The sequence below is a fragment of the Musca autumnalis genome, unplaced genomic scaffold (genome assembly GCF_047663935.1).
Source record: "Musca autumnalis isolate F117 unplaced genomic scaffold, ASM4766393v1 scaffold_4, whole genome shotgun sequence".
Classification (NCBI taxonomy): Eukaryota; Metazoa; Arthropoda; class Insecta; order Diptera; family Muscidae; genus Musca; species Musca autumnalis.
In genome coordinates, this window is record NW_027411977.1 from 12,051,275 (window position 1) to 12,123,363 (window position 72,089).

Consider the following 72,089-nt stretch of genomic DNA (forward strand, 5'->3'; position numbering starts at 1 on the left):
CGACTGCACGAATTAATGGCCATAATAATTATACCCTACACCACAATGTGGAAAGGGTATTATAAGTTTGTTTTGGTAAAAATTCATGTAACACCGCGAAATATTCGTCGGAGACCCCCAATGTGGTATACCAATCTTCATATCTCGACGAGATAAAACGTCCGTCCGTGTGTCCGTCTGTCCATTATAAATTGTAATCAAACTCCAGACCGCAATTATGGACCGATCGTCACGAAATTTGGTATGGAGGTCGGTTTCACATCAGAATAGATCGTTATTTTAATTGGTGATGATCGTGAAATATTTAGCGGGTGAAATGGACCAAAAACATAATTTTTATCCGATTTTGTAGATGCTCTGTAGGTCGCAATAATAGTCAGATCGCCTCGAAATTTTAAGTAAGGTAAGATTATATGACGAAGAAGTAGCTTGCAATTGGAGATGGCGATCAGATAATATTTAGAGGGTTAAATGGACCAAAACTTTTGTGTGAAAAATTTTAGTATACAGCTTAAATCTTTATTCTTGGAAGAGACATTCCGGGCAAGTAAGCTATACTTGGAAGAGGAACGCTTGACCTTTCTATTGATGTCAATTGTGTTGGTGTACATGATAAGATAACAGAGTTACAGCCTAATATACCCTGTTATTTGTTTGTAGAGTAATGATAAACACACTAGAGGTCGCAATTATAGCCCAATAATCACGAAATGTTGCACGAGGTTGGGAGTTATGTAGAGGAAGATGCCTATAATTTTGGATGATGATCTTATATTATTTAGCGGGTGAAATGGACCATTACTGTTGTATGAAAAATACAAAAAAAATATTTTTGGTTTATATTTTATTTCCTGGAGGGCATATACCGGCAAAGTATACTACATATGAAAATAGAACTACTGATCTTCCCCGTGATGAAAATTGCAATAAAGCGAAACAATTATTTTGTTAGAAATGTTGATATGTGGAAAACTAATTCCCAAGGGTAAAGGTGTAGGGTATTGCATGGTCGGCCCCGTCCGACTATAGCCTTGGCTTACTTGTTTTGTTTAAAATAATGAACTTTATTCTTGTTCGTTTTTTTTAAGGTATTTTCTTCATATGTATCTTTTTTAATGTATGTATATCTAAAGAGAATAAACTGATCTTTAAGAATGATAATAAATTGTTTTTGTAGTCATTATAATTTCGAAGATGTGCATATTTTAATATCACATTGTTGAAAATGCTCTGTGTACGAACTTAACGCTCTTTTACTTGTTAAAATGTATCTGGAGTAAACATTATTTCAGTCATTACCACGTTAATTAATTCTTGTTAACAGTAAGAAATCGAGGTAAACGTCGAAAAGTCATCACTTTATTATATAATCGCCTGATTTTTTTAACTGTTATCATTTTACCTTTATTATTTCCACTTATATATACCTAATATGTATGTATTAGGGAGACCAAGAAAAGAAAGGACATTTTCCCTACGAAATTTTATGGGGATCGGTTAACGTTAACCCGTGAAAACTGAGATATCTTTCTTAGATAGTAATTTGTATGGATCGCATTTATGGACCAATCGATGAAAATATTTTACCATTACCAGTTCACTGTTGCGGCTGAAAAACGAATCCCACAAAAATTGCATCATGGATTATACTCGCCACATATTTTAGAAATATGTACTTCAATAAATTTGCTTTGCTATTTACAATTAGCAACAACAATCTTACCATAATGGTAACATATAACTATTCCGCTATTGTCTACCACATTGTTGACAATTCCTTTTAGTTGTATTTTTGTGCTGGTATTGTTAGGATTTTTCACAACTATGTAAGTCGTAATACTCATATGTATGTCGACAGGAAGAGTGCATTGTTTATAAATTGCCATGAGGTGTATGTTGTGTGTTTGTCAGGCGTACGTAAACTGACATTTGAAAATATATATGTATTTCTGTTTTTAACACACGACACTTTACGACAGTCATAAAAGCATTTCCATTGGAATGTTTATCAATTGCCAAGGAAATGTTGCAGGTATTCTTTGCATGTCAGTTTTTTAAATAACGACATTAATAGCAATTCCGACAATTGAAGTTGTTTCACATCTTTAACTGGGAATGCAATCTCAGACCGAAAGTCATATGAATATATTGACGTGTTCTCTGACGGAAACTTATACAGTTTCAAATGTATTATACATTTGGCTTTGATTTTTTATGTATTGTTGTTGCATTCGCTTAGGATGATAGCTGTAAAATATACAGCATAATTTCCTTTATCAAATCATTTGGATGCACGTAACATAAATGACATTGTCTTAAAAGTTTATTCCTTATATAAGTAACCATATTAATTTCACTTCAAAATTATTTCTTATATTTTTCTTGTTTTAAAAAAAACCAGTCTCCTTAAAACAAAATGCTATTTTCATAGTTAAGCAGAGGATACAAGTACAAATGGAATATAATCTTCTCATCATTAGCAATAGCAGATGTTCTACAGTTCTTTATTTCCCATTGTAATCAACTATAATTCCTTTATTAAGGGACATTTGCAAACAGATGCATCCTTCTAAACATTGTCTTGTGAATTGTGCTGCACTTTTACATTTCTATTTCAAACTATGAAATGAAAATAAATTTATCAAAGAATATAAAACTGTTTAGGGCAGAGAATAATGCTAAACATTTGTAACATTATACAATAGTATTTTTAAAGAACGGAATAAGAAAATAAAATTGAACTACATAATTTAACATTTACAATTTTGCAAGAATGCGTCTTCAATTCGTGGAGTATTATGTGTATGTATATTGTGACAGCCGATTCCTTTAATCGGGAGCGAACCTTTTCTGGAACAAACCAGTGAACCGATTGATGATTTGTTTCATCGAATCAAAAATCGATTCGTGTAAGTAGATCTAGTGGCAGCCATGTGGCCTCATACATATCCACAACATTTGGCGGAGACGAGTTTCGTTCACAACGATACCTCATTCTAAATCACAGACAATTTAGACCGAAAATGTGTGTCTACAATTTATAGTGGAACAGTTTTTTGACCACTTCGAAATGTCAAATTGTATCTTATGCACTTCCAAATAACCGAAATCGGCCATTACCGTTATGTGGGAGCTATTCCAATACATGGACCCATGTTCACAATTTTTGGTAGATTTAGTAATATACGAGAAAATATGATCAAACAAGCCGTTATTATCAAATTTCGGGAGTTACGTTTGTTCGATATTCGTATTGAAAATTTTTTAAATGATACCTAAGTTTTTTCATAATATTACATAAAAAATCTAAAGAGACCATATTTATAAACATAGGTATAATATTTTGGATGTTATAGCCAAACTATGCTTATACTTGTGAAAAAAATATTTTTATACCCTCCACCATATTATATATATATTCTTGATCAGGGTAAAATTCTATGTCGATCTAACTGCTTCCGTATGTCCGTCCGTCTGTTGAAATCAAGATACAACTCGCAAATTTAAAGATAGAGCTTTGTAATTTGGTATAGAAGTTTCTGTTACCCCTAGGATATTTGGTATTGCAAATGGGCTACATCGGTCCACGTTTTCATATAGCCCCCATAGAACGGTACCTCCCGATTTTCGGGATTTTGAAGGTTTTAGCTTAATTATCACAACGAAATGGCTGAAATTTGGTACTTAGTCTTTGTTAGGGGTAGAAAACTCTGCCCCCCCCCCAGAAATTTTTCGGTATAGGTCCACGTCTTAATATAGCCCCCATAGAACGGTACCTCCCAATTTTCGGTATTTTGAAGGTCATGGCCACAATAATCCACCAAAATGACTGAAATTTGGTATTAAGTCTTCGTTAGGGGTATACAACTTTCCTCCAGAAATTTTTCGGTACAGGTCCCCATATTAATATAGTCCCATAGAACGGTACGTCCCGATTTTCGGTATTTTGAAGGTTATGGCCACAATAATCCATCGAATTGTAGGTATAGGTCCACGCCTTCATATTGCTCCCATAGAAGTGCACCTCCCGTTTTTCCGTATTTTGAAGGTTGTGGGCATAATAATCCATTGAATTGTGGGTATAGGTCCACGCCTTCATATTGCTCCCATGAAAGTGTACCTAGCGATTTTCGGTATTTTAAAGGTTGTGGCCACAATAATCAATCGAAATGACTGAAACTTGGTATGTAGTGGTGTTGGTGGTATAAAACTTTCCCTCCGAAATTTGTCCGTACAGGTCCACGTATTCATATAGCGCCCATAGAACGGTACCTCCCGAATTTCGGTATTTTTAAAGTTAGCCACATTGTTTTACCGAAATTGCTGGAATTTGTTATTTAGTCTTCTTCATAAACGAAAGGAAACTAATTGTTTAGTGTTACTTCAATACAATCCGTGGTGGAGGGTATAACAAGTTCCGCCGGGCCGAACATAACGTCGTTCTTACTTGTTCATAAAATCACATAAAAATCTAAAGAAACCAAAAATTATAAGTTTGGATGCTATAGCCAAACTAAGCTCATATTTGTGAAACAAAATATAATTTTTGGTTAGTAAAATTAGTTTTCAGATGCAGTATAGAGTTGAAAATATTGGAAAAAAACGTGATAAAATGCGCAATATATTCAAAAATAACACTGTACAACACGTAAAATAATTACAAGATAATTCGGTCAGATTTTGAAAGAGGACCGAAAAAAAGAAGACACGTGTATCGGCGTTTTGAAAGTTTACGTCGGGAAATAACTTAACAGATTCCTTGGAATCCTTGCATTTTAGGTATAAAGTGTCTTTGGCAATATTACTGACAACAATGCGGGGTATTTTTTGTTTTGTTTTTTTTTTTTTTTTTTTTTTTGAGAAAAATTAGCCCTCATTTGATTCATTAAAAGGGGATTTTTGGTCTCTTTTTTCAAACACGTTTAAAAACTCCTTTAAAGTGTGATCGTATCAGATCAAAATATTCTACAAAATTATTGATCATAAAATTTTACTATAAATATAACTACACCACAACTCTAAATCGTACCTTAACGCCAGGAATCTGCCAAAAGTAAAATCACGTTTTAGGGTTAATGTTGTACTTTATTTGAGTTTATTAAGTTTTGTGCCACAAATTTTCATTATAGATAGAAGACGTCAAAGACAAAAATATTCTCCATCAAATTTCAATATAGGTCGCCGAATAAATGAAATATGTATTTACAATATATATCATGAATATATATACATCAAATTTGTCAACAAAACGCCCAAATATGTTTTTAAATGGTTTTATTTAGCTCACCCCGTTTGTTTTATTATTATTTATTATTTATTCTTGGGTCAAATTTAGTAATTCAAATTTCACCCTCTTCCTGTCAACCGATTAATCTGAAATTTTGTATACACTTTGGATTTTGGTGACAATACAATTATATTTATTCATTATCATTATAAATTCAAGATGGCGGCCGCTACAAAATGGCGGATAACGTAGGTTTTATCAATCCCATCAATATGGGTATCAAATGAAAGGGCTCAACAAGCAGAATACAATATACTATAACAAATTGAAATCCAAGATGGCGGCCGCTACAAAATGGCGGTAACGTAGGTTTTATCAATCCCATCAATATGGGTATCAAATGAAAGTGCTCAGCAAGCAGAATACAATATACTATAAAAAATTTAAATCCAAGATGGCGGCCGCTACAAAATGGCGGATAACGTAGGTTTTATCAATCCCATCAATATGGGTATCAAATGAAAGGGCACAACAAGCAGAATACAATATACTATAACAAATTGAAATCCAAGATGGCGGCCGCTACAAAATGGCGGATAACGTAGGTTTTATCAATCCCATCAATATGGGTATCAAATGAAAGGGTTCAACAAGCAGAATACAATATACTATAAAAAATTGAAATCCAAGATGGCGGATAACGTAGGTTTTATCAATCCCATCAATATGGGTCTCAAATGAAAGGGCTCAACAAGCACAATGCAATATACTATAAAAAATTTAAATCCAAGATGACGGCCGCTACAAAATGGCGGATAACGTAGGTTTTATCAATCCCATCAATATGGGTATCAAATGAAAGGGCTCAACAAGCAGAATACAATATACTATAAAAAATTGAAATCCAAGATAGCGCCCGCTACAAAATGGCGGATAACGTAGGTTTTATCAATCCCCTCAAAATGGGTATCAAATGAAAGGTCTCAACAAGTAGAATACAATTTACTATGCAAAATTGAAATCTAAGATGGCCGCCGCTACCAAATGGCTGATAACAATTTTGTATCAATCCCACCAATATGGGTATCAAATAAAAGGGCTTGACAAGAAGAATACAGTGCACTATACAGTACATATTATACACCCGAAAGCCATACAGTTTCCAGCTAAGTACAATTACGGGACGGCTGAAAGAAGAATGTTGCCTTTAATACTATCATGGGCTTCTACTATACATAAAATGCAGGGCAGCGCTGTGGATCACGCAGTCGTATACTTAGGTGCGAAACTGTTTGAAGAAGGTCAAGCCTACGTGGCTCTTAGTAGAGTAAGATCTTTGCAGGGACTACGTATAGAGGAGCTGGACTGCAATAAACTAACGGGCAAGAAACCTTGCAATAATGAAGCACTAAACGAATTAAACAGAATGCGAAATAAAAACTAAAAACTAGAAAATAAAAATAGGTAAAAAAAACTTTTTTAAGTTAAACGGTTTTATGTTAAACATACATTGCAATGTTTAAGATAAATGTACTAAAAACCAAAAAATAATAAAATAGATACAGTCGTGGGAATTATAAACATATGCATAGACTAGACTAAAATAAAACCGTGGGGCACGTCAATTGTCTACAAATTATCGACTTAATGTACGATAGAAGAATCGTTTAATTCGTCGTTAGGCAGTTGGCCCCCAGACGGTGAGGAAATTACTTACTATTTCTTGCTCATGGAAATTCCAATAGTTATACACTCCATGTAAATAAAAGAGATGTTTCAACTAGTTTATCGTTGGACATTCACATTGCTGCCTGGCGAGGAAGCGTTTCACTGCTCGTAGTTTGTCTTTAATCGACAAAGTACTACTCGCTCACCACTATGAAACCCTAAAACTCGCTTATAATCGAGCTTGCTAGCTTGTTTCCACATTCTAGCCCTACTTATCACACGTCCATCGTTGTCGGTTGAACAACTGCCTAATTATAGTGTAACATTACAAAACAAACATTTTAATCAACGATTGTAGACAATTGACGTGCCCCACGGTTTTATTTTAGTCTAGTCTATGCATATGTTTATAATTCCCACGACTGTATCTATTTTATTATTTTTTGGTTTTTAGTACATTTATCTTAAACATTGCAATGTATGTTTAACATAAAACCGTTTAACTTAAAAAGTTTTTTACCTATTTTTATTTGAATAAATTTGTTTTGTTCTTTTTTCCAGTTGATGCATGAAAGTAACACGAAATTTAGTTTTAAAGGTGTTAAAAGAAGAAATATTATACACAAAATTTCACTGTAAGTCCCAGAAAAAAACTAGATATCTAAGTAAAATACTTTGTTAAGAAAATAACGTTACAAAATTAGATATTATAGGTAGAAATTATTTGTTAAACTTTTAGACTCTAAATTTATTCCACACTGAGTCAAAATCTCCTAAAATACTTCACTTTTTGGGGATTGTGTCAAAGAAGAAATGTTCCAAATCAAATTTCATTATGAGTCCCTCTTTTATTAGGCGCGACGAATATGATATTTAGAAAAATGTTCGCACAAAATTTCGGCATATGGTTGCAGATTAATGTGAAGCTGTGCAGACTGCATTCACGATATACATATCAAATAACTCAGAATCGCGAGTACTATAATCCTACAAGTGATTTATTGAAAACCCTGTTTGTGGAACGCGACAAAAAATATAAAAAAAACACTTAAATCTGACTTCAAAATGTCAGCATCATTTAATGGTAGCCGCAGATCAAATTTTGAAAAGTTATTTATTAATAAGATGACCTTTATTTAGTTTGCTTCCACTTTTACTTTGACGCGAAAATCGTGAAAATTGAGGTTTATCACAAATCGAGTGAAAAGAAGAAAAGACACGTTGGCTGCAACCACTTTTTTAACATAAATATAGCCACTGTTTTCACGTAAATTATCTGTAAAGGCCAATATTTTTGCAATTACAATTCGCAACTTATCGAAGGGTAAACCTGGGCTTCGGCTATATTAAATTTTCAAAAACATTGCCCATATATGTTGGTAATATCAGCAATTTGGGATTGTTAGTTGGTTTTTTGACAGATAAAAAGGTTAGTCGTTTTTTGGTCTGTTCTTCGATTTTTATTTGACTGAATTTAAAATACCGTGTTTTTATGAGACCTCGTATATACTTTGTAGTGTCGCAAATGATTATTGCAATACGCTATAAACGGAAAACAACACTTAAAATACCCTTCAAACTATTGTGGAAGGTATAAAAAGTGAGAGAATACTGATCAGAAGATTTTCTTTCATATATTCTGTTGATGTTGGCTACCAATGATTTTACATCTTCAAATGATGATATGAAATTATTAAACTTTACTTACCTTTTCCTTACATGTATGTACATAGATGTTAGTATCGGCACGAAGAGTTAATACGTCCATAAACAATTATTGTTTTTTTTTTGCACTATTCCAACTAACTTTTTTGCATGGTAAGAGAAAAATAACCAAACAAACAAGAACAATTATGATCAAACATACATAAATATATAATTAGCAAAATTTTATGTATGCACAAAGTTTGTGAAGGCGTTTAATGCCATCACCATTGGCATGTCTAACATATTTCCATTAGTAGCACTAACAACATATTTAAACGATGGCAGTAACCAATGGGTTTGTAAGAGAGTGTGTCTATTTGCTTGTCCATACATTATGATTGCTTTCATGGCAATAAGCCAAATTATATTTAAAATCTTTACCAAAGAGATAGCTGTGGGCATTTATTTAAGCACATTAAATAACTATGAAATTAAAACTTTGTGCACACATACACCCAACTATTTTTGCCACCGTTACTGCACAGAAATGGCTTTTGGAAAGTAAAATGCATCACACATATACAAAAGTACGTGTGTATAAATTAATTTTTTCAGACTGACTGGTGTTATTATACCCTACAGCACAATGTGGAAAGGGTATTTCAAGTATTTAAGAGTATTTTAAGTTTCATGTAACACCGCGAAATATTCGCCGTAGAGCCCACATGTGGTATACCAATATTTATAACTCGAAGAGATAAACGATTTTGAGAAGTGTGTCCGTCCGTCCATTAAAAATTATAATCATACTCTTTGCAACTATCGTCACGAAATTTTGTATGGAGGTCGGGTTCCCACCACAAAAGAAACGATTAATTTCTGGTGGTGATCGTGAAATATTTAGAGGTTGAAATGGACCAAAAATAAACTTTTAACCGATTTTGTAGCGGCTCTGTAGGTCGCAATGATCGACACGAAATTTTAAGTAAGTTTTGGATTTACAACAAAAAAGCTGGCAATTTAGCATGATGATCAGATAATGTTTAGCGGCTGAAATGGATCAAAACTCTTGTGTAAAAATTGGTAAAATATTTCAACTATTTCATTATTGCTGGAAGATATTTTCCACCCCCGTAAGTTATATTTAGAAGAGTAGCACTTGATCCTTCCATTAATGCCATTTTGAAACCTATGTACTCTTGATCTCTAATTTGCATTATATGAATAATAAAGACGTTCGCACGTGAATCAAAATCTCGACCAATTTACAACCGATTTGTTACGCCTTTGTCTTAAAAGGTTTATATTTCTCCAAGGAAGGATCTGACATATTTTATTTTTTAAGTGTCGCGAAAAATCCGAGATTATTTGCAAACATATATTTAGGGTGGGTGACGTAGGGAATGGAAGATACCAAGCAACTGTCCTGACCGGCTTTAACATGGCAAAGCCCAGGATTTATCTTGGTCCCTCTTTCATCTCAAGTGGACACTGACCTCCCCGTGGTGTCACCTGGGGAACTGCCTTTAACATCCGTTAAAGAAAGTGAGCTAACATGTGCCGCGCGTTCACCCATAAGAACGTTAAAAACTTGGGTTTGGGCGTCGGGTTAGTAACCCTCCCCTAGAAAAAACAGCCTACTATGATAAAACGAAAGAAAAGAAAAACAAACCCCTCTAAAGTTGACGAACCCCGCAAACGTTTAAAGGACCATGATCTGCGAATCTGCACTTGGAATGTTCGCACTCTTTATAGAGAAGGTGCAGTCTTCGCATTGGCAGACGTACTTGAAAAGTACAAGGCCGATATTACTGCCATACAGGAAATACGATGGATTAGGAAAGGCGTCACAACAACACCTAAAGGTGACGCACTATATTATAGCTGCCATGACGTAAAGCATGAGTTTGGTTGCGGATTCGTAGTTAGTCGGAGACTAAAACATCTGTTATCCAGCTTCACCCCAGTGAATGAAAGACTTGCTGCAATTCGAATAAAAGCTAAATTCTTCAACATCAGCTTTATTTGCGCTCAAGCTCCCACTGAAGAAAAGGACGAACAGACCAAAGATATATTTTACGAGCGCTTAGAAGAAACATATGACCGTTGCCCTGCCCATGACATTAAAATCATTCTAGGCGATTTTAATGCCAAAATTGGAAAGGAGAATATCTTTGGCCCAACAGTCGGGAAATTCAGTCTCCACAGTGAAACATCTGACAATGGTATGAGGCTGATAGACTTTGCAGCTGCAAAAAACATGGTAGTTAGCAGTACCAGATTTAATCATCTCGATATTCATAAGGTCACCTGGCTGTCCCCAGATCAAAGAACAAGTAATCAAATTGATCATGTTGTGATAGATGGAAGACATTCATCCAGCGTGTTGGATGTACGATCGTTCCGAGGCGCAAACATTGATTCGGACCACTATCTTGTTGCAGCAAAGGTACGTACCCGTCTAAACGTTGCAAATAAAGCACGAACAGACACAACGCGGAAGTTGGACATCGATAGGCTGCAAACACAACAGATAGCCACAGCATATTCCACTCAACTAGCCCAATTGCTTAACGCGAGCACTCCTTGTCCCGATAACATAACAACACAATGGCAAAATATTGCCCACTCCATGCAAACAGCCGCAAAATCCATACTTGGTTTCCAGAGACCTCCACAAAGGAATTCATGGTATGACCAGGAGTGTCGTGCTGCTACCGAAGTTAAAAATGCGGCATACAGAGCTACTTTACAATCAGTAGCAACGCGTAGCGCACGAGAGAGATATCGGGAGAAAAGGAGAGAAGAGAAACGTCTTTTCCGCAAGAAAAAGCGGGAGTGTGAAAAAATCGAGATGTACAGGAGCCAGAATGAAGTCCGAAAATTCTACCAAAGAGTGAAACATCAAACAGATGGCTTTGGAACTGCCACATAATCCTGTAGAGACCACCAAGGTAATCTGGTAACTGATACAGATAATGTGCTAAGGATATGGAGAGAGCATTTTTCCAAACTGTTGGTATTCAATGGTAGCGAAGTCGACGAAGATACCACAGATCCAATCCCAGAAGATGGTATTGAATGTTGCCACCCGGCCAAGATGAGGTAATGGCAGCAATAAACCGGCTGAAGAATAATAAGGCAGCAGGAGCTGATGGCCTACCAGCCGAGCTGTTTAAAACCGGAGGCGACACGCTGATAAGGTGTATGCACCAGCTAGTTAGCTCCATCTGGCAGGAAGAACGCGTACCCGACGATTGGAACCTGAGCATCCTATGTCCCGTCCACAAGAAAGGAGATAAGACTGTATGCTCCAACTATAGGGGCATAAGTCTTCTCCCAATTGCCTATAAGATAGTGTCAAGGATATTGTGCGAACGACTAAAGCCAATGGTCAACGAAATAATTGGACCATACTAATGTGGCTTTAGACCTGGCAAGTCCACCTTTGACCAGATATTTACCCTGCGGCAAATCCTAGAGAAGACACAAGAGATGCAGATCGAAACATCTCACCTTTTTGTTGATTATAAAGCAGCATTCGACAGTCCCCTCCGATCAAAGGTATTCCATGCAATGTCTGAATTTGGTATCCCCGCAAAGCTCATCCGGCTTTGTAAGATGACTTTAACTGATACTAGGACCTCAGTTAAAATTGGAAACATCCTCTCCGAAGAATTTTGTACCAAAAGAGGTTTCAGACAAGGAGACAGCCTTTCGTGTGACCTATTCAACATTTTGCTGGAAAAGGTAATACGAGATGCAAATGTCAAAAGAAATGGCACAATTTACACCAATAGCTACATGTTACTTGCTTATGGTGATGACATATACATCATGGGACGATCAGTAAAGGAAGTAACTGATACCTTGATGAAGGTCGAAGCAGAATATGCGAAAGTGGGTCTGGCGGTAAACGGCGAAAAGACCAAATTGATGGTGTCGACGCGCAAAGCGTCCATAGAGCTCGGACCAACTGTGAAAGTTGGTACCTATAATTTTGAGGTAGTTAAAGACTTCGTCTACCTCGGCACTGCCATAAACACAACAAACAACATCAGTTGTGAAATAAGAAGAAGAATTGTATTGGCCAACAGATGCTACTATGGATTAAGTAAGCAATTTAAAAACAAAGCCACATCTCGTCAAACAAAAATAACACTATACAAAACGCTGATACTACCCGTGCTAATGTATGGCTCCGAAGCATGGGTACTTGCGCAAGCAGATAAGGCAGTGCTTGGTGTGTTTGAGAGGAAAATTCTTCGAAAGATCTACGGGCCGATTTGCGTTGACGGTGAATATCGATGTCGTATGAACCACGAGCTATATAAGCTATACAAAGACATGCATATAGTTAAACGTATCGAGATGCAACGATTGCGTTGGCTAGGCCATATCATGAGAATGAGCGATGATGAACCCGCTAAAAAGGCGTATGAATACATGCCACATGGCGGTGCACGCAGAATCGGCAGGCCTAAGCTTCGATGGAGCACACAAGTGGATGAAGAAATGGAAAGGCGCGGTATTCCAAAAAGTCAAGCGAAAAACAGAGAGGAATGGAGATCTTTTCTTAGTTCGGTCTATGGAACAAATGTTCTGTAATGGGCCAACTAAGTAAGTAAGTAAGTTCTATCAATATTTGAATATTCTTAAAACATTTACGAGAAAAAATATTTAAAATAAATTAAAAAGATCCAAATTGTCAACGATTATTAGTGGTTTCGAGTGATGCAATTATTTTTGGTTAATTATCAGGGAAAGTAAATACATTCCGGTGTTAATTTTGTAACCGTAAACAATGACAAAAATGCCTTTTATGTGGTTGTGTTATATATTCTATCATATTCCAGTACCGCGAGTCAGAATATATAACAACAATGTAGATGATCAAGAATACCTACAGCGCAGTATTAAATTTGCCATGTTTCGTGCTTCAAAACATGGATCGTTACTACTTTTTCTGCAAGAAATGTTAGGAAGACCAAATATCAACATTTTTTGACGCTGAACTTCAAAAATAAACGTGTCGTTCTGTGAACAACAATTTCAGCAAGAAAAGTTTGTACCTCGACCGAAGACCAAGATCAAAATTGCATACGTTTTTATTGTACAACGTGCCTAAAACCAACAAAATATCGAAAATATGAATGCATTGTTTTCGGGCACTATGGACCTATACCGACAATTTTCTACATCATAGTGGTATTCATCTAATTTCTGAACCTTCAAAACACCGAAAATATGCAATTGTTCTATGGAGTCTATTTTAAAACATGGACCGATAAAATCCATCTTCAATAACAAAAGTACAAAAGTACTTCTTCTTCTTTATCTGACCAGCCGTATTCGGATGTTCCCCATTAAATAATTACAATGTAGTGTTACTATAATTAACTTAACTGTTTGTTAAAACTTTTACCCAATCAAATTACATTTCTATTCAATTATCGAAAGGCATTGCTTTCTGGCGGCTTCCAACCGTGAGCTACAGTAACTTATGACACATCCGTATCATTATTGGAGTAAACATTTGCAATGCAAGTGTTTGACGTGTCACAACAGGTAATTTAAGGTGTCACAACAGGTTGATATATGCACTTGAAAAAATTTACTTAATCTAAGAGATATTCCTAATTTAATTCTCTTCTTTAAAGGGGAGAATAGGCTCAGGTAGGCTCGATTTGTTGTGTAAGAGTATATGAAATTTGTAAATGTCGCACACATAGACGTCCTTATGTTTGGAAAGGATTTAGGAGGAGTGTTATTTCCTAAAACATACAAAAATACCATAGCATACGCTCTATACACGCACTGAATGGGTAGAGAACGCCTTAATATCTCCTATATTTATGCATTAAAATATTTTAAAGAATAAAGTCAATATAATTATAGCATTCTTTTATATTTTTTCTTAGCCGGGGTAGCGAAGCGCACCGCAATCGTATAAAAAATTCCGTGAAAATCGTGTCCAGAGGAAGTGGTGCATGGTATCACATGGTTGGCCCCGTCCTTGTTATGTTCAGTAAATGCTATAAACTGAGATACTTCAATGTTGAATTTGTTTATTTTAAAAGTGAAGGTGCTATGTTGATGTAATACCGTTTACATAAACCTTACAATACCCATTCCACATTATGGTGTAGGGTATAGTCATTAACCCAAAGAGTGACACATTTCAAAAAAAAAAAAAAACGCTTCAAGAAAAACGCGTTTTAAGTTGGCGATAGAAATTTGACTTCCCAACTTAAAACGATTATTACACAAAAAATGAAATAACTACTTGGACTATATATTGTAAACACGGATTTGTTTGCAATGGAAAAATTAGAAATGCGTGCTGTCATTAAATATTTACATAAAAAAGTTTATCGGGACAAGAAATTCATAATGATATGGTGAATGTGTTGGTGAAAGTGCTCCTTCATATGCAACAGTAAAAAATTGGGTTGCTGAATTTAAACGTGGTCGTACAAGCATTGAAGATGAACCACGTAGTGGACGTCCAAAAACAGCAACAACAACAGACATTGTAGCCAAAGTGCATGTAATTGTTCCACAAACATCCCAGATGGGACAAGGGAGACTTCTCTCATATCAATGAGTGCACGCCGATTCATATTGGCTCAATGATATGGGACCTACTTTTTATTGCCGAGTCCGAACGGCGTGTCTTACGACACCACTTGTAGAGAAGTTTTTCATGGCCTAAATACTCAGGAAATGTCGCTAGCATTACTGAGGGGGAATTTTGCTACCGTTGAAAATTTGATGTTGCTTGGCCTGGGATTCGAACCGCAGACCTTCTGAGTGCAAGGCGGACGTGCTAACCATTGCACCACGGTGGCCAAAGTGCATGATATGGTATTAAATGATCGACGAATAAAAGTGCGTGAAATTGCTAATATCATGGGCATCTCAAATGATCGAGTCCATTTAATATTGCATGAAGAACTACAGATGAAAAAGCTTTCTGCAAGATGGGTGCCTCATTTGTTAACAGTCGATCAAAAACGCATAAGAATGAAATAAAATGGATTTTAAGCGTCGTTTCATAACTGTTGATGAGACATGGATCGACCACTATACTCCAGAGACAAAAGAACAATCCAAACAATGGACTGAAGCTGGAGGAAGTGCCCCAAAGAAGGCAAAAACAATTCAATCGGCTGGTAAGGTTATGGCAACGGTTTTTTGGGACTTCAAAGGTATTTTATTGATTGACTATCTGCATAATGGTAAAACAATAAATTCAGAGTACTATTGCAACCTTTTGGATCAATTAAATGTACAAATTCGAGAAAAACGTCCTGGCTTACAACACAAAAAAATAATTTTTCATCAAGACAACGCACCAGCACACAAGAGTGTTTTAACAGTGGCTAAAATCAACGAATTAAAGTACGAGTTGCTTGACCACCTACCTTATTCTCCTGATTTAGCTCTCAGTGACTTTTACTTGTTCCCAAATCTAAAAAAAATCCTTGCTGGCAAGCGTTTTACCTCAAATGAAGATGCAATTACAGTTGTAAACCACTATTTTGAAGACTTTGAGGAAAACTATTTTAATCAACGGATAGAATTGCTAGAAAAGCGTTGGACTAAGTGTATTGAAGTTTCAGGAGATTATATTGAAAAATAAAAATATTTTTGAAAAACTAACTATTCTCTTTCATTGATAGGCTAAGAAATTTCCGAACCGCCCTCGTATATACAGTCTGTCGCAAAAAATATAACTATAGTGCTTACAACGGACCTTGAGGTTCTCCTACTATTTATTTTTGGTGGGATTATGAAAAGGGACATAGTTTGTTAGAAAATTAACTGAAAAGGAAAGTCCTTATGTGTAAGGATTAACGATTATCACGTGTTTGGGTTTCCTTCAAGAATTTCCCGTTTCTTCAAACAGGACAAGTCGAATCTCGATCAAGATCACCCCATATTGAAACTCTAGAGCTTTTCTGGGCATTTCATAGCTTTAAAATTCATAAACAGGACATAACACCCGGAATTTTGACGCTACAGTTGTTGTATTTGTAGATGAAAAATTTTTGTGGATTTTACGATCCAGTGTACGTTGGACTTGTCACTATAAGTACTATAACTGCCATTAAAACCAATTAATATCCTCTTGATAATCTTAAATACAGATTTAGTTTTATTTTGTTCAAAAATATCAAGAATTTTTTACACAGTTCCACTAGGATCCTCCGTTGCAGGGACGTACGCAGGATTTCATTTCGGGGGGGGGGGGGGGGGGGGGGGTGTTTCACAACTTGACCAAAAATCATGAAAATTAAAAATGTTATGTAAAGCTATTACGTTACGTAAAGCTATTTTAAAGGGTTTTTTGATGATTTTATGCACGAGGGGCACTAAAAACCTTCTGGTCTAGGCAACACGCAGTGTCGCCAAACGTCATTTGACATTTTTTTGGAAAGTTTGTCAGTGTTTAGCCTAAGCAAACTCAGGACAGTTTGACATACGACCATGTGTTGTGTTGTTGTGGCTATTAGCATAAGTTTTAAAAATATCGTCACTAATATGGATTCTGGAAATCCGTTTGGTGAAAGAACTTCCATGCAAAACGTGCGAATATGTCGAATAGATACATATCGTCACCATAAATGCCCGAAGACGTAACCGACATGAAAATCGAAATTTGTTTTTTGACGTAATCTGATACATAAAGCTAAAATACATGCTCTGGCAAAATTTCAAGCTTCTACGTTCAAAAACAACGATCCTATTCAAGAAATGGAATTTCGGAAAATGGGATAATATTGCAGATTTTGTTTTTAATGGAGGATCTCAAAACTAAGCACTTCAGCGGTTTTGGTTTCACTACTTATTCCCCTTCGTATATGATCGATAATAGTCCATATACTCGCCTTCATAACATTAATATTCCATAAAATAGTTTTTAATTTTATAATGTTTTTTGCTTCTCCTGTAAAATTATGGTTTTGTGGGTTACGTCTTCGGGCATTTATGGTGACGATATATACTGTGTTTGGAGGATATAACCAGTTTGACCCGAACATAACGCCGTTTCTTCTTTAAAGGGCATATATTACACACTAATTTCCGTGCCATTAAAAAAGTTTTGTATTATTGTAAGAAAATAATATTCGTTACTTGCAAAAAAAAAACACCAAAGCTTTACTATTTTACCAGAAGTGATAGAGTCAATGAAAGCCAACTAAGCTATATCCTGAAAAAAATAGGTTGAGTCGAAAAACTCCGTCTGATACATCAATGGTTTCCAATGACCAATCACTTCTGTCGGCACAGCGGAGGCAAAGTTATGAAAATTCATAATTTTTGATTTCTGGAAAACAAGAAAAAGTAGCAGTCGGGTTTGCCTACATATATAGGCATATAGAATACGGACTACATAGCCAATTTTTGTTCTGTAAATTGTAAAGCCAGGATGTTTCCGAATTTTGTCTCCATTTTTGGACGTATACATTTTCCGACATTACTTCGAAATATTTTGGGTGTACAACTAACTTCTCGATTATTGGCGTTACCCAGCAAAATTTATTTGAAGTTGTTCTATGTGAAGTAAAGATTGAATAGCTTTTTTAGAAGCAATCTACGCAGAGTCATGAAAAATGCATTCCGTTCTTCACATTTTGACAATGTCCGATTTGAATCCATTTCATAAAATTTTTACATTTTAGCAATGCTTAGATTTAGATATAATAACTTTTTGCAAAAAAAAATTCTCAAGAACACAAGAATCAATTTATTTCATGGTATTTTAATTATTCAGCAAAATGATTGTATCCAAAGACATAATCATAGGTGCAAGAAATATCAGACTGTATATTTGTTTGTAGCCTAAATTAGTTAAATCATGAGTGCAAGTAACTATGTCTTTTTAAGTGAAAGAAGTCATGATTATTACAAGGGCATGGTGCAGCTAGGATGCAATCAATTTTAGATGTTTATCACCTATTTTGCATGACTTTTATTTGCACTCAGTCGCTTTTTAAAATGATTTATTTGAGATATTCCATTGTTTTATATTCATTATATTTCAATTTCATTAAGACTATCGAACTATTATCAAACAACTGTTTTTCAAACAAAAATGTTCTACAAAAACATGAGTTTGTTAGTAATTTGAACGAAATTAGAGAAAGAGGCCATAAATATTAATTAGAAGTTACCACAACACTTTTAAATACTCTTTTCCAAATGGCCCTGAGGTCTCAAATCAATGAAAAATCCGCGCTTAATAGATTTTAACTTCTCCTATATCCTCAAAATACATGCTTGCGAATCAATTTTTAAATTAATCGAAAAATCAATACAAAATACATTCCATGAAATGTATATTTACCCACTACAAAGAACTAATGCAAAATGTGTGCTTAAGAAGCAAATTAGACAGTATCCTCACTGCACCATGCCCCTGTAAAAATCAAGACTTCTTTCACGTAAAAAGATGTAGTCCGAAATCACTTGCACTCATGATTCAACTACTTCTTTGGCTACAAACATTTTGCTGGGTATGATCAAAAATGTGACTTCGATGAAAGCGCAAAAGTTTGTACTTTTGTACAGACGATACATGAAAGGATAGACTGATATAGTCCATTTTGGAAGTGGAGCTAATTTTGGAAGTCAAACTAGTTGGTCGGCGTAAGATTTAGAGCTTTTGGACCAATCCAAACCAATCCACAAGGGGCCCGGGCCCCTTGTGCCCCCCCCTGCGTACGTAGCTGCTCCGTTGTATACTAACTTTTGCGATATACATTTTGGCCTATTTTGGATTCGATCCGTACATTTGCTAATGTATAAAAATATTGCGCTAATGTATACAAATATCCCTAATGCATTTGGTTTTAACGGTGTATACAAACTTTTGCGACAGACTGTACATATTAGGTAAAGTTTGAATGAATAAAGAGAAGTTTTCCATAGCTGAAATTCTTATAAAATTTTTCTACTGAAAAATGCGATGTTGTCTTACCTAGTGAACTGCACATAAACCTCTTATTTGTTTTTCTTTTTTAAGTGTATCATAAAATATTACTTAAACACACCCTGCGAACTTTCTTTGCTTGTTTAACATATTTGCATAAACGTTGCAATAAAATAACAAATTGATAGGTTAGGTTAGGGTTAGGTTGATAAGAGGGGTGATACTAGATCACCACATGCCCATGTGGACATACACTTAAGCCATAAGTAGGCCTGTTGTGCGCTCTAATTTTGGGTTATGGAAGGATTATCCTTTTTTTTTGACTTAGTCTAGGATCTCTGTCCTATTTACATAGTCTCTGATCTTTTTGAACTCGATTGTCCTAATTTGGTCGAGTCCTGGTATAATGTCATTCCCTAGTAACTGGGTTCTCAGATTTGTGAAGGCTTGACAATGGCAGAGGTAATGTTCCAACGTTTCGTCGTCCTCTCCGCATGCTCTGCATTCACTGTTTTCTGCACAACCTATTTTGTGCAGGTGCGCTTTTAGACCTAGGTGACCTGTAAGGATTCCTGTCAGTCTACTAATATCTTTTTTACTTAGTAAAAGTAATTCTTTTGTTTTGTCCTCGTCTGGGTTTCCCCATAGGATTTTTGTGTTTTTTCCCTTCTCTCCACTACTCCAGAGGGATACATGTGCATTTTTTGCCCATGTCTTTAGTTCTAGTCGCGTAGCTTTAAACGGCTTAGCGTTTTCTAGACTTACCGTTGGTTGCTCCTTGGCTTGTTTTGCCAAGGAGTTTGCTATTTCATTACCCCTAATCCCGGTATGCCCTGGTACCCATATAATGTTTACCTTACCGTGTTGGGAGTAATTATTTATAGATTTAATACATTCCAAGACAGTTCTAGATTTCACTGTCTTGGTTGATATAGCTCTAATGGCTGCTTTGCTATCCGTAAGGATATTTACAGTGGTAGGCCTTGTGTGTGTATCAAACCAAAGCAGACACTCTGTTATCGCCCGGAGTTCCGCCTGCAGGATCGTGTTATGATCCGGCAGACGGAGGGAGATTTCCGTTTCCGGTTCCATTATATAAAGACCCAGTCCGGTTCTCCCCCCTAGCACAGCCCCATCCGTAAACCCACAGCTTCCAGCGGGAATCTGTGCTAGAGCTCCCTCGATCCACATGTCTCTGTCAGGTATTGACACTTCACACAAGGCTACTTCACTAGTTTCAGGTATACGGTCCGATACTATCTGATTTATAGATTCACCCGTTGTGACCTTTAATATGTTTTGGTGGTATGTTTGGTGGCTCTTTTCGATCCACTCGCTCATCGACTTTAGCCTTACAGCTGCGATGGCTGCCTCATACCTTACCTGAATCTCTATTGGGTGTACAAACAAAATTGTTTCTAGAGCCCTAGTCGGTGTGGTCCTCATTGCTCCGCTAATGCTTAGGCAGCATGTTCTTTGGACCTTTTGCAATATTTCCACATTGCATTTTTTGTCCATGGCTGTCCACCATACCACAGACGCGTAGGTTAGAATTGGTCTAATTACGCTTCTGTATAGCCAGTGTATCATCCTAGGATTGAACCCCCATTTTGAGCCTATCGCCCTTCTGCAGCTGGACCAACATATTTGGGCCTTGTTGGCCCTTTCTTGTATATGGTCTTTCCATTTAAGTTTCCTATCCAGAATTACTCCTAGATATTTAACTGTACAAGAGATATTTATTGTCTTATCTAGAAAAACTGGTTCCTCGTAGTGCCCCATTTTCGTTTTCCTAGTGAATAGACATAATTCTGTTTTTTCTGGGTTGACGTTCAGACCTCTCGGCCTGGCCCAGTTAAAAGCAATTTTTAGAGCCGTTTCTGCTCTACGACAGAGTTGATTCGGATTCTTTCCCCTCAGAAGTATTATAACGTCGTCTGCGTAGCAGACTGGGTCAAATCCTTCTTCGGTTAGGGTCCTCAAGAGACTGTTTATGGTGGTAACCCACAACAGAGGTGAAAGTATCCCTCCCTGTGGCGTTCCTTGTCCAACTTTGTCTCTTATTTTCACGTCGTATAGCCCGCAGCTTATCCATCTATTCCTTAGCATGTGGTTTATCCAGTTCCTTAAGGCCCTGTCTACCTGAAACTCGTCTAAGGAGTGGATAAGTGTCTCGGTGCTTACGTTATTGAAAGCGCCTTCGATGTCGATGCATACAGCAAGTGTGTACATTTTCATTTCGAAGGTTCTTTCTATGTGGTGTACTACCTCATGCAATGCGGTTTCCACTGATCTGCCTTTAACGTATGCATGTTGTTTGAATTTAAGCATATCGTTGGGGATCTTACTCTTTATCATGGTGTCGACTGTCCGTTCCATTGTTTTGAGTAAGAATGAAGTTAAACTTATCGGTCGATAAGATTTTGGTGTTGCATAACTTGCCTTGCCAGGTTTGGGTATAAAGACTACCCTTGCCTCCTGCCAGGCTATAGGAGTGTATGCAAGTTTTAAGCATGCATTGAAGATCCCGACCAGTTTGGACGCAATAAAGTCCACTTCCCTCTGTAATAAAGCCGGGAAGATCTGGTCTGGTCCAGCTGCTTTATATGGTGAAAAGCTTAAAATGGCTTGTTGGACCATTAAGCTGTCGATCTTTGGTGCTTCTTCCGATGAGTTAATACATTCCGTCGATGCCTCAGTGTTAACCATGGTATTCTGCGGGAAGTGCGTTTTCATCAGAAGGCCTAGAGTTTCTTCTGTTGTTTCAATCCTTTTTCCATTTCCATCGACCAATTGCTCGGTCTGTGTATGGGTTTTAGATAGAAACTTTTTAATCTTTGAAACGTCATTTACACTATCCACCTGTTCGCAGAAAAGCTTCCAGGAGTTTCGTTTGGCGTTTCTTGTTATTTTGTTGTATTCCTTTAATTTTGCCTGATAGTTGTCCCAGAATACAGCTGCTTTTTTACGTTTGGCCCTATTATAAAGTCTGCGGACCTCCTTGCCTTTATTTCGAATTTCCCCTGTAATCCAGGGTTTTTCGTAGGCGGATTTCCTCTCTCGAAGGGGACAACTTTCCTCGAAAGACTTTACTAGTGCCTCAGTTAACTTTAGGACATCTCTCTCTATGTCCTCCTTACTTAGGCATTCCTCATCTGGTTGCCCAAGTCTTTCTTTTACTCGTTTTCCGAACTTTGTCCAATTTGTTTTGGATTTGTTTCGGAAGGTTATCGGGTTAGGCGATGGCCTAGCTATTTTAAATCTAATATACTTATGGTCTGAGAAGGAGTGTTCCTCCAGGACCCTCCACTCGTGTACCTCGTTTATTAAATTTTCTGAACATATCGTTATATCTAGTACTTCCTCCCTAATTCTATTAACAAAGGTTGGCGTATTCCCGGTGTTAAGTGTAATTAGGTCGTTAGTATTTAAGTAATCTATAAGGGCTTGTCCCCTTTTGTTAATGTTAGTACTACCCCACGAGATGTGGTGAGAGTTAGCATCGCTACCTACTAGTACTTCGTTACCTGTTTGCTTTATCCTTCTCACCAGTTGCTGCAATTCCGACGAAGGTGGTAATGTCGGGGAGTCGAACGGCAGGTATAATGATGCTAGGTATATGTTACCATTCCCCTGCTTCAATACTGTAACGTCCGACGATGACAACTCTGGAGAAAAAAGAAAGCATAAGTTTTTGTGGCATATAATGCAGGTCCTCGGTCGGGATCCCGTATTTGCGTAAAAAAGTTGATAATTTATATGGTTAAGTCCAGAAACCTTGTTTTTTATGGTCCAAGGTTCTTGGATTAAACCAATATGTATATTACCTTTAGTTATTTTGTCCATCAGGGCTAGTGTTGCCGTTTCGCTCCGATGGAGGTTGATCTGGATGACCTCAAATTGATAACAATTTATATCAATTCGTTAAGAATAAAATTCAAAGAAAAACAATTGACTGAAAAAAATCCAAAAACAACTTTGACGTCCAACTTAACATCGAACTACAAGTCATAGATAAATGGCAAGAAAATAGATTTGTATACATTTTCTTCTGACCAAAAAGTCCAGAAATAAATGTTAAAGATAACACACAAACGAGCACAAAGCGTTCCCATTTGAACATTAAAACTTTCTGTTTAACTCCCAACTTTCCCTGCTAATAGAACAGGCACATGCTATGGAATAAGAAACTTTTCATTGCTTTTCTTCAAGGCTAATAATCTGGTATCTATAGATAGGATAAAGTGGCAAAGAAAAAGATCAAAATGCAATTTGCTTAATGTAAAAATAAAAATGTCTTTTTTGTGGAAGTTTTAAATTCTTTAAAAACAAAATGTGAAATTTCTATTTATTGTTTGTTTTATTAGGACGAAGGTAATTTTTTATGAAAGTTTTCAATTAATTGAATTAATCGAGCTAACAAGACCTGTAGAGCGATTCTCTAACTCATTTTTTGAGTTACCGACAATTGTCGGTAAAATTAAAAGGCTTATAATTTCGGTAATTACCGATGTTTTTCGGTAAGTTAGCGACCAATAAAAAGTAGTCGGAAAGTTCTACCGATAGCAACAGTGTTGTCAACTTTTATTTGAACTTTTCATTCATAATTTTGCGTTTTAATGTTACCGATTTTTGTCGGTAACTCGAAAAATGAGTTACAGAATTCCACTACTGTAGTGCGATATTTTTTGAGTTACCGACAAAAATCGGTAAAATTAAAACGCAAAATTATGAATGAAAAGTTCAAATAAAAGTTGACATCACTGTTGCTATCGGTAGAACTTTACGGCTACTTTCTGTTGGTCGTTAACTTACCGAGTAATATCGTTAATTACCGAAATTATAAGCATTTTAATTTTACCGACATTTGTCGGTAACTCAAAAAATGAGTTAGAGAATCGCACTACTGAGGAGTTTTATATTGAAAAAGTGAATTCTAGCGAAGCCCCAACCCCAACACCCAACTAATATGCTACGATAGTTTCGCTGGTGGTTTAATTCTCATCAGGAATATGGGATGTGAATGGCTAGAAGACAAAGGCTGAGTTTAATAACTTCATGAATTGCAATGCCTTCTATTTCGGAAGTTTGATATGATAGATTGGCAGTGGCTTAGAAAGCCATGACCTCGACAACATTGTCGGTTTGTTTGTAGAAATTCACATCCGATATGACTGATGAACTGAATTAAACCACCAGCGAAACAATTATAGCATATTGGTTGGGAGTGTGGGACTTCTCTAGAATTCACTTTTTCAATACAAAACTCCTTAGGTCATGTTAGCTCGATTAATTCAACAAGTAAAAAAGTGTCAGTCGGCTTTGCCGACAGATATATACCCTCAGCCAAAGTGAAGCGAAACTTTTACCTCCGGACAGATCGAATGTATTTCAGGTCTCTTCAGAATTTGGCCCTTTTTGGACATTTGAACTTGCCGACAATAATGTGGAATAGGAAGTAACTGCGCTAAGATACAAATGTTGAACTTTTGTAGGGCAGGTACTCTTAGGGAGGACCTATATTGGCCAGAAGTTTAACTAAATTTTGATAAAATATTAGGAGATCCAAAGTGATATATTTTAAATATTGGGGAGAAGTACCGAAAGTTGTGGACCGGTATTGCCCATGTGACTAAGTTTGGATATAATATGACGAACGGTTGAACAGTTCAAGAGTTATTGTGTTCTTCGACCGCCACATATGGTGACATAGGGGTTTTTTACACCTTTCGGGCTGTTTTCGCAAGAAATATGGACTTACCCCTGAAAAAACTTTTACCGTCGTAATGGTGGTAGCGTATGCAAATAGCTTCAACAAAACTCCAAGTGATTCGATAGCAGGTCTTAAAGTGAACTTATCCGAAATTTTGTGTGAGAGGTACCAGAAGGAGTAGACAAATTTAGTCCATATTCGAACCTGATCTATATCTGGTAGATATATTATGATGTGCAAAGTATGGATTACATCGGTCACTCCCTTCAAGAGTTATTGTGCGTAAAATTTTTCCGAACATTTCTGAAGTTCTGTGGGGGAGGTACCTGAAGGAGTGGACCGATTTAGCCCATCTTCGAATTTAAACTATGTTTTGGTAAAATATTACGAAGGCCAAATTTTGGACCGAATCGAAAGATCCGTTCGAGAGTTATATTGCGCTCCTACCACTACACAAGGTGTCATAGGGGCTTTTTGCAACTTTCCGGCCATTTTCTTGGGAAGTATGGACTTGCCCCTGATTAAACTTGTACCTTCGTATAGGGAACAGTGAATACAAGATGTTGCAACAAAAACCAAGGCGATTCGAGAGCAGGTCCTAAACTGAACTTTTCCGAAATTTTGTGTGGGAGGTACTCGAAAGAGTTTACCGATTGAGTCCATATTGGAACCTCATTTAAAACTGGTAGAAATTTCATAATGTGCAAAGGATGGACCAAATCGGTTGCTCCCTTCAAGAGTTATCGTACGCACAAATTTTCCGAACATTTTCGAACTTTTGTGGGGGAGGTACCGGAAGGAGTGGACCGATATAATCCATCTTTGAACTTGAACTAAGTTTGGACAAAATATTACGAAATCCAAATTTTGGACCGAATCGGCAGATCCGTTCGAAAGTTATCTTGCGCTCCAACCACTACACACGGGTTTTTTGTAACTTTCAGGCTATTTTCTCGGGAAGTATGGACTTGCCCCTAATGAGGCTTACAGCGTCGTATAGAGGACAGCGAATACAGCTTGCGTAAACAAAAATCAAAGCGATTCGAGACCAGGTCCTAAACTGAACTTTTCCGAAATTTTGTGTGGGAGGTACCCGAAGGAGTGGACCGATTGAGTCCACATTGAAACCTCATCTAAGTTTGGTAGAAATTACACGATGTGCAAAGTATGGACCAAATCGGTTGTTCCCTACAAGAGTTATCGTGCGCACAAGTTTTGCGACAATTTTTGAACATTTGTGGGGGAGGTACCTGAAGGAGTGGACCTATATGGCCCATCTTTGAACTTAAATCGAATCTGGACAAAATATTTCGATACCCAAAATTTGAACCGAATCGATTGATCCGTTCGAGAGTTATCGTGCGCACCAGCCAGCCAGACAGACAGACAGACAGACGGACAGACAGACAGACGGACGGACATTGCTAGATCTACTCAAAATTGTCTGAAACGGATATCGTACAAACATACTTGGGGTCTAAAACCATTATTTCGATGAGGCACATTTTTGGTCGTATCAAAGTGTAAATACCCTCTTTAGCCTAAAGGCTGAGGGTATAATTAATCAAAATGTGAAATCTTTAAATCCGGTTTGGAGTGCTTTCATTCAAAGGCCATTTTACCACAAACACAGAAGTATATAGATAAAATTAAGATTCCACAATAAACCAATGAGAGCTATAGATTTATATACACAAATCGACAAATAAATTTTTGTAATTTTTGCAATTTAATAACCACATTATATTCAACATTAATATCATCCCTCCCTAAGAAGAAAATTATATGCTCTTTATATTTAAGAGCATTCTTCACAGCTGTAAATCTTCTTAAGCATATGTTTCACATAACATTTTAACAACATCCAATTGAAACCAAAGTGGATGTTCATACATCTGCTTCCGGGAATTGTGGTTGTTTTAACTGAAAACGTTTTTTCCAAATAATATCCACAATTGCATTTCATTGAAATTTTCTTATGAAATTAAGGCATCAATTAATTCATAAATATGTATGGAAGCCAAGCCAGTGCCAATTTAATTTTATGCCTTAAAATATAGCAATTTGATAAAAACAAAATATATACAAAATCATTTGGTATTGATTTTTAAAATGTTTATATATGCACAGTAAATTACATGCTAAGATTAGTGTAACTGCGATTAAAAAAAGAACAAGGAAAATAAATTTAAACTTACTAAACTTCAATAGAATTGGTGCTGGAACTAGCTCACTATGTTGAATAAGTGACGTCACATTCTTTTTTAATTTTGCAAACCCATTTCCTGCAACGTGGTAATATTTTGATATTTGAAAAAATTACAAAGAAAAGTTACAACACTGATTGCATACGAACAAAAAGAAAGGGGAATATGTGCATTAAATTCGATTACTGAAACAAAAGTAGGAACTTCTCATATTTTTTATACATAAAACAATTGTCTGCTAAATATAAAATCGCTATAATTCCTCTTTGGAAAAACTTTCAAAACGATCCAAGATGCGCTGTTAAACCGCCCTATTCCCAATTTTTGGGTGGGAGGTAGCCGAAGCACAGGACCGATATAGTACACATTCCAACCTGATACAAGACTAGAAGAAATAATACGATGTGCAAAGTTTGGGCCAATCAGAAACTCTCTTGCGGATTTGCCATTTTAGTTGGAGCTTTCAGACTATTATCTTAGGAAGTATGGACTTGACCCCGAAAAAAATTGTATCGTCGTAAAGGGCGTCGTAAGGTTAACATGCTGAAAAACAAGTAAAAAAGTTTCAGTCGGCTTTGCGACAGAGATATACCTTCACCCTGTGTGAAGTGAAACACAATGCTTTCCCAAAAAAATGTATTTAGGTGTGACGGAATTTGGTGTGGAAATAAGTATGGCAAATTATATTGAAATCGGTTTAGATTTGGATATAGCTCCCATATATATTATCGGCCAATTTCATGTATTTGATGCACCAAGCGCTCTATGCATTTCCAATTTTATTGAAATTTGTAATGTGTGCCGGAATTTGATGTGGAAATAACTATGCCAAATTATATTGAAATTGCACACACACACATATATATTTTCGGCCGATTTCATGTATGTGATGCATCAAACACGCTATGTATGTATATATGTCCAATTTCATTGAAACTTGGAATGTGTGACGGAGTTTGGTCTACAAGTAAATTTGCTAAATTTTGTTGAAATCGGTTAAGATTTGGACATTGCTATCGTATATATTTTCAGCCGATTTCATATATTTGATGCACAAAACACGCCATATATGTCCAATTTCATTGAAATTGGAAATGTCTGACAGAATTTGGTCTAGAAATAAATTTGCCAATTACACTGTGCAACATTTTTAAGGTGATCTTGTGCAAACAATTCGTACTGAGGATTTTTTGAAAGTACAGACCCAAACGACAAGAAACCCTAGTTGGTTGTTGTTGTGTCAGATCCAGCTCGGATTTTATGGCCCCATCTAAACATGGTTAAATATTGAGTTCTTAAAGAAATTCGGTGCTATATCTCTGAAAGCAATGCGAATCTTCTTCTGACCTCTGAAGCAAATTTGTAGGTTAGGACAAGAATAAAATATTTGGAAATAGTGAACTCGAAAAACTACATTTATTGCCTCAAATTTCAAAATATATGCAAAAATGCCACAATGTTTATACATTGTGACGACGTGTTTTCACTTTGAAGCTGGGGTAGATTCAGTGGGGGCCAGGGTCGTCACAAGAATTTATTTTTGTTTAGAGACCATAAAGAGAGAGAAACACATTCGTTAATTTTTTTCATAAAACATTATAAACACACTTTATTTCTTCTAACACGGAAACACTACACATAGTTAACACAATATGGTTATCTTGACATTCAATATTCTGGTACATATGTTGTCGGGTGAATGCATTGGAGGAGGCGTTACCACGAGATGATGGGCGTAGCGGTTTTGATGTACACAAGGCGGTGGGCAACAACTTTGTCACAGCAGCGGCTCAATAAATGTTGATGACAGCGACGTTAGCACAGCCACGGTCCAATAAATGAGGTTGACGACAGCGAGATTGGTAGATAATAGGGTGCTTGGCAGCGATGTTAGCGTATCAGCGGTCTAATGGGAACAAACGTTGATGACAGCGAGACTGGCAGCGACGTGAGCACAGAAGTGCCCGAGTATAGCGGAGACAGTCCGGTATACACTGATGTGTTGTCGAAAAGCCAAGGTTTTGTTTTTCAACACCACTTGACTCAGACGACCCCACAACAATTATACTAATGGCGACTCGATGCCCTGTCGAATAGCCAAGGTTTTGTTTTGCAACACCACTTGACTCTGACGACAGCACAACCCAGAGACCACTAACTCCGAGAGTATACTGCAACTACTTCCACTGATAGTCGAGGTTTTGTTTTCACACCACTCGACTACGTAGAACTAATATCTACCTTATTTTCCACAGAGTCAAGGTTTTGTTTTGCAACACCACTTGACTACATAGAAAATACTATCTACTCCAGTTTCCACAGAGGCAAGGTTTTGTTTTGCAACACCACTTGACTACATAGAAAATACTATCTACTCTATTTTCCAAAGAGTCAAGGTTTTGTTTTGCAACACCACTTGACTACGCAGAAACTACCATCTACTCTACTCCCACAAAAGCCAAGGTTTTTGTTTTCACACCACTTGACTCAACAACCGCCAACAGACGACCAGTGTTGCCGTTTTGGGCATTTCGGCCCAAATTTGGGCCGAATAAAAAATAATTTTTAATTTTGGGCCGATGGGCGGCCCAAATCCATTTTGGGCCCTTTTCATGCTAATAATTTTAAACAATATTTTATAAAATATCAAATATTAGTCTTTGGGCTATTATTACATGCTTACTTTTACTATTGGATGGATTTGAAAACGTAAAATAAAGCAATTTGGTGGCATTAAAAATATAATTTTTACATTAAAACTTAATGCCAAGAAGGTCCTCCTAGTAGCTTAATGGTCACTTTTAACTTTTAATAACCCGGATTTTGAAATATATTTTTCATGATACTTAAGTATTTGGTAAAGATTCATGCATTGTGTTCATAAATAAAAAAGTTCATAATGAATTGGTGGCAACGGAATCATGCCAAGCTAGAGGGTTTTTTCTATTTTTGCCATATATTTTACCTATAATTAACAACCTTAAGAATGAATTTCAAGCAGATAGTTCAGGTTTATCCTATTTATATCCAAGTATCAACACAAATTGTCTTTTTTTTATAAAAAAAAAAATAAATGAAAAAGAGCATCAATATATTGACATTGACTACAAAAATAAATCGTACCAGCTCGAAACTTCATAAATATTTGTGGGCACAAAAGCAGACAATTACATTCATGCAGTCTTACTTAACGGAAAATGAAAAGTTTGAAATAAAATTTGCTGTTTTGGAGTTTTATATTAAATTACTAGATCAAAATAATAAGAGAATAGACTATAAAAGTGATCCAAATACCATCCAATAGTAAAAGAAAGGGTGCCACCGTTGTGCACTGGTATGCACGCCCGCCTTGCACGCAGAAGGTCGGGGGTTCGATTCCCCGGCCAGGCAACATCAAACATTTTTCAACGGTGGCAAAATACCCCTCAGTAATGTTGGCGACATTTTCTGAGTATTTCAGCCTTGAAAAACTTCTCCACAAGTGGTGTCTTAGGACACGCCGTTCGGACTCGGCAATAAACAGTAAGGTCCCATATCATTGAGCTAAATATGAATCGGGGTGCACTCATTGATATTAGAGAAGTCTCCCTTGTCCCGTATGGGATGTTGTGGAACAATGTTGTTGTTGTTGTTATGTAATTAATAATGGCCCCTAAACTACTAAATACAATAACCCCATATAAGGAAACCTCAAACGAAGTTTTCCCTATTATTACATTTTCCCAGACTCGGTGAAACTATACTTTCTTTCATCTCAAAGAACAAATCTTATTTTATTAGTTTTGATTCTTCGACCTTTTTTATTTTTAATTTTGGGAAAAAGTTATTTAAGCTTTTTTACTTTTAATTTTGGGAATAAGTTATTCAAGCTCGAGGTCGTCGAGCTTGAATAACTTATTCCCAAAATTAAAAGTAAAAAAGCTTAAATATTCCCAAAATTATGTGTTCAATTTATAATACCTTTGGAATTTTTGTTGTTTAAAAATAGTGCATATTCTTGAGGTAAGTGGCTATCTGCGAGACCATCTTTTTGTAAAAGCGTTTTGGGGTGCCAACGATAGCTCGAAAACGGATGGGCCGATCATAGTATATTTTGGTAAGCGTCTTAGGAACCTAATAAAACAGAATTTAAAAAAAATTGAGCTGTCAAAGTCAAAATTTCGATTGTACCGAAAAAAAATTTACTGTTTTTGTCAAAAAATTGGGCAAAATAATTTTTTTAATCTGTCTCGCTTAAAGGCAAGCGTTTTATGTATTTAATAAGCTCACATGAATAATATGTTGAATTTGCTGGAAAAGGTAATACGAGATGCAAATGTCAAAAGAAATGGCACAATTTACACCAATAGTCACATGTTACTTGCCTATTCTGATGACATAGACATCATGGGACGATCAGTAAAGGAAGTAACTGATACCTTTAGGAAGGTCGAAGCAGAATCTGCGAAAGTGGGTCTGGCGGTAAACGGCGAAAAGACCAAATTGATGGTGTCGACGCGCAAAGCGTCCATAGAGCTCGGACCAACTGTGGAAGTTGGTACCTAAAATTTTGAGGTAGTTAAAGACTTCGCCTACCTCGGCACTGCCATAAACACAACAAACAACATCAGTTGTGAAATAAGAAGAAGAATTGTATTGGCCAACAGATGCTACTATGGTCTAAGTAAGCAATTTAAAAACAAAGCCACATCTCGTCAAACAAAAATAACACTATACAAAACGCTGATACTACCCGTGCTAATGTATGGCTCCGAAGCATGGGTACTTGCGCAAGCAGATAAGGCAGTGCTTGGTGTGTTTGAGAGGAAAATTCTTCGAAAGATCTACGGGCCGATTTGCGTTGACGGTGAATATCGACTTCGTATGAACCAAGAGCTATATCAGCTATACAAAGACATGAATATAGTTAAACGTATCGAGATGCAACGATTGCGTTGGCTAGGCCATATCATGAGAATGAGCGATGATGAACCCGCTAAAAAGGCGTATGAATACATGCCACATGGCGGTGCACGCAGAATCGGCCGACCTAGACTTCGATGGAGCAAACAAGTGGATGAAGAAATGGAAAGGCGCGGTATTCCAAAAAGTCAAGCGAGAAACAGAGAGGAGAGGAGATCTTTTCTTAGTTCGGTCTATGGAACAAATGTTCTGTAATGGGCCAACTAAGTAAGTAAGTACATGAATAATATAATAAGGTCATATGAAGATCGGTCAATTTGTTTTAGAGCTATCGTTGGCACCGAATTCAAAAACGCCGTTTCGAGAAACACGCACTTAAAGTTTATATGCTACATTCAAATTACAATAAATTGTTGCCTTCCAATCATTATATCTCAGACAATTTTTGCGACTACCTTTACGTAAAAATAGACAATATTTTTTCGATTTTTCTAAAAGTAATAAAAGGTATCTATGAGAAATATATATTTTTGTTTTAATTTTTAATGTTGGGCCGTTTTAGGTCGTTTTGGGCCGTTTTTAGGAAAATTTTGGGCCGAAAAAATTTTTTTGAACGGCAACACTGCAGACGACTGTCCCGATTGTCTCCACAGCATCTCCTTTTATACCTTCTGGTGGATGGCCGTCGATCGATTACATTTTCATCGGCGTACTAGTTTGGTTGTTTGGCGCCAGGCATTGCCATTCACTGAATATCAGTTTCATGACTGGCCACTAGGGGACATTCTGACCGTTACGTTTAAACAAATAAATGTAATCAAAAACGAGTAATCACGACTTTTGAGCGTTACAACATTTCGCACTGTATCTCCAAAACCGTTAATTTTTTCTGAATATTTTCTTTGGGAAAAATATTCCCTGGAATGTAATACATGTAATACATTGTTGTAAAATGCCTCTATCCCGTTGTTTTCAGTACATTTTTCAACGACGATTTAATAAAAATGTGAAAAAAGTAGTGAAATCCGGAATGCGAGAATAAACTGTTGGTGTGAACTGTGTTTGAAATACGTGTTGTAAAAGATATGATGCAAAATACCGCTGAAACAACATGAAGTAAGCATTTTAGAGTTTCAGAATGTTCTAAAGAATTTATGAGAACTTTATTTGGAAGATTTTTACAAAGGGTTACTTGGTTCAACTTCCAATAGTTTAGCCGATACTGACCAGAATTTCAGAAGTTATGTAAAATGTACTATATTTTATAAATTTTGATGCCCTAGATGGAGTTTTTCTTATGTGGTTTTTTCAAAAGATAAGTTCTGCCAGTTTAGGGCTACAATATCGCTAATGACAGCAAGGCCAAATGCTTATTCCATTCTGAGATAAAGGCCTGATAAATTCAAAAAAGTGTAGATTTAGCCCGGTTTAGATGTGGCCATAAAATCCGAACTGGATCTGACAGGACAAACCCCTACTAGGGTTTTTATAGTCTAAATAAGTACTATCAAAAAATGCCTACTAGAAGTTGTTTGCATTTTCAGTGTTGCATAGTGTTATAATGAAAACGATAAGGTTGAGACTGTAATTCAGATTTAACATAAAGGGATATGATATCCCATACTTCTGTCAGTCAGTTCAAAATTTGTTTTTCTGTTCTCAGGCCATAAAAGAAACATGAATAAGCATGCAAAAATGGACTACTCAGGTACTACAGCATTATAAAATCTGTAGATATCATACAACTTTTATGTTAAATCTGAATTACAGTTTTCTACGTTATTTATCGTCGAAAAGGCCGATTTTCGAGCATTTGTGACACACGTGGTCAACTGTGTTGAAATTATGAGCATGACATACTCAAATTTATACTGCAAGGGTAGTTAAATAATGAAACTTAATCCAAAGTACCAAATATTTTCAATGGCCTTTGTACTTTATCGATCCTAATATTTGGTATTTATTCTCAGATAATTTTAGAAGTTCAGAAGGGGTCTTACGATATCAAAAAGTCATTTAAAGCAGGGTTATATAAACTTTTTGTTGGAATATTTCTTGATTTTATATGAAAGTTCTTGGTAACTTTTCCAGGTTAAGATTTGAACCCTTGTACCTAATAACAAACTTTTTGTACGATTTACGGGAATATTCCATTTTACTAAATTGTGAATGTTAGAATAGTGTAGGACACTGTATAGTAATTCAAAACCTAGCTGAAGAGACCTTAACATATACAAAGAAAAAAGTTCAAACCTATTCAGATTTTAATTATCTTCTTTAAATGGGAGATCTAAATGCAATCTGTCGAAATTGTGTAAGAATATATGAAATTTGTAAATGTGACCTACGTTGGAGTACCTATAATCGGAAAGGATTTAGGAGGAGCGTTACCATGTCATAAGCTCCATACACGCCTCCATCCTATATGTATGCATTGAAATATTCTAAAAATGGTAGCATTTTAAGTTAATTTAATTATTAGCATTGCTTTATAATGTAGCGAAGCGCACTGGGTTCAGCTAGTATTCCTATAAATATTAGTTATAAAACTCGATCGTTGTCTAGTCACTCACACTTGGCATGCTTGATGAGCTGAATAATCGCCAGCGACACAATCGTAACATATTGGTTAGATATGTGGAGCAATACAAGTCCCTAGGTAATGATAGTTCAAGCAATTAATAATGTTAGAAATAGTTTTAATTTCTTTCACATGTATTTTTTTAACTATATAGTAAATAAGGTATTATATGTTGGTTTGCCTTAAACGTTCGTAACTTGTCGTAATAATGGTCGTAGATGTACCTTGATCATACCAATTGTCTCGTGGAGTTGAGTCGATCAGTTAAGGCGTGTCTGTCTGTACGTTAGAGTTGGCAAAAAATCGATGGCACTATCGATAATATCGATTATTATTTAAAAATTCAATATCGATAGATAGTTTTGCCTATCGATATTATCGGAATAAAAACCCCTAACCTGAAATCCATTGAAATAAATATACATTTCGCTGCTTTTCGGTTATGTGTGTGTAAGAAAGTAAGTCCGTAGTCACACGTACACATTTTTCGGTAAAATAAAATGTATTTTTTTACATTTTTTATAAAATAAAATTAGTTGTTTATTCTCCTTTACATTTCTGTGAACTACTTTTGCATAAATTCATGAAAATCATTGACATTTCCGCCATTTTCATCTCCAAATTAATGGCGATGACAACTTAACGATAATATCGATAGCAATCGATATTTTAAAACATTATATCGAAAATATCTAATGTTGGGAATATCGATGGTTTGCTAGCTCTACTGTACGTATAAACCTTGTACTCCTTCTACATGTCGCAATTTTTATCCAATCGTTACGAAAGTAGAGTTGGCGGTTAAAGAGAGGAAGGCGCATATTTGGGGAACATTAGGGTTATAATCTACTTTCTGCGTTACCAGTAAGTTGAAAAATAATGGGTTATTTTATTACAAGCCAACACTTCTTACTTTACTCAAATCAAGTCTTTTATCAAAACATGATTGATTCTTTTTTTCTGATATCAACCCGTTGTAATTTAACTTAATCCGTTATCCACACTACTTGAAGACAATACTTTACACTTTACAATATAACGTTTTTGAATGAATAACTTTTGTTCTTTCCTTAAAGAAATTATATATGGGGGTAGCGGGGTGGGGTAGCTTTATTTTCTTTGAGAGTAAGATTATTACACACAAGCGGGAATTCTGTGGGCAATAAGACACTAGATACACATAATATTAGGATTATTATGTTGGCTATATGGTGTCAATAAATAGGTTCGCCTTCCTCTCTAAAACAGGATATAACAAAACTAAATACAAAACATTTTTACATGGCATTAGTTTGTGATTTTGAACATTTGCATCCATTATTAAAATTAAACCAATTCACTTTTCATATTAAACCTCTATTCACATGCTGTTAACTAAAGTTAATTATGCATAGTTTAAAGGTCATAAAATCAATTTACATTTATGAAAACCAAAGCTACGGCAAACTTGATATGTATGTAAAGGTTACTGACATCGCTGCTCATAAACTATTCCATAAAAACAAGAGCATTGACATTGCCATCAAAATAATAATGAAGTACGTTTATATATTAGCGTATATACCTACAAAAAGGGCATAACATCAAAATGGGAAACACATCTAATTAGTTACAGCAGCAAACCCTTTGGAAAAACATTAACGAAAATGAAAACATTACGTTCAACATATTTGAAACAGGTTCAAGCGGTAAGTTAATGTCCATTTCACAGGATAAATATTATTTGAACATTCTACATACATACAAAATGTAGATTTCTTCTAACTTTCAAACTCTACATCGATTTAAATACACATTGTTGTGATCAGTAAAAAGATGACAAAATTTGCTCATATAACAAAATTTAGAGACGACCTGTCCATTATTGCTGCCTCCGGCTTGATTGAAACTGAAAGAGTATCCTTTTGGCCTTGTGTATATCTAGGTTGGGAATCTGGTGCTACTCACTAATGTAAAATCGATCAGTCTCATTGCGTTCAATTACCCATGAACGGTAAACTTGCCGACCGTGTGACCAAAAATATTTTCTTACTTACTTTCTTTTCCTAGATAATTAAATATTTAACACGCACAGTGGTTCAGAATAGTTTTTTCCTGTAACTTTGAACGGATAGAGAGAGATATTGTCATCATTTTTTTTTACGACAGATGACATTAAAAACATTCGAATTCGATGTAGCAGTTGCATAGAAATTCAAGGTCAAAGTTAAAAATTTTATTTTTTTAATATTTTGCATCCAAATATGAGTGTTTTTCAGTATCAGTCGACTTTGCCGACAGAGATATACCCTCACCCTGTGTGAATTGAAACACTTTTTTCCAACAAAATTTATGTATTTAGAAGGTTTTCAGAATTTTGGGTGTACGAACTTGCCGACAGTAATATGTATTTGGATTAAAGCTCAAAAGTTTTGCAGGGGAGGTACCTAAAGGAATGGACCGACATACACCATTTTAGTAGTGGGTCTTATTTTGGGAGTCATTCCTCTTGATGGATATCGCAACCACCAGTCATTTCAGTTGGTCACCATATAATTTATAACTTTTGGAGCATCATGAGATACAATTTCATTGATTTGGTTTTTATGTTAGAAAGAATATGAGCACAAATGTTCAACAAAGAAGAACAAAAGAATGAAGGATAATGATTCTAATCAATGGTGTCATTGCATTTCATTGTTTCGTATTATTTTCTTGTTTTGCTTCATTCTTGTCGAATGAAATAACATTTCCGCGTTGTTAATGTCATAAGTTGCCTGTTGTAGCATCTGGTAGAAATTGTTGTTTCCCATAACCATCGTTATCGTATAATTCAGTTCAATGTATTTATTGTGTTGCTTCAAACCGCACTATTATTTTACATTGACGGTTTTATATTGTGGAACATTAGCCGAAATTGAGTTCACAATGCGACTTGATGTGTTGCAAAATAATATTTTATATTTATCATATAAAGATAACTGGACAATCAAACAAAAAGAAAGAAGAAACTTTTTTTTTTAAATTATGTTTTAAACCTTTAAAAAGGAGTTGAGACAAATCCACCTCGCGACTTCTGTATATACGAGTATTTGAGAGTAATCAACGGCTCATATTTTCATATTGAGAGTCACGTTTGGTTCGATAAAACAAGGTTTAAAAATGTACTAAATTCTGAACCACTTTTATTGAGCGAACCATTGAAGTTTTTTCTACTTTATTTGAGCACTCTGAACGTAGGCTTCTTCTGACTACGAAAATCACTGCGACCCAGTCAGGGCTGTATGGCGGATGACCCATCAATTCCACATTTTGTCCGATCAAACAGGCGCTGGTTTGAATCGATGTGTGAGAGCTCGGATTGTCGTGATGCAGAATGATTCGTGTTCTCTTGTTCGTTTTCTAAATTTCTCAGGAGACTTCAGGCAAACAAATTGTAGTGTACCACTCCGAATTAACCGTCCTACATTTCTCAAGCCGTATATTAGACACACGGTCAGTTTGGCCAAAGAAACAGGCGACCATTTGCTTCGAAGTGCTTCTTACAAGAACAACTTTCGTTGGATTTGGCTCGCTTTCGAAGACCTAAACTGTTGATTCCCGTTTTGTTTCGGGCTCGTAAGCATAGATCATCGTTTGAAGCATCGCGATCGTTTTTATTCAAAATTTTTTTCACCAATATACTAGAGTCTTTTTTTGAGCGATTGTCCAATTTTGCCAGATCTAACGAGAAAAATCTATTTTTGTGGCCATGTGTTAGTGCAATATCAAAAGTTAGTTGGCGGATGGAATGCCCAAGGATGCCTCTATGTCACGGTATATAACATGGCGATTTTGCATCATACTTTCAAGCACGGCTTTGCTGCCACAACGGCCGTTTTTGGGCGACCCTCACGACCTTATTTTGTTGGCGATTGTTGGCCACGATTGAATTCATTAAATCAGTTTTTCATATCGACATACAAAGATTTGGGGCGCTGACTAAAACTGCCCTAGGATAGGGTTTCTATGGATATATTAGCATATAACTCTGTTATCTGACCACGTACATTAACATAAGTGGCAAGATGAAGAAATCTTCTTCCAAATTTGTCTTACGTTATCCGTAGGTTCCTTCCAGGAAGAACGCTATAAGATCTATATTAAAAATTTTACCAATTTTCAGACAAAAAATTTGATTTTTTTATTCGCTAAATTGGTTGGATTTTATGTTGTTTTGGAGGTTGTTTTGTTTCCCCAAGCCTATTTTTGCATCATAAGATAATCGGGACCTTTGTTCATGTCATTTTGTATTAACACATAAAACTATTCTTAACGTATAAACCCTCCAGAACGTAAAGGGGGGAGAATGTTACGCTCGTGGTTTCTTAAAACACTCTCCGCAGCATCACAAAGCTGTAAACGGCGCATTGGCTTGATTTTTACACTCTAAATATTTTTGGTCACTTTCTCCATACAAGTGAATAAACTGTGCACTGTAAACAACACACCACATGATCGTATGACAAACTGTCCTGAGTTCGTTTAGCAAAAATCTTTCAAACTTTCCAAAAAAATCAAATGGCGCCTGGCAACACGCGATGTTGCCTATGCCAGATAATTTTCGTGCAGCCCTCGTATACCCACAAATTTCAGGTGGAAAGTTTTATACCCCTAACGAAGACTAAATGCCAAATTTCAGCCATTTCGGTGGGAAATTGGGGCCACAACCTTCAAAATACACAAAACCCGGATGTACTGTTCTATGAGGACTATACGAGTATGAAGGCGTGGACCTATACCGACCAATTTCAGATGTATAGTTTTACACCCCCAACGAATACTAACTACCATATTTCAGTCATTCCGGTGGGATGTTGAGAACTTCAAACAACATAAAATCGGTAGGTACCGTTCTATGGGGACAATATCAAAACGTGGACCGAAATAGCCCACTTTCAATATCAAATATCCTAATAGTAAAATAAATCTCTATACCAAATTACAAAGATCTATCTTAACAAGTAAAAAAGTGTCAGTCGGCTTTGCCGGCAAAGGTTTACCCTCAGCCTGTGTGAATTGAAACACGTATTTTCCCAAAAAACGTATGTATGTAGGGGGTGTTAAGAATTCTCGCACAGACCCTTAACCGCACTTCAACAAAAACGTTGCTCATTTGTGTGAGTGGACCGATAGGACCCACTTTTGCCCATAATCTATGTACGAGTATGGACAAAATATTTCGAGATCCAAAGTTTGGACCAAATCGGTTGCTCCGTTTATGAGATACTGCGCTTAGCATTTTAGCGTATATTTTCGAACTTTTATGGGGTAGGTACCGGAAGGAGTGGACCTATGATTAGGAACTCCTTTTTTAAGGTTCTTTTTTTGGAGAATAAGAGAAATTTTCTTGATTTAATGATACAATAAAAATTAAAATATTTTAATTTTTGCAACATATGTATGTATATACCTATACGTGTATTAGATAGATAAACTTAGAGAAATAATACTATGCTAAGTAGACCCTAAGAAATAATGTTAGACGTAAGTCTTTATGTAAATGTTTATGAATTGAATCAATAAAACATGAAATGAAATGAAGGAGTGGACCTATAAGCACCATCTTCAAATTTCATCTAATATTCGAAATTGAAATATTACGATATGCAACGTAGTATTCGGTTCGGGAGTTGTCGTGCGCACCAGCCACTACATGTGCTGGCCGTGGGTGTTTTTTTTTTTTTTTTAAGTTTTCGGGCCATTTTTTTATTATGTCTGGAATTGCCATTGAAGAAACTTGTACCATTGTAATAGGGGCCTTGAGTGCAACCTGTTGCAAGAAAAATCAAAACTATTCGAAAAGAGGTCCTAATCTGCACTTTTCCCGAAATTTCGTGTTGGAGGTATCCGAAGAAGTTGACATATATTGTCCATATTCTAACCTGATCTATGTCTCGTAATAATATTACGATGTCCAAGGTATGGACCAAATCGGTTACTGCCTTCGAGAGTTATCGTGCGCACCATTTTAGCAAAAAGTTTTGAACTTTTGTGGGGGAGGTATCCAAAGGAGTGGACACATAAGGCCCTCTTTGAACTTGATTTAACTTTGGTCAAAATATTACGATTTCCAAATTTAGGATCGAATCGGTTTATCCGTTCGAGAGTTACCTCGCGTTCCATCTACAACACATGGTGCCATAGCGGGTATGAACTTGCCAATGACAAAAACTTGCACCGTCGTAATGGCGGCTGCGAATAAAAGTTGCAACAACAAAAATCAAAAGTATTCGAGATGAGGTCTTAAACTGCACTTTTCCGAATTTTGTGTGGGTGGTACACGAAGGAGTGGACCTATAGAGTCCATATTGGAAGCCCATTCATGTCTGGTAGAAATATTACTATGTGCAAAGTGTGGACCAAATCTGTTAGTCCCTTAGTTAGTTAATGTGCGCGTAATTTTTGCGAAAAAGTGGGCCGCTATGGTCCACCATCGAACTTAAACTAAGTTTGGACAAAATATTATTATTTCGAGAGTTATCGTGCGCACCAACCAGCCAGACAGACAGACCGACGGACATGGCTAAATCGACTCCAAATTGTCTGAAACGGATTTCGTTCAAACATACTTGGGATCTTAAACCATTATTTCGATGAGCCACATTTTGCCCGTATGAAAGTGTATATACCCTGGTTAGCATAAATGCTGAGGGTATACAAATTGCAAGCTGTATCTTAATTTCAACAGACGGACGGACGGATAGACGGACATGGCTATTTCATCTTAGAATTTTATGCTGATCTGGTAGATATATACTTTATAAGGTCTCCAACGAATATTTCAATGTGTTACAAACGGAATGACACATTTAATTATACCTTCCACATCCCTGAAAAACATATGAAACAAGTGAAACAAGAGCTGCTATATGCCTGATGAGCAGCTACCAACGACGAAACCGGTCACAAATTGGTGGTTGTGTAGGTTCGAATCTTCGACTTTGCCTTTTCACTTGCTATATAGTCGCAGAATATGAAAGTCAGGCATGCCTTGGAACACCTTCGACGAGAGGTTAGTGTCAATTTGTTTTCTTTTTTATATCCTTAACCACATATTGTAGTGTGATAATGATTGTAGAACCTCACCGTGGGTGAAAATATCTTAAATAACGAAACAACCTAATGGTGATACTTCAATCATTGGACGGACACATTTTTTGTCCGATACCTGCTAGTCAGCTATTTTCGGCTTATTGTAACTCTTGCTTCATGATAAAAAACAAATGCTATCATTTGTTCTGCGCATTTGTTTTTTTATTTTGTTTTGCAAATTAAAAAAGAAATTGATTATCTGGATGAAGTTGCAATATACAAAGAAAGAAACAAAAAAATTATGATATTATGATTAGTGAACAACAAACCCAAATTGTCCTTTGCCACAAATTACAACTGGAATTCACATTGACCAGACACCTTAATTACATTGTGCTTGCCGTCAAAGACATTCCACAATATCACTCAATTTAAATATTTCGTATGAAATGTCATTAATTACCTGTCGTTACACCGTCAATGTTTGAAATGTCTTTAATTTCACGAATGATAAAATTTAAGGAATGTTTTTTGTGCAAATACCGCCATTCAGTGCAAGTTGGAAAGGCGAAATAATCCAACATTAATTACTTTTAACTACCATGGCCGAAAATAATAGAAGACCAAATGATTACGCGCTCTGTAGCCTCCCTCAAATATATGAATTTGAGCATAGAGCTAAGCTGTCCCCCAAACCACACGAAGCACTTGAAACACAACCATTTTGGGATTTAGCTTAACATGATGACATTGCACAGCAAATATCTATTGTCCAAAAGCAGTGTTGTTTAACGGTTTGTTGGAAATAATAGCCTGTCAACAAACCCCTGTTCAAATGATGTTGTAAGGTAAATAAATGTTTCGCCAGGTAAAAGCTAGAATGGGAAGAAAGACTTTGAAGATTTGTTTAAAATATTTAAAATGAAAGATTGCAGGTTTTTATATGATTTTTTTACTATTTCTTTAGAATTTGGCCATTCTAAATGTTAATAATTTTATTCGCGAATACCTGAGATTTTTTTACAGGATTAATCGACCTCAAATCCCTTCCTCTAAAGATGGATGATTTTCATCCAATCGTCATCTTCTTAGGGAGCTATAACATAATATCTCTCCCTGAAGAGAAGCTTAGAAAAATTGAAGGGTGTTTTGGGAAGACCTGACCGTTTCATACATTCCTGGACTAACTGCACTTAACAAAGATCGGTCGGCAAGGACTTAGCAAGCTCCCAGCGCTTAGCACGATCCCAGCTCTTAGCAAGATCCCATCGAAGCGATTATATCAACCCGATCACCATCGAACCGGAGTCAACCACCCGTATAGTAGTAGTAGTAGTATTATATTTTTATTTATGTATTCAAAACAGTTTTACAATTATTTTGTTTAAACAATATATGTAAGAATTAAATAAAAATATGATATTATATAATATTTATTAAGGCGTTGGCTGATGGCCGTCTGCCTGATTCTAGAAATTCATATAAGAGTTTTTGAAGACATTGTTGAAAGTTATAAATTAAACTCAGCTAATAACTGATTCCTATACTGTATGCATATCCTTATAAAATTTGCCAACTGGCTCCAGTTCACAATATATCCATTTAGGATGTGTATTAGTTCTTCTTCGGAAAGCAAAACCTTTTGGAAGATCATGAATCTAAATTCTTTTAACGATGGGCAACGACATAGGAAATGCTGTAGGTTTTCAGCATCCATCATATTGCATAGCGAGCGTATGGGGTTTCTATTAGGTTCATAAGGATTACAGTTGAGCCTAAGCATATCGCTTCTTGCTTTAAAAATCCACATTTTTTCTTGCGCCGTTAAACTTGATGAAATATATGTTCGACCTACAGATGGATCCAATTTTGCGTATATACGTCTTGTCGCGTTAGCTTTATTTGTAACAGTTATTTGATGTTTTGATATTAGTGAGTGGAAAAGCTGATCAATTTTTACCATCGATACGGCCTTAGTGTGGCGTGGGTCCAGTGGCTCAATAGAATTTTGTAGGAAAAGTGTTTTTACATCATTTGCCCAATAGATTTGCTTTTGCATGATTTTCTTTGCGAGTTTGTTTGGTAAACGGCTGGAGTCGTAATCATAAAGGACACGAATTATATAATTCAGATGCGTTTTCAAAGCAAACAAATGACAATTTTCTACCCCGGTTTCAAGTCTTATTATATAAGTTGGTGTAGAATTTGGCAGTAATAAGATTTTTTTCCAAAAATAAAACTCTAGCTTGTCAGTTTCATCGAAGTTAGAAAATCCCCATAATTGGGCTTCATATTGCTGTATGGATCTACATACCGCATTAAATAGTTTCCATTTTGCTGTGATAGATACGTCTGGTTTACTTAGGAAACGTTTCCATGTAAAGTTTATACTAGTTTTTGAAGTATTATTTCTAGCTTGGATATGTTTTCTAAATGACAATTGTGGTGATAAAAGCATGCCAAGATATGTAAAGTCTGATGTAATAGTAATCAGCTCCTGTTTGTAGTACCACTTTTCATTCTGTGCTAGTTTACCGCCTTTTCTGAAAACCATTATCTTTGACTTTTCCAGGTTAACAGATACATTCCAAATATCGCAATACTCCTCCAATTTATCTATCATTCTCTGTAAGATTTTGACATCATTTGCTAATATTACTATATCGTCGGCGTATAGTAATATTCTGATATTGAGATCATCGACCATTACACCGCCGCCAATGAAATCATGGAGGTCATCTGAATAGTATGCAAACAGCAAGGGTGACAACAAACAGCCTTGTTTAACACCTGTCGACGTGGAGAAGTTTTCGGAGAGCTCTTTACCTGTCCATACACGAAACTTAGTGTTCCTATACGCGCTCTCGATAAATTGTGTCATTTTCGATGACACCCCAATACAATTTAATTTATATATCATAGACCATCTGGAGACATTGTCAAAAGCTGCTTTGAAGTCCACAAAAAATGCGTACGTTTTCTTATTATTATTCCAGTTGAAGTGCACAATCGAAGTAAGGTTGAAAAGATTGTCACTGGTTGAATAGTTTCTTCTGAAACCTGATTGATACTCGCTCATCTTTTTGTGTTTTTCAGTCCAGATAGTTAATCTGTCATTTATCAATCCCATCATAATCTTCGGCAGACAGTTTATGAATGATATACCCGGTAATTCTGAGCCTGTGTGACATCGCCTTTTTTATGTATGGGGTATATTATACTAGTAATGAATGTATCATCCACTTCTCCTTTGTTGAAGAGACTGTTACATGCTTTAACTATTTCCAAAAGGAATTGGTCAGGAGCATTCTTATAGAATTCATAAGAAACTCGATCTTCACCGGGGGCCTTATTTATTTTCACTTTTTGTAGTATCCTTTTTAATTCTCCTAATGTAATTGGCTTATCCAAGTCATCGTCTACCAAATAATTGGGAGCATATTGTATATCGGATGATTTTTTAGGGGGGTTAAATAAATTTTCAAAATATATCATTAACTCATTTGTTGGAACACATATTTTTGTTTCATCTTTATCGGTTCCAATTCCTTTCGCTATCCTCCACCAATCCTTACTGTCTCTAACTTCTTCTAGCCTTCTTTCCATCTTAGAGTAATATTGTTGTTTTGCAGTTTGGCAGATATTTTTGTACTGACGATTACTATTAATGTATCCATCTTTATTCTCATTTGTGCTGAATTTTCTAAATTTCTTCAGCCACTTGAAAGTTTTTTTCCTTGCTTTATAGCATTTTAAAGTAAACCATTTTTCCTTTTTCTTAAACCACCCGTATATAAAACACCAAGAGTTTTATAATAAACATTGAAATTGTAAACACTTGTGTTTTACTTAAGGTTTGAGCATCTTTAGGTCGACGGATCTTACGTCAGCCCTAGACAAAACCACTTTTTACAATCTTTAGGCTTGAGTTTTTGCTAGCAGATCATACTACGTTCATATTCTCCGTCTACTCTGATTGGTCCATAGATTTTTCGTAGATATTTTCTCTCAAACATTCAAAGTTGCCTAGTTTGGTTTCACAAATCCCAGTGCTTAATAAAGATAGATTTTTGTCTGGCTAGAGGATGCTTTGTTTTTGAACTGATGATTCAGCATTATGAACCTTCCATCAACATCACATTCTCCAGCAGAATATTGAAAAGTTCACACGATATATAATCTCCTTCTCTGACTAACCATAAAATTATTTTAACTGCGGTTCAAGTATCACTTGATGTCATCTTACAAAACCATATGGCCAACTAAGACACACATTTGACACTTCATAGAAGGGTGACGAAAGCAACCATGTAGTAGCGATCAGCTTCTCTTGTGCCTTCTTCAAGATACATGGATATCTAACATCAAATATGCGTTCCTCAAGACAATATATCAGGATTGGTTGTTTGAAATTATCGTCATTTATTATTTACTAGCAGACCCCGGTCCGCGTTGCTGGCCCGTCGTAATGAGTTTTAATTCAAAAGTAGGTATTTTCTACCTCACTTCTTCGGTCCATTGTCAAACCGAGAAGGATTTTAAATTTATCAACAGATTTTGTCTGTAACCTTTCTTTTCTCTTACGGACTTTGTCGTATTTTTCGCCAGTTTGTGCCTTTTAGGATTTATTATCGTCCATGTCACTGTCTTTATCCTAAAGCGATCTAATAATAAAAGTTAAAAAAATGATTAAATCGAATTCTCCCGCTTATTTAGACCTTTATGTTTTAGCTTTTCATGGTTGATGGACCGTTGAACCTCACCATTTAAGTACATTTGTAAATATATAGTTTTTCTTGATCGGGGGACAACCACCGTTGTCTCAAAAACTAATTTGCAACCTGATGCACTCATAAGTTTAACAAATACACCGATTATAAAATAATAGGCCCCGAAATTTGTCTACAAATATATAGCATTTTGGACCACGGGACATTCCTGAATATTTTCTGAAAATTAGGTTCAGTAGTTTTGGAAAAATAATGTTTTGAAAAGAGTCATCAGTTTTCAAGATATAACAAATTAAAAAAAGTGGGCCTGGTCCGGTCCTAGGGTGCACACAACTTCATTGCCTACCAAAATGTATGCTGAAAGCGATATAACCATAAGTTTGGCTTTAGGCGTTTAACAGAAAGGCATGGGGAAGGTACCCCACATAACAACGGCAAACATTGAGCTTTTGCTGCAAATTTTATGGAAATCCCTTCAGTAGTATTGGAGTTATAACATACTCAAAAAAAAACAGGCTTGGTCGGGCCTATAGGCCCCAAAGAAGTACCTAGATTGTAGATTAATCCGTGAATTTTTATTCCGATACATACATAATTTTTGCAAATATAACGTTTTTTTAAATATCGCATAGGGGAGGTACCCCGCCCCCTCTGGAATTCAATAAAATATGTAACCTGTATTCGGTGGCGTGGAAAACTTTTCTTTCCAAAAAACCTAAGTTGGGTTATGACAGCATTTGATTTTTATTCGTAAAGGTAAGGTGTTTTTTTTAAATATGCCCTCTTCAAAATTCAAGAAAATATGCCTGTACATTCCCTGACATTTTCACGATTATCGGTTCAGTAGTTTTGTAGATGTAACATATTTTAAAAAGTGGGTATGGGCAAGTCTGTGGTTCCTAAAAAAGTATGTAAGGTCGGAGACACAACCACAATTGTCTCGCAATTTAACTTCCAAATAGATACATTCGTAATTATTGTAAATATAACATTTTTAAAAAAGTAGGGTATAGGGGAAGTTCCCCGCCCTTTCCGAAATTCAACTGAATTTGTAGCCTATTTTAAGCGGGGACCATCTTTGTACATTCCCTGGCAATTTCAGGAAAATCGGTTCAGTAGTTTTTGTAGAAATGATACAAATAGAAAACTGAAAAAAGTGAGCGTAAAAGTGGGCATGGTCAAATTTTCTATGCATAAAAACCCAAGTCGAAAATCGGTCCAGCCGTTCTCAACTGGTGCCATTACCAACGAACGATATTTGATTTTTATTTGTAAAGATTAAAAAGTTTAGACAAATCGCGATTGTCTTGAAAATCCCCTGTAGATATAACCTAATTAGAAAGTGAGTGTGGTCGGATCTTAAGTCACAAAATAAGTACGTAAGGTTGGAGACACAATCGCCATTGACTCGCAAAAAAATTCCCAAACCGATACATTCGTATTTGTTGCAAATATTGCATTTTTACCAAAATAGGGCATAGGGGAGGTACCCGCCGGATCCGAAAGTCAAAAAATATGTAACCTATTTTTATCGGGGACCAACCCTGTTCATTCGCTGAAAGTTTCAGGAAAATCGATTTAGTATTTTCGTAGATATAACATATTTAAAAAAGTGGGCGTTGTCCAGTGTTAATGCCCCAAATAAGCACGTAAGGTCGGAGACACAATCGCCATTGACTCGGAAATTAATTTTCAAGGCTATACATTTGTAATTGTTGCAAATATTGCATTTTTACAAAAATAGGGCATAGGGGAGGTACCCCGCCCGATCCGAAATTCAACCAAATATGTAGCCTATTTCAACTGGGGGCCATCACTCTACGTTCCCTGCAAATTTCAGGAAAATCTATTGAGTAGTTCCGTAGATATAACATATTTATAAAAGTGGGCGGAAAAGTGGGCGTGGCCAATTTTTCTTTGCATAAAAACCTAAACTGGGCTATGACTAACATTTCCACAAAAAATTATCCAAATCGCTCTAGCCGTTTTCAACTGATTCAATTACCAACAAACGACAATTGAGTTTTATATATAAAGATTATTTGGGATTTCTTCCTACATTTCCGTTTGTATACCCTCCACCATAATATGGAGGGTATAATTAAATTTGTCATTCCGTTTGTAACACATCGAAATATTCATCGGAGACCCTATAACGTATATATGTTGTTGATCAGGGAAAAATTCTAAGTCGATATAACAATGTCCGTCCGTCTGTTGAAATCAAGATACAGCTCGCAATTTTTAATATAGAGCCTTGTAATTTGGTATACAAGTTTATATTACTCCCAGGATGTTTGGTATTGCAAATGGGCTATATCGGTCCACGTTTTGATATAGCCACCATAAAACGGTACCACCCGATTTTCGGTATTTTGAAGGTTTAAGCTTCATTATCACACCGCAATGGTGAAATTTGGTACTTAGTCTTTATTAGGGGTATACAACTTTCCATATGAAATTGGTCGGTATAGGTCAACGCCTTCTTATAGCCCTAATAGAACGGTATATTCCGATTTTCTGTATTTTGAAGGTTGTTGCATCAATATTCCTCCGAAATGGCTGAAATTTGGTATTTAGTCTTCATTTTGGGTATAAAACTTTCCATATGAAATTTATCGGTATAGGTTAGCGCCTTCATATTGCGGTATTTTGAATGTTGTGGCTACAATATTTCTCCGAAATGGCTGAAATTTGGTATTTAGTCTTCAGTTGGAGTATAAAACTTTCCATATGAATGTTGTCGGTATAGGTCCACGCCTCAATATAGCCTCCATAAAATGGTACCTCCGGATTTGCGGTATTTTGAAGTTTGTGGCCTCAATATTCCACCGAAATGGCTGAAATTTGGTATTAGGACTTCATTTGGGGTATAAAATTGTCCAGATGAAATTTGTAGGTATAGATCAGCGCCTTCATATAGCCCCTATAGAACGGTACCTTCCGATTTTCGGTATTTTCAAGGTTACAGGTCCACGCCTTTATATAGGCCCCATAGAAATTAGGTATTTAGTCTTCGTTGGTCGTATGAAATTTTCCCCCCATAGCGCCCGTAGAACGGTACATCCCGAATTTCGGTATTTTGAAAGTTAGCAAAATTGTTTTACCGAAATTGCTGGAATTTGCTATTTACTATTCTTCATAATCGAAAGGAAACTAATTGTTCAGTTTTACTTCAATACAACTCGTGGTGGGGGGTATAACAGGTTCTGCCGGGCCGAACTTAACGCCGTTCTTACTTAAAGCCCCCTTTTTTCTGCGAAAAAAAATATTTCTACGTCCTTATTTTCTCACTATGTATACCTCTCTTGACGTATGTATTCGTCGCAGGAAAGATTATAAGATTTCAAAATATGTGAACTTTGTCGGATCCTAAAGCGATCTAATTATAAAAGTTTAAAAAAATGGTTAAGTCGAATTCTCCCTCTTATTGAGACTGTTTTAGTTGTTCATATATCGTTTTTCATGATCGAGGGCGCAACCACCGTTGTCTCGAAAATTAATTTGCAAGCAGATACACTCATTAGTTTAGCAAATATAGCAATTATAAAACAATAAGCCCCAGAAATTCGTCTACAAATATATAAAATTTTGTGACCACGGGACATTCCTGAACATTTTGTGATAGTTGCATGAAATTAGCTTCAGAAATAACGTATTGAAAATAGTGGGCGTGGTCATCAGTTTTCAAGATATAACATATCTAAAAAAGTGGGCGTGGTCCGGTATTTTGCCTCCATATATGTATGTACCTAGGGTACATATAACCCCATTGCTTCCGAAAATGTATGTTGAAACTGATATAATCATAAGTTTGGCCTAGACATATAGCGTTTAAAACAAAGGCGTGGGGAAGGTGCCCCAACTCCTCCGAAATTCATAAAATAAACATAACAACGGCAAACATTGAGCTTTTGCTGTCAATTTGATGGAAATCGGTTCAGTCGTATTGAAGATATAACATATTTAAAAAAACAGGCGTGGTCGGGTCTTTAGGCCCAAAAGAAGTACCTAGATTGTACACTAATCCGTAAATGTACCGGTTTACATGCGTAATTTTTGCAAATATAGGGTTTTTTAAAAAGATCCCATATCTCAAATATCCCTGCACCCTCTGGAATTCAATAAAGTGGTAAAAGTTTTTTCCATAAAAACCTATGTTGAGTCATAGCATTTGATTTTTATTCATAAAGGTATAGCATTTTTAAAGAAATATGGCATAGGGGAAGTACCCCGCCCCTTCCAAAATTCAACAAAATATGTAGCTTATTTTCAACAGGGGCCATCCCTGTACATTCCACGACAATTTCAGATAAATCAGTTCAGTAGTTTTTTAGAAAATATTAAAATTGGAAATAGTGGGCGTAAAAGTGGGCGTGGTCAAATTTTCTTTTCATAAAAACCTAAGTTGGGTTATGACGAACATTTCAAAAAAAAAAAAAAGAATTATCCAAATCGGTCTAGCCGTTGTCAACTGATGCCATTACCAACGAACGACATTTGATTTTTATTTATAAATATTTGCTACACCTTTGTTTGCCAATGCTGAGTCTCGAACTCACAACCTTTAGGTTTATAGTCATTTTTATATGAAGTTCTGTTTTAATTTGTTTTAATTTAGAGGTGCTTCAGAGATCTACTTGTAAATCTGTGTTGACGGTGAATATCGGCGTAGTATTAACCACGAGGTACATCAGCTATGTAATGTCATTGTCATACTTAAACATATTGGGAATGAATGAAGATGAATAGATGAAGAAACAAGTGAGAAAAGGCTATAGTCGGTACGGGGCCGACTATGTGATACCCTACACCACCACCTCTGTGCATAATCTTTTTACTCGAAAAATTTCTTTTTGGCAGATACGAAAGTTCTCACCTATCTGGCTTTTATACCAAATGACTTAAGGTGAACTGAACCAAAATAATTAATATTTAATTTTATATTTGACTACTCTCGACATCACACACATCAATATGCTTCTATCTCTGTGAGAAAATGTCGTGATGATCCGATCAAAATTCCGACCTGTAGTGTGTTTGCAGAAAAAGTGGAAAAATGGGATGTATTACCGACTATTGCGATATCTTTATTATTAGACCACCTACGCCAACCTACTTTGTACAGTTTTAAAGATGGGATTTTCTACTTTCTTAGTCAGGCTTTGCTTTTAGATGGTCCCCAACCAAAGGTGTGATATTCGTCATTATTATTAAAATCGCAAAAATTAAATGTTGGGTTCTATTAGCGACTGTTGCGATATCTTCGTTCTTTGACCGCCTACGACAACCTACGTTACATCGTTGTAATGGGGATACTTTCTACTTTCCTAGCTATTTATATATCCCTTATAGACGCTGAGATATTTGCTTTGGAGTAAAATGTTGACTTTTTCTCCAAATAAATTTTTGCTCATTCTGACCCCTAAATATTATCCGACCATCACCAAACTCAATAGGCTTCTTCCTCTATGAGACCTCCATTAACCCTCGAAATTTCAGATCCAAATTGCGACCTGTAGCGTGATTTCCAAAAAAATGGAATAGTGGGATGTATTACCGACTATTGCGATATCTCCGTTAGTTGGTCACCTACGCCGACCTAGTTTGCATCATTGTAAACATGAGATCTTCTACCTTTATAGTCAGGCTTTGCTTTTGGAAAGTCTCCAACCAAAACTGTGATATTCGTCATTATAATTAAAATCGCAAAAATGAAAATTTGGGTATTAATTTAATGGGTTAATTGCGACTATTGTGATATCTTCGTTGTTTGATCACCTACGAGAACCTACTTTACATCATTAAAAAGGTGATATTTTCTACTTTCATTGTCAGGCTTTGCTTTTGGTATACCCCATACAGAAGCTAAGATATTTGCTTTGGAAAAAACGTTGTCTTTTTATCCACTACGTTTTTGCCCATTCCGACCCCTAAATATTATCCGATCATCACCAAAATCAATAGGTTTCTTCCCCTCCGGGACCCCCATCAACATCGAAATTTCGTGACGATCCGATCAACATTGCGACCTGTAGCGTGATTACAAGGTTTAGATGGATAGACGGACACACATAGCCAGATCGACTCAGCTCGTCGAGACATTCATTTTGGTATAACCAACTTATAATTTTTGGCCAAAACCAAGTTATAATACCCTCCCCACATAGTGGTGTAGGGTATAAAAAATCTGATGTCGTAGGCGCTAGCCTTCAGTCGGGTCATAGTCAACTTTTACCAAACAATAACTTAAGTCAATGTTGTGTTATTTAAAAAATCATCTCAAGTAGCGGTTCATGGGAAGTGTTACCCACTTTCGTCTTGGCTATGAAAAAGTAGCGTTTACACGCACTTGACACAACATTAAATTAATACTCAGACAATTTCGCTAATAACTTTTCTCATTTTATTTGCTTACTGTCTTTGAAGCCAAAGTGATTTTACGGATGTGTACTTACGTTTGAATGCAATTTCGTAGGGTGTTTCGAAGTCAGAACATTTTAAGATTAATATCTACATGTATTATGCATTATATGCAATCATAATTTTAACCCCTTATATATGTATTTTTCATGTATTTTTAATTGTTAATATTTCAACGCTTAATCCTAAACGTTTCCATAAAACGTTTCACCCTAATTTTCCGCTCCATTGCCAAAGAAAGAAAAAAAGTTAAATCCTAAATTGTGAAGCATATAAAAGTGGAAAAGTACTTTACATTGTCAAAAGGAGTTCGGGTGAAGAAACACAGCAGCCACGGCGAAAACGAGCGGAATGTTATTTTGTAAAAGTTTGTTGGGAATTTACGCTTGACTTTTACTTTTTTATTTGAGTTATAAAAGATTATTATGCACTTAGACAACATTTATTCAAAAGCTATGCAGAACACTCGGTCCTCTCTCACCCCCTTTCTCCTTTATAGCATCACAAAATAGTAGCTTTCATTCTTACAACTTTGCAAATAGTTTCAATGTAATCACCATGCTTTCCATAACGGTTTGGTATTAAGTAATGATGATGAGTAGACAACAAGTTTAAATGGAATAACAATGAAAGTAAATATGATTAATTTGGTAACAGTTTGTTATACAAACATACATTGAATTGGAAGAAGAATTTTGTAATATTTTGCCACAAAAATTTTAATATAAAACAAGTAAGAAAAGTCTATAGTCGGACGGAGCCGATCATGGGATACCCTATACCACTATCCCTGGATAATCGCTCTCCACGGAACTTCTTTTCAATGATTGTGAAAATTTAATTATCAAATATCAGAGATGTAATATATAATACTTATGACCAAAACCAAAAAGTTATCTAGCATGACAAAGACATTTTTGTAGCAGGAAAGGAAAATTTAGTTCACACAAACTAAAATGTAATGAAACCCACTTATGTAGTACTACTACTTCCGTTGTTTAACCGCTACGTTATTGAAATTTTTACCAATTTCACACAAAAGTTTAACCCGCTAAGTATTATCTGATCTTCACGTTGGTTTGTACGCTTCTTCTTCATCATAAACTCAAACTTTGTTTAAAATATTGCGGGTTATTATTTTGACCTACAGAGCCGCTAGAAAATTGGATAAATATTATGTTTTTGGTCCATTTCACCCGCTAAATATTTCACGATCATCACCAATAAGAATAGGGATCTATTCTGATCTGAACCCGACCTCCATACAAAATTTCGTGACGATCGGTCCATAATTGCGGCCTGGAGCGTGTTTACAATTTATAATGGACAGACGGACGGACGGACGGACGGACGGACTGACGGACGGACACACATCTCAAAATCGCTTTATCTCGTCGAGATATGAAGATTGGTATACCACATTGGGGGTCTCCGACGAATATTTCGCGGTGTTACATGAATTTTTACCAAAACAAACTTATAATACCCTTTTCCACATTGTGGTATAGGGTATAAAAAAAAATAATATACATATTTATAAAAAGTCTCAGTGGTGTTACCATTGCTATGTATTGTCACATTTAAGGATGATAGTGAGACGTCTTTATGAAATATATTGAAAGATAATACGAAGCCCTAACACAAACTTGTAACGAGGACGAACATATTGTTGGATTCCTTTTCGCCCTATGTTTAACATTACTTTTTATACCCTACACCACATTGTTATGGTATTATGTGGTATTATGGCTTTGTGCATGTGTATGTAACATGCAAAAGGAAACGAGATAAACCCATAGTTCCTTTTGGAGATATATAGAATCACTTCCTGAGTCGATTTATGCATTCATGTCCGTCCGTCTGTCCATGTATTTTTGTGATCAAAGTACAAGTCGAATTTTTTGTCCGATTCCGCTGATAATTGGGGAATATCATTTTTTTAGCAATAGGAAGAACGTGATTGCTTTTGGTGATAATCGGTTCAGATTTGTATATAGCTCTCATCTATACTTATAAAAGAGTTCAGTAATGATGACTGACTGACTGATAATCAACGCCCAGACTAAACGGCTAAAGCTAGAATCTTGAAATTTTGGGTGAGGGTCACTCTTGGTCCGAAGGTGTCAGATAAGGCTGGATTTTTGGAAATCGAACTAGAACTGTACTAAAAGTACTAAAAGGTACTAAATATGGTACCCTTTATATTAGGCAAACGCGAAGAGCTAGAATTCTGAAATTTGGAATGAGGTTCACTGATGGTGAGTTAGAAAGGTGTACCAAATGGTTTTTGGAAATTCGAACTATAAGTGTACGAAAAGTACTAAAAGTTACTAAATTTAGTACTATTTGGTATTACGTGAACGGATAGAGCTAAAATCTTGAAATTTGGAATGCAAATCACGGTTAGAAAGATGAGTTGATACAAGGAGGTGGGTTTGAAAATGTGTACGAATAGTACTAAATGGTACTAAATTTGGTACAATTTGAATTAGGGCGAACCGATAAAGTTGGAATTCTGAAATTTGTGAATTACTATTACTGTTGGAGTGTAGGTTAGAGATATGGAGGTAGTTTTCGAAGTTCGTACATATGGGTACGAAAGGTACTAAATAGTACCAAATAAGGTGCAATTTGGATTTGGGGGAACGGATGGAGCTGGAATCCTGAAATTTAGAATTAGGATTACTGTCGGGGTGTAGAATAGAAGTATTTTGGAAATTCGTACTTTTGGGTACGAAAAGTACTCAATGGTACCAAATTTGGTACAATATAAATTTAATTGATCGGATAGAGCTGGAATAGTGAAATTTGGAATTAAGATTACTATTGGAGTGTGGGATTGGGGTACTTTTGGAAATTCGTACTTATGGCAACGAAAAATACTAAATGGTACCAAATTTGGTACAGTTTGGATTTGGGTGATCAGATACATTTGGAATCCTGAAATTCGAAAGTAAGATTACTTTTGGAGTGTTGGATAGAAGTAGGTTTGGAAATTCGGACCTATGGGAACAAAAAGTACTAAATGGTACTAAATTTGGTACAATTTGGAATACGGTGATCTGATGCAGCTGTAATTCTGAAATTTGGAATTAAGATTACTGTTCGCGTGTAGGATTGAGGTAATTGTGGATATTGGTACTCTTGGGTACGAATAGCACTAAATATTACCAAATTTGGTACAATTTGGATTTGGGTGAACGGATATAGCTGAAATTCCGAGATTTGGAATAAGGAGTACTATTGGAGTGTGGATAGATAAAGTTTTGGAAATTTTTAGTTATGGGTAGGAAAAGTACTAAATAGTACTAAATTTGGTACAATTTAGATTTCAATGATGGGATACATTTGGAATCGTGAAATTCGGAATTAAAATTGTTGTTGGAGTGTTGATAGAGGTAGGTTTGGAAATTCGTACTTTGGATACGAATAGTACTATATGGTACCAAATTTGGATTTGAGTTATCGGATGTATATGGAATTCTGAAATTCGGAATTAAGCTTATTGTTTGAACATAGCACTGAGGTAGTTTTGAAAATTTGTACTTATGTGTACGAAAAGTACTAAATGGTACCAAATCTGGTACAATTTGGATTTGGGTGAACGGTGAACTGGAATCCAGAGATTCGGAATAAGGATTACTGTTGGTTTGTAGGATTGATGAAGTTTTTGAAATTTTTAGTTTTATGAGTACGAAAAGTACTAAATGGTACCAAATTTTAATTTATGTGATCGGATACATTTGGAATCCTGAAATTCGGAATTACGATTACTGATGGAGTGCTGAAAGAGGAAGGTTTGGAAGTACGTACTTTGGATACGAAAAGTACTAAATGGTATCACATTTGGTACAATTTGGATTACTGTGATCGGATGCAGCTGTAATCCTGAAATTTGGAATTAAGATTACTGTTGGCGTGTAGGATTGAGGTAGTTGTAGAAATTCGTACTCATGGGTACGAAAGTACTAAATGGTACCAAATTTGGTACAGTTTGCATTTTGGTGAACGGATATAGCTGGAAACCCGAGATTTGGAATAAGGAGTACTGTTTGAGTGTAGGATTGATAAAGTTTTGGAAATTTGTAGTTATGGGTAGGAAAAGTACTAAATAGTACTAAATTTGGTACAATTTGGATTTCAGTGATAGGATACATTTGGAATCGTGAAATTCGGAATTAAAATTGATGTTGAAGTGTTGATAGAGGTAGGTTTAGAAATTCGTACTATGGATACGAATAGACCTAAATGGAACCAAATTTGGATTTGAGTTATCGTTTGAACATAGCACTGAGGTAGTTTTGAAAATTTGTACTTATGGGTACGAAAAGTATTAAATTTGGTACAATTTGGATTTTGGTGATCTGATGTAGCTGCCATCCCCAATTTTGAATTTAAAATACCTGTTGAATTGTAGGATTGATAAAATTTTGGAAATTTTTAGTTATGGGTAGGAAAAGTACTAAATAGTACTAAATTGGGTACAATTTGGATTTGAGCGAACGGATAGAGTTGGAATCAAGAAATTTGGAATTAAGATTATTGTTGGAGTGTAGGATTGAGATGTAGTTGAGAAGTAGTTTTTGAAATTCGTACTTATGAGTGCGAAAAGTACTAAATTTGGTACAATTTGGATTTGAGCAAACGGCTAGAGCTGGAATCTTGAAGTTTTGAATTAGGATTACTGTTGGGGTGTAGGATTGATGAAGTTTTGGAAATTCGTACTTATATGTACGAAAAGTACTAAACGGTACTAAATTTGGTACAACTTGGATTTGAGCGAACGGGTAGAGCTGGAATCAAGAAATTTGGAATTAATATTACTGTTGGAGTGTAGGATTGAGATATGCTACAACTTGGATTTGAGCGAACGGTTAGAGCTGGAATCTTGAATTTTGGAGTTAATATTACTGTTGGGGTTAGTTTTGGAAATCCGTACTTAGTTTTAGAAATGCGTACTTATGCTTACAAAAAGTACTACATTTTGTACAATTAGGATTTAGGTGAAATTATAGCGCTCGAATCCTAAAATGTGGAATTAGGTACACTTAGGGGTACGAAATGGTTCCATGTATGGTACAATTTTGTATTGGATGAACGGATAGATCTGGATTCTTGAGATTTGGAATTAAGATTATTGTTATCATTTGCTTATAACGTCCGATTTAAGAAATATGTGCCATAAAATGTGCCGTAAAAAGTTGTAAATGGCACAGGATTTGGTACAATTTGTTATTGTGTAATGGGAATTTTGAAATAATAGGAGGAGGTTCGTATGTATAATATACATACGCACCTGTTCAAAAAAAGGGTAGCAACTCCAAATTTTGGGATTTTGGCTTTTTACCAAAAAACGATGCACAATAGTGAACTCCACCCATTGTAAAAAATTCCTACTCCTTTGTCCACTCTTTCGCAAAAAAAATACTGTTAAGTCACTCTTCATGTCATGAGAGTAATTACTTTTGTATCAACAAAAGAGAAGTATTTTTAGTTGCGCCCACGTGTTTCAAGTTGTTTGATCGTTGTTTTATCAACAAAAGGGTAGTATTTCTAGTTGCTCCCATTTTTATGTTACAAAAGTAACCAGAAGTGACATAGTATAAATTTTGTGTTGTGAAGTAGTGATGAAATTGGTGTAGTGTAGTGAAGTAGTGATGAAATTGGTGTCTTTAATAATAAGATAAGAATAAAAAAGAATATTAGTTCTTCCACAGCAACAAATTTGCAAATAAAAGTCCGTGTTTATTTTTTACACTGTGATCGCGGGTTAAAAAGTTAAAATATTTCGGTTGTGGTTGTTTGCTAACATGACATGTCCAAACCTGGAACATTATTCAGTTTATCTCCAACTAGAGGATAATAACAGTGTACATTGCTATTCAGATATCGATAGCGATGACAATGGTGCAGGCCTATTCAGCGATGACTCGGAAGACGACTTTGATCCGTATGCAGTTACTGCAAGCAGTTCATCGGAATTAGAAGTAGAAACAGTTGGTAGCAAAAGAAAGGCTTCCAGATATAAATGGCAAAGTCAAAAACAAAAACAACAAAAAATGTTAAGGAACTCTGGACATGCTTATGTTTCATTAGGTGCTTCCAAAACAAATATAAAAGAAAGATGTGTACAACCTCCTTGTGGAGCAAAGTGTCGCCTTAAATGTACCGAGAAAATTCCCGAGAATTTACGCAGTCAAATATTTAAAAAGTATTGGGGTACAGGTGATTTACAAAGGCAAAGAGAGTTTATTGTTAGCCATACAAGCCAAATAAAGCCAAAATACAGGTACTGTAGCACTCAAGGCATTCGCGGATTAAATAACGCATATTTTTTGGAGATAAATTCAAAATCCATAAGGGTATGCAAACAATTTTTTAAATCAACGCTTAACATAAATGACAAAGTCATATCCACAGCTTTAAAAAAAAGAGCGAAGAAGGCTTTGTAGAAATCGACATGCGAGGACGACATAGCAATCATGCGAAAGTGAGTCTTGAAGTTAAGAACAGTGTAAGGGAATTCATTAAAAATATACCAAAAGTTGAGTCCCATTATTTACGTGCCAGAACAACCCGTGAATATATCGAAAGTGGAAAAAGTATTGCAGACATATACTTGGACTACAAAGAGCACCGAAACACAGAGAATTTAGTCCCTGCAAGTAGAATTATGTTCTACAGAATATTTAAGGAAGAGTTTAATATATAATTTTTTAAACCAAAAAAAGATCAATGTGATCTTTGTGAATCTTTCCTTAATTCTGATGAAAATGAAAAAAACGATTTAAATGAAGTTTACTCATTACATCTTGAAGAGAAAGAACTATGTAGAAAAGAAAAGGACCTCGACAAGAAAAAATGCTATACAGCTGTATATGACCTGCAGGCAGTTCTTCCCTTACCGAAAGGATTTTCTTCCAGTTTTTACTATAAAAGCAAAATAAACTGCTACAATTTAACAGTTTCTGACCTCAAAGCTAAAAATGTTGACTGTTTCTTTTGGACCGAAGCTGAAGGAAAGCGTGCTTCTAATGAAATCGGAACATGTGTTCTTTTGTATATAAAAAATCTTGTGGAAAAATCGGAAAATTCTCAAGAGTTAGATCTCATTTTTTATTCCGACAACTGCTGTGGGCAGCAAAAAAATAAATATTTGCTCTCAATGTACTTTTATGCAATTCAAAAGTATAATTTACGAAGCATAACCCATAAGTTTTTGATTAAAGGTCACTCTCAAAACGAAGGCGATAATGTCCACAGCGTAATAGAGAAGCAAGTGAAAAGGCACATAGGAAGTAAACCTATATACACCCCTGACCAATATATCACTTTAATATAAACCGCTAAAAAGACCGGAGTACCATACAGAGTTCATGAATTAGTACATGATGAATTTTACGATTTTAAATCCCTACAAGAAGAATGGGGTCGGAATTTCAGTATAAATGAATCCAACCAAAAAGTCAACTGGGGTAATATTAAGGTACTACGAGTAGAAAAGGAAAATACGTCTTCGTTTCTGTACAAAACTTCTTATAAAAATCAAGATTTTTTAAAAGTGTTTGTAGAAAACAACAATAACAACATAAAACCTGATACGTATTGGAAGACCTACAAGTAAGTTTTTACTTTTTACTGCATCTTTATTAGGGTGGGGAGATTTGAACACAATCACGTGCGCCTGGAGCCAAACCATTGCGATTTTCGATCCAACACCCAAATAAAAATTGTAGCCCAGACAATAATTAAGAACTCTTTTGAACATCGCAAAATCATTGGAACACTCCTTCAGGCAGTTTTGAACTTGAGACCGTGCATATTTTATGGAAAACGTCGATAAATGTCGACACTCCAGACCAAAATATTTTTGTGATGTACTAGAGAGTTACTAATTATTGTCTCGGCTACAATTTTTGTCTGTGTGTTGGATCGAAAATCTTAATAGTTCGGCTGTTATATGACAAAAAATCAGAAAAAATTATAAAAATTCAAGTGAAAGACCGGGGCACCCTAAAATCATGCAGCCGATTATATTTTTTCCTTCCATACAAATCTCCCCACCCTAACCATTAGTCCTTACAAAATGTCGGGTTTGTATTTATTTCAGATTATGTCCTGCTTATATGGGTATGTTACCAATATCAGATAACAAAAAACGAGATATAAGAGACTTAATTGAAAAAAAAACATAATTCCAAAGAAATACTACGAAACGTATTATAAATACCTGATAGATAACTAAAACTAATATATTTTACTATTATTTATGTTTGTGTTCAAATCAACGTATGAATAAATGTTGCTTTATTTCTTTTTTAAATACATTTTTATCGTGTTATTAATCACAGCAGATAATTTCAGTTAAAAGGGCACAAGTCGAAATAATACCGCCACTACGCGGATATTTTCAGTTAAACGGGCACAAGTCGAAATACAACCTCCTCTTAAACAAACTTTGTTTCAAAAAAAGGGTAGTAACTCGGAAATTGGTTATATTTTTACAAATACTTATCGAAATGAAACGAAATCAAGTTTTGTAATATAGCTAACAATATATCTTTACGATGACATCGTTAATTTACTTAATATACCATTAGCAATAACATAAACAGTTTTTTGTCTCTACTGAAAAATTGCAAATTTCGAGTTGCTACCCTTTTTTTGAACAGGTGCGATATATTTACATGTAAAGTACTAAATAGTTCTATAATTGGGGGAACAGATAGAGCTAGAAATGAGGATGGCGGTTGTTGGGTTAGGCCGTATTTGCGCTGAGAACCTCAATTAAAATATCTCAAAAAATGTGGATTGCTCTTGATGTGTAGGCGTGACAAAAATCGAACTAAAGTGGTACAAATTAGTACACAAAATGTTTCCACAATTCTATATTATATATTGTTCATTTGTTTTATATATTTAACGCATACGAAGTAGCGGGCACTTTGCTAGTATACATATATGTACATATGTTCGCCGATTTGAGGTATTTGGTGCACAAACACGCAAAATCTGTCCAATATTGTTGGAATTTAGAAAATTCGAAATAGAAATAAGTGTGCCATATTATACTAAAATCGGTTCAGATTTGGATATAGCTCCCATATATATGTTCAACCGATTTCATGTATTTGGTTCACCAAACACCCAAATTCCGCCCAATATAATTCCAGATTTATTCCCATACGCAATATCGAAATTGTACCAAATGTAGTACTTAGTGTACACCCATGAGGTGGAATAAGCGTAAAAAATACCTCCTTATATGAACCCTATATACCAACCGTGATTCTCATTTCCAGCTATATCTGTTCGCCCAGAAACAATTATGCCACTATTTAGTACATTTCATATGCATAAGTACGAATCTCTTCCTTAATTCCAAATTCAGGATTCCAGCTCTAACAGTTCTCTCATATCCAAAATGTACCAAATTTGGTACACATAAGTATGAATTTCCAAAAAAAACACCAACTGCTACCCCAATACAGAATTTGAAAATTCGAATAGGGAGTCAGTCCAATACTAAATTTTAGAATTCCACAGCTCTGGATCATTACCAAATACCAAATTTAGTACTTTTCGTGCATTTATGGTACGTACGTATTTCCTAAATCACCTCCATATACCAACGCTACAGTCCAGCTCTATTCCAACAGCGAATAACAAATTAACTACTATTTAGTACTTTCCGTATACTTATGGTGCGTATTTCAACAACCGCATCCATATTCCAATCCTACACACCAACAGCGACTTTAAAACCACACTTTCGAATTACACCTCTATTCCTTAACCCGATATCAAATTTAGAACCGTTTAGTACTTTTCGTACACATAAGCACTAATTTCCGAAATCTCTTTCTTATCTCCATTCTACATACCAACAGTGATCCTAATATTAAAATTCATAATTCCAGTTCAATATTTTAGCAAATACGAAACTGTTCCAAACTTAGTTCCTCTTATCACCTTTCGTATACATAAGTACGAAGTTCCAAAACTACCTCCATATCTTAACCCCACACTTAATGCTATATTTCAGAATTCCAGCTCTATCCGTTCACACATATCCAAAATATACAAAATTTAGTACCATTTAGAGCACATAAGTAAGAGTTTCCAAAACTACCTCATCATCAGATTTGGAAAATGTCACCGAATTCAAACTAGAAATAAATGTGCCAAATTATACTGAAATCGGTTAAGATTTGGATATAGCTCCCATATATACATATATTGTGATCAGGGATTAAACCGTAGACCTTCTGAGTACAATATATTACCTTGTACAATTTAATTTTAATTAAAATATGAAATCTGTTTTCTTTTTTTGCATCCATACTTTACATTTATTCCTGGATACAAATGACAAACTAGTACAACCCAAACAACCCAAACATAAATCAAATGAAGCACGCCCATACAAAAGCATATAAATCGTTTAATTACCATTTAATTCATTTATGTGAGAGTGTCAACTTAACCTCGTTTTTATTGATGACACAAGTACAAGCGGATAAGGACTTCTCGTCCCATACCACAGCATAATTGAAAACTAAAAACGAACAGGAGGCTTTAATGTATACCAACCTCCTTAAGGAAAATATTGCAATATTTATTTCCGTTTTTTTTTAAACAGATAAAATAAAAGGGAATGTTACGGGAGGGAACAGACATTTTTGTCTATCTTGGAGTATATGTAAGTATAATCCATCATTTTTATACCCTCAGTAGGCCGGGGCGATTTGAAAACCTTAATGGGCCCTTCGCGTTTCTGATTCCTGGGGTTGAACTGAGCAAAAAAGTCTACTGGACCATATATCTACCGTGAAAATCGAGCCTCCCGATTTTGACTTTAAATTTTTTATTGACGTTTTTTGGATATTTTGGCATATAACAGCCAAACCATTGAGATTTTCGATCCAACACAAAGACAAACATTGTAGCCAATACAGTAATTGAAAACTCTCTAATACATCGCAAAAGCATTGGAACGCTCCTTCAGACAGTTTTGGCCTTAAGAATGTGCAAACTTTTCGAAAAATGTCGATAAATGACACTGTGCTACAAAAGTTGACCAGAAAAATATTCAAGTGTTCTGATGCAAAATTATATCGTGTTGGGATCCATGGACAACGACAATGCCTTTAGTTCGTTGGGGTCGCTTCGTTATATTTTTTTATAACGGTAAAAGTAGTGAAAATCTGGGTTTCTTACATTTTCAAATTTAAACGGGCATATCTTATTTTTTCCACAACGGATTTCTTTTGATCCTTCTTCCTTTTAAAGGGGTGAATAATGTCTTTTGAATAAGCTATTATTGTTTTAAATCGGTTAACAAATGGCTAAGTTTTAGTGGTTTCTGTCTGAAAAACCCCACAAAAAACCTATAAAGGAATTTCTCATAATTTTCAAAATAAATATTGAACAAAACAAAAAAACATTATATTTTTGAAAATTATGAGAAATTCCTTTATAGGTTTTTTGTGGGGTTTTTCAGACAGAAACCACTAAAACTTAGCCATTTGTTAACCGATTTAAAACAATAATAGCTTATTCAAAAGACATTATTCACCCCTTTAAAAGGAAGAAGGATCAAAAGAAATCCGTTGTGGAAAAAATAATATATGCCCGTTTAAATTTGAAAATGTAAGAAACCCAGATTTTCACTACTTTTACCGTTATAAAAAAATAAAACGAAGTGACCCAAACGAAATAAAGGCATTGTCGTTGTCCATGGATCCAAACACGATATAATTTTGCATCAGAACACTTGAATATTTTTCGGGTCAAATTTTGTAGCACAATGTCATTTATCGACATTTTCCGAAAAGTTTGCACATTCTTAAGGCCAAAACTGTCTGAAGGAGCGCTGCAATGCTTTTGCGATGTATTAAAGAGTTTTCAATTACTGTCTTAGCTACAATGTTTGTCTTTGTGTTGGATCGAAAATCTCAATGGTTTGGCTGTTATATGCCAAAATATCCAAAAAACGTCAATAAAAAACTTAAAGTCAAAATCGGGAGGCTCGATTTTCACGGTAGATATATGGTCCAGTGGACTTTTTTGCTCAGTTCAATCCCAGGAATCAGAAACGCGAAGGGCTCATTAAGGTTTTTTTCCTTCCACAGAAATCGCCCCACCCTAACCCTCAGCCTTTAGGCTATGAAGGGTATATACACTTTCATACGGGCAAAATGTGCCTCATCGAAATAATGGTTTTAGACTCCAAGTATGTTTGGACGAAATGTGTTTCAGACAATTTGGAGTCGATTGAGCAATGTCCGTCCGTCTGTCTGTCTGTCTGTCTGGCTGGCTGGAGCGCACGATAACTCTCGAAGGGATGAACCGATTCGGTTCAAATTTTGGCTTTCGTAATATTTTGTCCAAACTTAGTTTAAGTTCGAAGATGAGCTATATCGGTCCACTCCTTCCGGTACCTCCCCCACAAAAGTTCGAAAATGTTCGGAAAATTTGTACGCACGATAACTCTTGAAGGGTGTAACCGATTTGGTCCCTACTTTGCCAATCGTGGAGCGTGTACCAGACTTAGATCAGGTTTTAACATGGACTCAATCGGTCCACTCCGTCGGGTACCTCCCACACAAAATTTTGGAAAAGTTCAGTTTAGGAACATCTCTCGAATCGCTTTGATTTTTGCTTTAGCAACTTGTATTCACTGCCCTCCATACGACGGTATAAGTTTCATCAGGGGCAAGTCCATACTTCCTGAGAAAATAGCCTGAAAGTTGCAAAAAACCCTATGACACCGTGTGAGGAGGTTGGAGGGCAAAATAACTCTCGAACAGGTCTGCCGATTCGGTCCAAAGTTTGGCCTTAGTAATATTTTGTCCAAACATAGTTTAAGTTCGAAGATAAGCCATATCGGTCCACTCCTTCAGGTACCTCCCCCACAAAAGTTCAAAAATGTTCGGAAAAATTGTGCGTACGATAACTCTTGAAGAGAGTGGCCGAATTGGTCCATACTTTACACATCCTAATATATCTACCAGATATAGATCAGGTTCAAATATGGACTATATTTGTCCACTCCATCCGGTACCTCCCACTCAAAATTTCGGATACATGTTCACTTTAAGATCTGCTTTCGAATCACTTTGATTTTTGTTGAAGCAACTTGCATTGCTGCCTCAATTGCGATGGTAAAAGTTGTTTCAGGGGCAAGTTCATACTTCTTGAGCAAACATCCCTGAAGTTCTAAAAAACCCCTATGGTACCATATGTAGTGGCTGGAGATCCATTCTTTTTAGTATCTCCTCCGCAAAACTTTTGATATTAAATCCTAATCAACATTTTTGTCAGTTCAAACGCCCAAAATTCTTAAAACTCCCTAAATACATGGGTTTTTTAGAAAAAAAATTGTTTCAATATACACAGGCTGAGGGTATATCTCTGTCGGCAAAGCCGACTGATACTTTTTTACTTGTTTCTTAGGGCATTTTCAGCAGATGTTTTAGGTTAGGTTAGGTTGAAAAGAGGGGCGAGTAATCGCCGCATGCCCTGGTGGACATACACATAAGCCATGAAATAGGCCTGTTGTGCGCTCTAGGTTTTTTGAAGAAGGGGACTCTACTGTATTTTATTTAAGGAACTCTGTTACCTTAATAAAGTCCTGTTATTGTTTCAGGTTGTCTACAATTACCTGATTAAGATCTGGTATTGTGTCGTTCCCTAAAAACTGGGATCTGATGTTTGCGAAAGTGGAGCATTGACAGAGAGAATGCCCCAATGTTTCTCCGCATGCCCTGCAGCAATAGGTTTTTAGTTTTTTCCTCATTTGGGTCTCCCCATAGGATTTTTGCGGTTTTCCCTAATTCCTCTCTATTCCATGGGGATAAGTGGGCATTTTTTAACTCTAGACGAGACGCGTTTAGTGGCTTTGCGATCTCTAAGTTTACTGTTGCTAATTCCCATTCCCATTCCAATTCCCTTCCATTTTTTTGCCAGAGAATTTACTATCTCATTACCTCTATTCCCCGCATGTTCAGGTACCCATATTATACGCACCGAACCATGTTGAGAATAGCTGTTGATCGAATTTATACAATCCAAGACTGTTTGTGATTTAACTGTATTGGATGTTATTGCTTTGATTGCAGTTTTACTGTCCGTAAGTGTCATCTTAGGATTAGGACCCCACTTGGAGCCTATAGCCCTTCTACAGGTTGATCAACATCTATAAGCTTTGTTAGCTCTCTCTTGAATATGGTATTTCCATTTAAGTTGCCTATCCAGGATTACTCCAGATATTAAACTTTGTTGGAAATATTGATTCTCTGGTTTAGGAAAACTGGTTCTTCAATGTGTCCCAGTTTTATTTTCCTAGTGAACAGACATATTTCCGTTTTTCCGGGTTTACGTTAAGACCTCTTGGTCTAGCATAGTTGTACGCTAGTTTTAGGGCTGATTCAGCTCTTCTGCATAGCAAGTTTGGATTCTTACCCCTCAGAAGTATTATAACGTCGTCGGCATACCAGGCTTGGTCAAATCCATCATCGGTTAAAGTCCTTAATAGGCTATTTATGGTAGTGACCCATAGTAGTGGGGATAAAATCCCCCCTGTGGCCTACCAGTGGCTTATCCAGTCACTAAGTGCCCGGTTCACCTGAAATTTATCTAATGATTGGATAAGGTATTCGGAGCTGAAGTTATTGAAAGCACCCTCGATATCAATACATACCGCTAGTGTATACATCTTCCTGTCGAAGGTGCTCTTGATGTGCTGTACAACCTCATGTAATGCGGTTTCCACTGCAGCAGATGTTTTAATTCCTTAGGAATAGCTTAAATCGACAAGTATTGTTTTGCTAAAACAAAGACCTATGTCATTATACCCTACACCACTATGTGGGGAGGGTATTATAAGTTGGTTTTGGCCAAAAAGTTTGTAACGCATCGAAATAATGGTCGTAGACCCATACTTATATATACCAAAATGAATGTCTCGACGAGCTGAGTCGATCTGGCTATGTGTGTCCGTCCGTCAGTCCGTCCGTCCGTCCGTCTGTCCGTCTGTCCGTCTGTCCATCTAAACCTTGTAATCACGCTACAGGTCGCAATTTTGATCGGATCGTCACCAAATTTTGGATGTTGATGGGGGTCCCGGAGGGGAAGAAGCCTATTGATTTTGGTGATGGTCGGATAATATTCAGGGGTCGGAAAGGGCAAAAAACTTAGGTGGATAAAAAGACAACGTTTTTTTCCAAAGCGAATATCTCAGCTTCTATATGGGGTATACCAAAAGCAAAACCTCACAATGAAAGCAGAAAATATCACCTTTCTAATGATGTAAAGTAGGTGCTCGTAGGCGATCAAACAACAAAGATATCACAATAGTAGCAAATAAAACCCCAATTTTCATTTTTGCGATTTTAATTATATTGACGAATATCACAGCTTTGGTTGAAAATTTTCCAAAAGCAAAGCCTGACTATGAAAGTAAAAGATCCCGTCTTTACAATAATGCAAACTAGGTCGGCGTAGGTAACCAAATAACGGAGATATCGCAATAGTCGGTAATGCATCCCATTTTTCAATTTTTTTAGAAATCACGCTACAGGTCGCAATTTTGATCGGATCGTCACGAAAATTTGAGGGTTAATGGGGGTCTCACAGATGAAGAAGCCTATTGATTTTGGTGATGGTCGGATGATATTTAGGGGTCGGAATGGGCAAACACTTATTTGGAGAAAAGTCAACATTTTATTTCAAAGCCAATATCTCTGTTTCTTTAAGAGGTATATCAAAAGCAAAACCTGGCAAGGGAAGTAGAAAATATCGCCCTTCCAGCGATGTAAATTAGGCTGTCGTAGGTGGTCAAATAGCAGAGATATGGCAATAGTCGATAATGCATCCCATTTTCCGATTATTTTGTAATCACGCCACAGGTTGTAATTTTGATCGGATCGTCACGAAATTTTAGGGGTTAAAGGGGGTCCCACAGAGGAAGAAGGCTACTGATTTTAATGATGGTCGGATAATATTTAGGGGTCGGAATGGGCAAAAACTTATTTGGAGAAAAGGTCTACGTTTTATTTCAAAGCCAATATCTCTGCTTCTTTAAGAGGTATATCAAAAGCAAAACCTAGCAAGGAAAGTAGAAAATATCACCTTTACAACGATGTAAAGTAGGTTGTCGTAGCTGCTCAAACAACAGAGATATCACAATAGTCGGTAATGCATCCCATTTTCCGATTTGTTTGTAATCACGCTACAGGTCGCAATTTCGGATCGTCACGAATTTTTTGGGAGTTGATGCGGGTCCCACAGAAGAAGAAGCCTATTGATTTTGGTGATAGACGGATAATATTTAGGGGTCGGAATGGGGAAAAACTCATTTGGAGACAAATTCAAAGTTTTATTCTTTGTGAATATATTGGCTTCTAGTAGGGGTATTCCAACGGCAAAACCTGTCAATGGAAGAAGAAAATGTTACCTTTACATTCGTGTAAAGCAGTTTGGCGAAGGTGGTCAAACAAGGGAGATACCACAATAGTCGGTAATGCATCCAATTCTTCTATTTTTTGCAATCAAGCTACAGGTCGTAATTTTGATCGGATGGTCACGAAAGTTTGGTTGCTTATGGGGGTCCCAGAGAGAAAGAGGCATATTATTTTTGGTGTTAGTCGGATTATATTCTCTAAAAGAAATGTTTACCAGTGAAAAGCTTATGCATAGGGGTAGTGGTGTAGGGTATCACATGGTCGGCCCCGTCCCGACTATAGCCTTTGCTCACTTGTTTTTTATTAATTTTAATTAATTAATTAATTTCTAAGATCTTCCAAATACATATTTGTTAGAAAGTTTTCTGATCATTAAGGATGGTGACTATCTGAAGTTTTCTGGCCACTGAAACGAATAAATAACAAACTAGAACGAATGTGAAGAAAAATCTTCATAACATTTGACATATGGAGGTGCCGTTATCTGAGGCCTATGCTAAAAACTGTGGTGGCTATAACAAAACTTGGATATATGTCGATAATTTGTAATATCACCATAGGCTTAAGTAGGTTATCCAAATTATTATTTTCGTATTTTTTTATCTAACAGGACTAAAACCTTCAAGTCGGGAGGTACCGTTCTACAGGGGTATATCAAAAGGTGAACCTGTTCGTACCAATCTCTGCGAGAATGTGACTATGACACTGAAACCAAAGCCCAATCATCCCAATAGAAACGTTCAGAAAAGCCAAGACCGAAAAAGCGCGTTAGGTTAAAAGTGAAGATTTTGCTCACTGTTTTCTTCGACTGCAATGGCGTGGTGCATCATGAATTCTTGCCACAAGGAATACCACCTTGAAGTTGCATGCCGTTTGCGTCAGAAACGCAATGAATTGAATTGGGGAAAACCAATCATGAATTTTGTACAATGATAAAGCACCAGTTCACACATCGATGCTTGTGTACACGCAGAAAAATATAAGTTAGAAATATGCTTGGATCCAAACAAATATTTGTTTGGAACTGATTGTAAACAAATATATGTTTGGAACCAAACATAATTTGTTTATGTCCAAACAAATATATGTTTGCAAGATTTTGTAACACATTTCAATTTTTTTTTGTTTAGGTACCAACATATTTTTTATGTTAGAACATATTTTTTATGGGTGGAGAGAAGATTTTTGTCAAAGAGATGTTTGGATCCAAACAAATATTTGTTTGGGACTGATTGTAAACTAATATATGTTTGGATCCAAACATAATTTGTTAATGTCCAAAGAAATATATGTTTGCAACATTTTGTAACACATCTCAATTTTTTTTTGTTTAGGTACCAACATATTTTTTATGTTAGAACATATTTTTTTATGGGTGGAGAGAAGATTTTTGTCAAAGAGAGTAACAACAGGGCTCTCGCGGCTGCGGAATGCAGGTTTATAATAAAGAGCTGTGTGTATGGTGTAATAGCCCAGCAAACCAAATGTCTGATGTCCGACACGTCTGACCAATTTCGGAAGCAAAGTCGTTCAGATTTCGTTCCGATTTCTAAACGATTTTTCGGAGAGGAAATTGTTCAGATTTTGTACCAATTTCGTTCCGATTTCGGAATGAATGTCGGAAAGAAATTTCCTTTCCGAATTTCCCAAGGATTTTCTTCAGATTTTGTTACGAAATCGATCCGATGTCGCTCCGACATTTCGTTCCGAAATTATGTCAACCACTTCATACAACTTTCGTTAAGATATCGTTGCGATTTCGGATCAGATATCGGACGTATCGTCCGAATTTTGTTCCAATTTCGTTACGATGTCGGTACGATTGGTTTCCTGGGAGGAGACACAGAAGCTTTGGTAGTGTGTATGCGGTAAAACACAGGTTTTTCGTGCTTTGGTCTTGTTAACCAACGTATTAATTATGTTGTTCTTTTTTCTTCAGTTGTCTAAATACAATCGTTGAGTTAAGACGGTGAAGTAAGTGAATAAATCAGTCTTAAAAAATTGCGCTTTTTAGTAAATTAAATGTCCAATGCATTTTATAATTGAATCAAAAAGGTGAATGGAAATATTTTATTGGACAAGGAAGACTCGCATTTAATATTGGTATTAACATTAATACAATTTTCATATACATGCATATATTTGAAATATGGATTTACCTATTTATTACATTATATAATCATTTGATTCCAAATGCCGATTTCCCGTTGATGATTTCAGCTTTGAAGAAAATGTGTTTATTTTTGATTGTTATGACCGTATATTATATTTTCATTTAATAAAAAGTGTTTCCACAGGGCCGATTCGGTCAGTTATTTTTATGGAATAAATAAAACTAATTTATTTCATCTTTAACTCAACGTTTCGTTGGTCTTTTTCCAACTTCTTCAGGAGTTTTTTATTAGAAAATCCTACGACAAAATTACATTGTTGTTCAAATACATTTTTCAGATTATCTTTTTTTGTTTACTTACAATTAGTTTTCAATACCATTGTTAGAATTATTTCTTAAATTATTATCACAACACAGAAA